Below are 61,685 nucleotides of genomic sequence, written 5' to 3'. Positions count from 1 at the left end.
TATATATAATTATAAGGGCTAAACTTTTTAATTATATCCAATCTGAATGCAATGTAGCGTTATGAATATGTGCCATCAATTTCTGTGTATAATTGAGATTAGTATGCAAAATAGACACCTGTCCAAGAGTCATTTCTGCCTTATTTAATATATAAATAGGATGAAAGACAAAAAAAAAAAAATACAAAACGAAGCATATTTTCCATTTCACTTAAGGCTATTAGCAAAAAAATCAACTACATCTCCATAATGAGTGACATTCCACTCATGAGAGATCATCTTTCTCATCTTGGTGAAAATCTCATTTGGAAAATTCTTGTGAAGGCAAACCCGAGGAGGTGCAGGAGTTTGAGCAAAGTTTGAAATTTCAGGTTATGTACTCCACTTTTTGTGAAGGAAAATGATCAACACAACAAACAACGGGACAGGAGTGTGATCATTGGGGTTGGTTAACCCCCCAGTGATCAGAACTTCATTTGGTTCATTAGAGTTTTTGTTGATTCAGGTCGTCAGGTGCCATTCAGCGTACCCATGGACATTAACCAATATGGATTTTATGCAATCATCGACTCCAACCATGGAAACATCTGCTTGAGGATTTCAATAGGTGGCTTAAATACAAGATTACTCATCTGGAATCCTCTCACCCATAAGAGGCGATATGCAACAGACGAACACTACAAGATTTTTGTTTATTTGTAGAGGTTTTTTCTCCTATTTGTGGAGGTTTATAACCCCACCAAATAGTTTGTGGAGGTTTCTAAAACTCCCAAAATTTGAAGTGCCACGAGGTCTTTTGTGGGGGGTTTTTAAAAACCTCCACAATCTATTCAGTGGGGGGTTTTGTGTGTGTTTAGTGGGGGGTTTTATATTAAACTTTTGTGACAATTTTAAATCACTTTTGTGACAGTTTAAAACCCCATAAATTGATTTTATAATTTAACAAAAATAAACTATTGTGTGAGTTTCAAACCTCCACAACCCTGTAATTATTTATTTATTTTTAATTTCAAATCATTCATTAATCTCATCTAATTTACATATTCTCAAATTAAAAATTTATTTTTTAATATTAAAATTTAAAAACTAAATCTTTTATAACATAATTTCTCAATATAAGAAATAACTTTATATATAAAAAAATTCGCAATATCAATCGTTTCAAACATAATTCCATATTATATTCTTCTACATAACTATTATTGTTTTTCTTTAAAAAGTAAAATAAAACAACTTCAATATTTCAATATCATCTAATTACATAAAAATCTCAAAATGAAAATATGAATGCAATCCTAGAAGACCTTTAGGGAGTATTTTTCAACCATACTAAAAATATCATATAATTGGTCAACAAGTTTAACAAAATTCATCCTGCATTAACCAAGTGCTCTAAGTAACAGGGAATCTAGGAGTTAACGGGAAGCCTCCAAGCAATCTCCTCACAGTCCCATTAATCTCTTTCTCCTTCCAGTGACTGACTTCAGTTGTCTTAGTTGCTCATCTTCTTCTATAGTCACATTGTGACTGCAGCCAATAAATACAAGCATGTCCTTCTCATACCTACAACAAAAACAACAAAGAGCAAAGGTTATTAGAAGCAATGATAAATGAAATTGAGCTCTTTCTTTTTCGGCTCTTAGGCTCAGACACATCCACAAATATGCAAAAGAACATGTAGAGAAAAAGAAAATATAGGCAGCAAGAAGAATATTCAGGTTAATATTTGCAATACTAGTGTTGTAAATTACCTCATATAAAGGGCCAGATAAGGATTTCCATTCTGCAATTTGGGATCAATTTAGAAAAATAAATGCATTTAGTGATATATGAAGGGTTCCCACATTTCAAACTCACTTAAGTCAATTGAATCACAGAATAAAGCAATGGAAAAATGTTTGAAAAAACAAAGTTGTTTCATCTTACTGATGAATAATGTATGTCATGCATCTATCTTATTCATCAACTAATCATTGATATCACAATCAACAAAATAATCTTTGCAATAGCCTGCCAAATGCAATGCCCTAAACTGAGCAAGTTGTGGAAAACACCTCGACTTAAAAGGATCAATCATCTTTACAAACCCAACTCAGAATAATATCTTCCTATAGAGAAAATGAAGAAAGAATTATAAAGAAATAACCAAACTGAAAGGGAGGGTTTAAGTTAATAACCAGCTAAAAGGAAACCACTTTCACACACAACAAATAAATAAATAAATAAATAAAATCAAGTGAAACAAACCATCTGCTGTATTTTTGTCTGAAGAGTCTTGAAATGCTTCTCTTTCTCAGAAGATCATAGAAACCTTAGGAATTGGAAGCAAGGCATCTTCTGCATTAGCACAGTCTTAAATTAGCCAAGAGCACTAAATCAAATAATCATTTTTTTTTTGCAAATTCAAGAGCTAAAACCATTAATCTACTTGAGATAAGTTATGGTAATTTGATTCTTGGATTCGTACAATATCAGAATTATCAAATCTCATAAAAAATGTGAATCTATGACAGTAACAACATACAAGCTAACCAAGTATTTCAATTTGGCAATTGAGGGAGAAAGTGTTCTAGAAAATCCTTTTGATGCCAAGTTCCTACAAGAAGCAACTAATGCATTGTCAAAACTCAAAACCAAATAAGAAAAAGAAAGGGAACAAAAAAAAAAAGAATATATATATATATATATATATATATATATATATATATATATATATATATATATGAACATCCAAACTTGATAAGTGTTAACATAAATATGGATGAATTAATCGTATCTTTATGGAAAATGAGTTGTTATTAGGTGTTCTAAGAGTAACATAACTCCAATCAATTTATGCCACATAGGTTAAAATAATTTTATTATAACTCGTTAATAATTTGTAATTCAATTAATACATCAGTGTAAGAGTTATAATATATACTGAGAACTCTAATAATTTTTCGTTTAGAATTTAACTTAGGTGGACAAATTTAATTAATTACCTTCCGCATCAAGATCTATGATTAGATAACTGTGCCTCAATACACTCAGAAATATCAACCAACTTGAAAATATTTTGAGTTGAAACATATTAGAAACTTCGCCTGAAAAAATTAGAAAAAATCAGCCTAGTTAAATTAGAGCTTCCAAGAGGATTAAATCAGATCATGCTAAGCTAAGGCAACAAGAATACAAGATAAAGCGACAAGAGGCAAGAAACAATCTTCAAGCCCAGAAAAATGATCATCACTTTATAATAATAATAATAATAATAATAATAATAATAATAATAATAATAATAATATCATATTTCAACATACTTGTTCACTATGACCTTGTTGAAAGTACACCACATGGCTCCCAACTACAGGTAAAGAAACAAGGGGACCAGCACATGCATGCCAAAGTTCTGAGTCCAGAACTGGCTTTTCCTCTACAAAAAAACCTCTAACTTCAGTTTTGATAAAAGCAATAGGAAGCTGATGAGTGTGGCAAAAATCATTGAACTCAATAGCTTTCTCAAGACTAATATCTGTGAAAACAACAACCTGCAAAATAAAATATATACAAATACTAATATATCAAAATAAACTAGATAGAGATGCATTGATGATGGGAAATTCAAACAACAAACTTCAAATTAAATAAGAAAGAAACCACAATCAGTATCTATGTTTACCTGGCAACCAAGATCTCCGAGTCCTAATATTTGCTCGTCATTAGTGACAACAACTTGAGTGTTTTTCTCTAGCCAGTTTTTCATTACTTCAAGGATCTAGCCTCTGTAGAGTCTCAAACACTTAGTATCTCTTCTTATCTTTCTTTCTTTCTTTCTTTTTTTCACCTCAAAGGCTAAATGATGAAAACAGAACAATAAATATAAATAAAAAACCATACTTCACTTTCAATCTAATGTATAGACCCTGCAGTCGACGAAAAATGCTTCCATATTTCTGGCAGGCTTCTCTAACAATTGGAGTGTAAACAACAAGAAGCAGTTCCTCCATGTTATCAATCAGAAGCTTATAAAATAGCCTCTCATTCCTCTCCTGAAAAATGACATCACATCAGTGCAATATCACATTTAAAATGGTGGAAAAGAATGATTGTTATAAATAAGAACCTTCTCATTAGTTCTTACAATATTATTACTGAATCTATTCATGAACACACTTTGAATTTGATTATTTCAAGCAATTTAGTATCATACTAGTTATAAAAAATCTGCAGATAATTCACAAGTTTTAGTTACCCGGTTGTACCTATTTTTCATGACACTTGGAGTGCTTGAGAATAAACAATTCATCGAACACTTGGAGTGCTTGAGAATTTGAAACAATGTTATCAACCAAGAGATAATAAAACTCATCAAATGTTATATCACATAACAAATCATTCAGAATCTGAGAATTAAAAACAAAGAAAATGAATAAACAGGAAAAAGAGAAGGAGAACTAGAAATTGAAAATGAGTGAAAAGAAGAGCGTACAGAAAGGATAGAATGTCGATGGAAAACACGAGCGTCATTGGCCAAGGAGAGTTAACCGAAGAAGCGATTTCTCTCGATCTCAGAGGCTTGGGCGTTGCAATTAGATCTGAAAATGCGTTGATGAAGGAAGCGCCTTGGCTCGATTTCAATAGCTTTATGGCAGAAGCAGAAAGGAGATTAACTTTAGCGGCGGCGATGGTGGCGATGGAGATGGCGATGGAGAGCTTTAGGGTTTTAGTGAGCTCTCACCCTTCTTTCTTTTCGAGTGTTTCTTGGATTTTGAAAGAAATTTTAATTATGTGATAATTGATAACAGTAGGATTTTATTGTTAGGTATTTGGTGGGAGTTTATCAAAATGCCACATATAAAATATATTGAAGAGGTTTTTAAAAACCCCCACTAAAAAATACTCACAAATATATATAAATCTTGTAGTGGAAGCCAGCAAGCACCTAGGATATGCTGTTTCGATATATGCTTTCGGATTTATGGAGGACACAGTTGAGTATCAGATTCTTCATATTTTCAAGAAGCATTATTCTCAACAAACACTATCCTGGTCTCTTTATATATCTTTCGAAAGAGATTGAACTCACGCAGGGACATATGATACAAAAGTAAACAAAATCGGTCCCAAGTATGTTGTGAACGACGACATTTTGTACTGGATAGGGTGGGGAGGTCCTAACTTCCTCCAGCCACAAACAGTAATGAAATTCAATCTTCGTCAGAGAATGTTTCACGAGGCCGAGATACCCGCGGAAGTGAAATCCAATTACAACTCATTTACTCATTTCAATGACGGCATTGGTTACGTTTCATATTTCAATGCTGGGTTTACAAGACAGATTCTGGTTTGGTAAATGAAAGGTGTTTCGGATAACGAAATAAAATGGGAGAAGATGATAAAAGTTTCAAGTTTTGGTATTCTTTACATGCCAATACTGTTTATTGGGAAGGATATCTTATCAGTCATGGAGGCTAGGAGTGGTGTTGGTTGTTCAAATGACACACAAGGTAATGATGTTGTGCTCTCAAGACTCAGGTACATGGAAGGAAGAAGAGAGAATTTGGCCCACCGCACATGGCAGGAGCATGTTAATGTGAAAACAATCACATTGCATGTCGAAAGGCTCTACATGGTTTAGTTTAATATCACGATGTTTTCCTAATCCTATCTTTTGATTTGCATGATGTTTTGTTTGTGTTGTATTTGTTTTTGGCAAAATTTATGTTACGCAGTGTCTCCCTAGGTATGTTAAGGCTTATGCTTTTTGGATATCATGAAGTTATGTAATAGGTTGGATATCAATTTTCTATTGATGTAGTCTAAGAAATCCATTAATTTGTATGGTAAATGGTTAACATATGGGATTTGAAGTGCAAAACTAATTGATTTAGGTTCTATGTACTATCTAATATAAATTAACTACTTATACGCTTCTAGGAGGATTTATTTTATCAGAAAATACTTTACAGAATCTAGAGATATATTGACACCAATTAAGTCCTACCTACCAGCTAAGCATATAAAAGTTATAGAGTGTTAGTATACTTACTGGAATGATATAAAGATATACATGCTTATGATATTGAGAATTTTATTTGTTAAATTTTTTGTATATTTTTTATTCTAAAACTATGATTTAGTAGTATATCAAAGCTAAAATAAAACTTGGCATTTTTTTAAAGAATTAAATGGGTAATTCAGATTAAGAACTCAAATGTAATTTCAATACAATACATATGAGAGGAACCTCACAAATGAGTTTGTTAAATGCAGTTGAAATGAAAAAAATGCTATATGGAGGATGCTATATCTCTTAAAAACTCAAATGCAGTTCTCCCTCAAACCTATTAACTGAAAGGACCACCTATTTTCATATAGATATATCAATTTTCCTTTTATATATAAGAATAATGTGTTACTAGCAAATATTAATGTTAGAATAAAGTATCGTTTTTGTCACTAATTGAATATTATGTACAGTAAAAAATTGATATTGTTGAAGGATAAAATTAAAATTTATTTCTATGTATCGTTTTTGTCCCCAAGGTTTTCGTCCTATTTAAGTCCCTAACGTTTCAAAATCGTCTCAATTTTGTCCCACCGTCAATTCTGTTAATGGATCCCTAACGGCAGGACAACATTGAGTCAATTTTAAAACGTTAGGGACTTAAATAGGACGATTGAAACGTTAGGGACAACTTTAGAATTTACCCCAAATGTTGGGGATAAAAACAATACTTTACTCTTAATGTTAAGCATATCAATAATTACCAAGTCAATGATAGGGTTTTACAAGTAATCAAGTCAATAAATTAACTATTAGTATTATTATTTAAACTAGAAATTAAAGACACAATTTGGCGTTTTAAGTAGCTGCTTCCAATTAAGGGGTGACCGCAACTTGATATAAACTAAATTTAGACTCGCGCAATGCGTGAAATTTTTAAACAATAAAATTTTTTGTACATAACTTTTTAGATAACTAAAATGATAATAAATAAGTTTCTAATTTCTGGTGGACGGACAGCACACTCACGATTTGTAATCCCACTCAATTTAAATGAATGCTCAACATGCAATATAAAATAGGACAGCGCATTAGCTGATTTGTTAATAAAAACTAAGCTAATCATTTAGGATGAGGCTCCTACGGTGAATAGATTTTATATTGAAGCACTTGACAGGACAATGCGTGACATATTAAGATTCAGCAATCCAAACAGGCTTGATCAGCCTTTTGGAGGAAAAACAGTGGTCTTCGGTGGTGACTTCGACAGATTCTCCCAGTAATTCCTAAAGGGACTAGACAGGAAATTGTTAACGCTACTATAAACTCATTGTACATATGGGATAGTTGCAAGCTGTTGTCATTGGCCAAAAACATGCGATTGAAAGCAGGTGACTCCCACACAAATTCATCCGAGTTAAAAGAGTTTGTTGACTGGATACTAGGTATTGGTGATGGTAGCCACGGAACACTAAGGAATTGTGGTGAGAGGATTGAAATCTCAGAAGACATCCAGGTTAAGGATTGGGCTGATCCAATAGAGACGATCTGTAAGGTAACATATCCAGAACTATTTTGCGGGAAAAATATTGATGAACATATTGAAGATAGAGCGATACTAGCGCCAACATTGCAAATAGTTTATGAGATAAACAACTACATGATGAGCTTAAACCCTATTGAATCACAAACATATTACAGCTCAGACAAGGCATACCCAACAGAATCCAACAATGACTTATTGGCATCCATACACACACCAAAATTCCTAAACACAATCAGATGTTCAGGGGTTCCAAATCATGAGTTGACATTAAAGGTTGGAACTCCTATAATATTACTGAGGAATATAGAACTATTCTGCAGGATTGTGCAATGGTACACGCTTGGTTATCACTAAGCTTGGGAAACACCTCTTCGAAGCATGTAGCAAGGTTAGGAAGAACAAAAGTCAGAAGGTGTTTATTCTTAGGATGACTCTAAGCCCGTCAGATCATCGAATACCATTCAAGTTCCAACGGAGACAGTTTCCCATAACGGTGTCATACGCAATGACTATAAATAAGAGCCAAGGGCAATCATTGTCAAAGGTTGGTTGATTAGTCAAAAAGCCTGTTTTTACTCACGGCCAACTTTATGTCGCAGTATCTAAAGTAACAAATAGGCAAGGACTGAAGATACTATTGTGCCATGATGCTGATAACCGAATAGAGACAGACAATGTCGTATTCAAAGAAGTTTTTAGGAATGTTTGTTGAAAAGGCATCTTACAACAAGAAAGTTGCTTAGCTCCGTGTTAATTTTGGATTAAACCGAGGCGAAAGCATCGCGTCAAATAGGTACTCTTTTTGCTCCAATGTAGACTATTTAATTATGCAACCTTTAGACACATTTATGATATTTAAGTAACTATTTTAGGCATGTATCATTTAAATCTTAATTTGATATGACAGAATTTACCTGGTAGAATGATTTTCCATAAAATTTGGAATCTCTTAACATCCTATCCCGAATGACCTGAAAAAACCAATAATCATTAGCCAAAAACTAGTCACGAAGTGTCTTAAAAAAATTTATTAGTTTACAACCATAGCCTTATTAATTAATAATCAATCTGAAGCAACATATCCTTTTATTAATCTTCTATCAGCAGGCGTGAAATTCAATAGTAGAAAAGCATCTAAATGTTTTGTAATTGACAACATAGTATAGAGTTTTGGTGCAACTCAATTTTAAATCCCACATTTAACCACAAACCATTGGAATCATATAATCCTTGTAGAAGTACTACTTAGAAATATTAAGATAAGGATTTAGATTACCCGGGAGATTTGGGTATCCAACTCCGTATTCTATCAATTACACAAATATCTTATGCTGGCGGGTTCATAAATATTATATAGAAGCCACACCTAAAAGTCAATTAATGTTCATTTGGGATTTTTGGCCTAGCAATTTCATTTATTCGGTAATTAGTTACGGTTTTAGATATTAGATTATTATATTGGTACAACTGCATAAGGTGAAACTGTTTAATACCTTTACTCACCAAGTAGTTTCGGAAAATAGCTCCTACTAGCGAAATCGTATCAATTTTAATTCTCTAGCAAAAAATAAATTGGGATTTATAAATATAGTGTCTACCTTCCACAGCTTCAGGTGGGCAAATAAGATAGAGACACTGCTTTTGTGTATATGATCTTTGTAAAAAAGGTTCCTTCCTGTTAAATACCAGACGCTCTCGAAATGCTATAGTGAGTTGCAAGATAAGTTTTGCTAGTATAGTACTTACAAGTTGCAATTATTTCATCCAACAGTCAGTTATATTAGTCTATTGACAAATTAAAAATAATTTATTTAAGCCATAAGATACACCTTTTGTATAGAACATATATCAAACCTATTCCAGGCCAATAAGGTTCGCATCTATATATCCGAGTTGCATATAGGAGCAAAATCAGGTACATCCACAAAGAACTTATAGCCGTTCATAGTATTACAAGCCAAATATGTAAAAAAGAAATTAGACACATTTTACCTTGCAGTCAATCTCAACTTAACTAACCCTCCTAACAAATTAGGAAATTTGGTAGATGAGTAGAAGCACTTACAGAGGTTATTTTAGAACTGTCTTTTTAACAGATATGCATCCATCATGTCCTCAACTAAAATCAAAGTATTTAACCATGACAACACATATTGTTGACGAGATGAAAGAGGATAAGCTGCAGCCAACATTGCACCCAAGAGAACAATAAGGATATTCATAGCATATCTAGAATCTACCTATTTGATAAGTTACCAAATTTAGTACTGTAACAGTCATTATGCAATGTTGTTTAATAAATAAATATCTTAGCTGGAGGGTTCACGCAAATTATATAAAAGTAACACATAAAAGTCATAAAATGATCCGCTGAAATTTTTGACATAGCAAATTCATTTATCCAGTTATTAGTTATGTTTTGAGATATTACATGATTATATTAACACAACTGCATAAGGTGAAACTGCTTAATAGCTTTACTTACCCAGTAGTTTCTAAAGAATAGTTCCTACTAGCAGAACCGTATCAACTTTAACCACAAAAGCTTTTGCCCGTAATGCCACACCAATTCCAAATTCCAAAACAGAATGAATACATATATTTGCTTTAAGAAGCCAAAACATGATACGAAATATTAACCGTTCAGAACATAAGCTAATTCATTGTCCAGCATATCTTTATATACTTGACTCCACCTTTGTCGATATATTATCTAAATCCATTGCTTTGACTAAAAGAGAAAATAAATTATACCAAATGCATAAAGGTCTTCACTATTTGATTCACATATTCTGGCTCATTTTTGTTGATATGATTCCAAAACTTATCTTACTTGACAGGTCGTTCTTCCAGCTACACATACAGCAACAATGTCCAAAGGATAAAACTTTTCAGCGCCAACACGGTGTTAATCAGTACTTCAATACTCACCTTATCACACAACAGATATATTATCAATTATAGAAGTGTTGGTTAAGAGAATAAAAAAGAGAGCACATTGCAAATTACAATTAAACTCAATCAAAATCTGAAATTTTTGATATGTAAAATACTCACTATGATAATTAATTAGTACTTTAGCCCCGTCTTTTTATTGTTGAACTGGATACCAAACACTAGCTACAGTACATCTGGTATTTCAATTGGGTTTAGCTCTTTTGGGAAAAAAATGATGGTTGGCGGTGATAATTTAAATTACTAATCCTCTTTTTTGGGAAAGAAACATAATGTTTTTTTTAATTGCACTTAAATGTCTTTTGATTGGTTGATATGCTTTAAATGACTCTCTTTCTCTCTCATTAGTTGGTGCATCTTAAATGTCTCTCTCTTAAATTTAATACTAATTACTAATGGAGAGGAAATTGATTTTATTAATTTAATTTTTCTCCAATTATATAATTTGTTATAATGTAATGTTTTAGTATATTTTCCTTTTTGTGCTTACGTAATCCAATCAATTTTATTTTGTAAGATTTAAAAATAAATAACAAAATGAAATATTAAAGTATTCCATGTTAATTAATTAATTGTTAAATATCACGTAACGGTCATATGACTTTTGGTTAACAAAACAATTAACTTGTGCATTTTGTGGATTTAAAATAAAAAGCACAAAAATTAAATAAAATAAATCTTAGAATTTAATTTATTGACTTTAATTGGTTTAAAATTAATTTAAAATTTTATAATGTAATCTTTACTTTATATTTTTTTCTTTTTGTGATGACTTAATCTAATAATTATATGTCTGCTGATAGAATGAAGAAATTTTTGGTATGTCGGTTGCTTACACTAAATTATTTTATCAGTTTAAAATAACAAAATGATTATGATGAGAAGAATAATTATCAGATTTTATGTTCGAATAAATTATTATTTATATCCATAAAAGATATAAATGTTGACAAATATACTCATATAAGAATAAAACGATAATTATAATTATGGAAAATGGCTTTCGTGTGCCAAGAGTATCCAAACGTTGGTTACACAATTGGTCTGTTAAGGTATTCTTGGCACACGGAAGCTATCTTCCGTGGTACAATTATCGTTCTATTCTTATATGGATATATTTGTCAGCGTTTGTATCTTTCATGGATACAAATGGTAATTTATTCTTAGTTTAATTACTTTGTTGGTCCCTATAGTTTCGTGAAAATTTCAATTAGGTCCCTATACTTTTTTCCTTTTTAATTGAGTCTTTGCACCAAATTTTTTTTTCAATTAAGTCCTTTTTAGTAGTAATTGGCTTAATTTTATAGGGACCCAACTAAAAAAAAAAGAATTGGTACAGGAACCTAAATAAAAGAAAAAAAAGTGTAGAGACTCAATTAAAAAAAAATTGGTGCAATGACTCAATTAAAAAAAAAAGTATAGAGACCTAATTAAAAATTTTTCGAAACTATAAGGACCAGTAGAATAATTAAATCTTTATTCTTTTGTTTGAATCATCAAATGGCCCGTAGCGCGAGTTATACATTAATTTCTCTAATATGTATACATATACAAACTAACTCATATCATCAACATAAACCAACTCTGACTAATACATATTATCTACACATAATATATTATAATAATATTATTTAATTAATATAAAGAAAATTAATGTATAACATTATCACTATTATTATTAAAAATTAAAATAAAATTAAAAAATAATTACTTACATCATTAGAACAACTAAGATATTTAGCAATATAAATTTTAGAATGATCGATATTTTTAATTCTGGGTCACCTAGACATTGCTCTATTGATGATAATGAGGGAGCCATATAAAAAGTGTTCTTTTCTTCTAGTTTTGTACAAGGTTCTGAGAACCGGATCGGTTATCGAACCGTTTTATTCACTGATTTATTAGTTTATTGGTCTAATCGGTCCAACTGTGCTCCAACTGAAAAAACTATTTTAAAATAAAATAATAAATAAATTATAAAACAACTCTCATCAACACAATAAAAAATAATCAATAAATCATTAACACAATAAAAATTATAAAACATATTTATTACTATAATATAAACTTTCAGAACATGTTTGTTTAATAGTTAATACATTGATAATATTAAATGTTTTCCAAGCTTCCAATCAAATGTGTTTTTAGATGATGGTGACAATTCATAAATTGAGTCTGTGTAAACCATCTTTAGAAAGATACCTAAAATAGGATCAATCATTTGGCTTCTAAAATATAAAATCCAGGATACTTAAGAAACTTCTGTTTTATCACCATACTTCCTGAAGCACTCAGTGTTGTTCATTGTGCTGATGGTTTTCAATGCTGCAAGCTACTCTACTCCCAACTTTGAGCTGCTCCCTAATAAAGTTTCAAGTAGATAATTCAAAACATATTAATATTATCGCTCAAAACATATTAAAGCTTGAAGTGTATGCAAGTATTCAGTGAAATCAAAGCAAAACTAACCGAGAGAAGAACAATTTATTATTTGAATTTAAAAGAGAGTCTCCACTGCAAACATAACATTTGTTTGTCTAGGATGTGAAGAAATGAAAAATCAATTTTGATTTGTCTACACATTGAAAAGATGACACTGCAAGTTGATAAATATAAACTAGAAGGTGTATTAGTTACAAACTTGATACAACATGGCATGTCTAGGCTAATAGGATACAAAATCAAGAGTCGGGGGTCAAGCATTCATTCCTCCTGCACATCAAGAATCTTCGGTCTCAAAAGATGAAACTTTCCTATGAGATGAGTATTTCTTAACTGCTCAATTATGTTTGGTTTGGTCATAACTACTCACAAAAACTCTAATTAGTAACACAAATCAAATAATTTCACATTTAGAAATCAAGAACAATTAGCAACAAAAAAAAATAGCAGCAACAGCATAACAACACAAAATCAATGGCTCAGTGCACACCAAGATTAGTTCTTAAACAAGCAATGAAGCACCACAAACTCCTCCTTCAGTCTAGCAAGATGGAAAGCACAACCTGATGAACTTAATGCTCTTATTAAAGTTCTTGAATGTGATAACAGTAAAACAAGTTAATGGTCTTATTAAAGTTTTTGACAAAAATTTCAAACTAAATCCAACAATTACAAAACAGGAAACACTAAATCAGACTAACAGAGCCAGCCACCTGTAATTTCAGAACGTCAAACGAAGAAGAAGACTGAACATTCAGAAATTAAAAGGAAGAAGCGGAGGCCACTAACCTTCGACAGACGGCAACCGGCGAGACGATGGAAACCGGCGACCCGACGGCAAGCTACTCCATGCCACGAACAACAACTGGTAAAACACTATCAGCAACTGCCATCAAAACCATACATACAGAACCATACATACAAATTTGTAAATTTGTAAAATTTCCACCATTAGCAACCAGCAAATACAAGACAGAACCAAAAGAATAATTGAAGAACCAACCTTCAAAACCAAACTTGAAATAGTTGAAACCAAGACCGAAGCAGACTAGGGTTCAGTGAAGAAGAAGAAGAACAACAAAAAAATTGAAGAAGATGACTAAACATTCAGTGAAGATGAAGGCGAGAAGCCACTAACCTGGGTCCGTGCCGAGAAGCCAACGAAGATGAAGAGCCGAAGAGGACCTGCCAAGTTACTGGGTTTCGGACACGGGGAAGAGGACGAAGTGGCGGTGCTGAGGACCTGGGATGGCGGCGGCGCTGATGACCTGGGTTAGGCAGCGACGATGGAGGGCTAGGCGGCTAGGGTTTCTTCGATTCATAGTTCTCTCATCTCTGTTTCTCTGAGGACCTGGGTTAGGAATGAATGAATGATTGGGGGAAGAGGGAGGTTGGGTCACGACTTACGAGTGGATCACTGGATCCGTTTCCCTTTAATTTTCAAATTAAAAAACGACGCCGTTTTATCCGAACCGGATGATTACCGGTCCATCCCAACCGACCGGTTCGACGATTTTCTGGCAATTTTACTGCGAGCGGTTATAGGGGAAGGACCGGACCGTTTGCATCGCCGGTTTCCGATTGAACCGGTTCGACCGGCCGGTCCGGTCCGGTTTTTAGAACCTTGGTTTTGCGAAAGAGTTGGGTTGGGAGCGTGAGTGATAAATTGTAAGTGACTAAGCATGAGAGGAGATATTTGCTACAAAGAGAAGCGGTGGTCCACCAGTCACATGCGCAATGCATGGCAAACAGTACGAAATTGGAGAGTCTTATTTCTTTTCTATATCATAAATGAACAATTCAATTTCTCTCTCCTTAAATTAGACGGCTTGATTTCTCTTTATCTGTACTTCAAAGCTTAATAAAACACCTCTCCCTCTAATAATGTTGTAAAACATCATGTAACCCAAATATCAAAATTAAAAGAGTATTTATTCGTTTTGGTCCCCAAAGAATTTTGGATCAGACACTTTAGTCCTCAACTAAAATTAATTTCTCGATTAGTCTCTAACAATTAACTCCGTCAGTTACTTAGGTCCTTTGCTCCGTCAACTCTAACAAAAGACAAAATGGTCTCTGGAAACTCTAACGGAGGACAAAATGGTCCCTGACCCCTCTGTTTGGAAATGACACTATTCTTCCCCAATTTCCATCATATCTCACATAACCCTCAGAGTCTAACACTGCAACTTCAATATTCACAAGAAGAAAAATCCTCAACTTGTTTTCAACCAATTCTTACTCAGAAAACTAATGATTATGTTTTTCAAGTACTTGTCGTCTTCGAAGGATACAATGAATCTAGACAGCAAGTTTGATTTGTTAAGACCCGTCATCATCGTCGCTATCTTCCTCCTCCTCTGCACTATCATCTCCATGGCCATATTGTCACTACTCCGATCACTTTCTTCAGCTTCTTCTCCAAACCAATGTTTAGTAATCACTTCAGTTTCCGTATGAGTGGCGACGGTGAGATTGGTTGCTGTACTGATAGCTTGGATGCGAAGTCAAAGCTGTCTTCCAGCATGGACTCTGAGGAGAAGGAATGAAACACTCGGGGTCCATTCCAAATGAGAATTGCATATGATGTCGAAGGAAAATCTTCTCATGATATCCTAATGTCCAACAATCTATATTGCTTGCCGGAAAGTGGAGAAAGGCGTGCCCTTGAGGTAGTTGTGGAACTTTGTCTTGAGTGTAACACTGTTACTATCAGAATGTCACGCTTCCGGTTGCGCCGCTCTGATAGCAAGGATATTATGACAACTCCCATACATATATAATGATAAAATAGGAGCCTTTAACACGTAAATGTATCGTTGCTTTCTTTGAAAAACCAAAAATACTTTTTCTTTTATAGGTATATATTACTACAAAAAAATGTATGAAATTTAAGCTCCCAATCGGAAGTGAAGAGTGTGGGCCTTAGCATTACGACGTATATATATTATATATACATACAAAATATATATACACAAATATATCTCATTACACTTTGCATTCACAAGAATAACTTCTACAAGCATATATGTATATAGAAAGCCATCAACTCAAACATTCCTATCCTTCTTGACAAAAGTGTAATAATAATAACGAGGAAAAATCGATAACTAAGATAATATATCAAAGAAAATCACAATCAAAAGTTTAGTAGAATCTTCATTGGCTTCTTCGTCTGTTTTCTGAAAAAGGATAAGGCTGTAAGGGGTGAGAACCTAACCACACGGTCTCACCAGAAAGTTTAGAATTGTCATAAGAGGATATGTGTAAGGAAAAGAATGGAGTTCAACCGCAGTGATCATCGCTCATCTTATGAAGCTTTTCAAAAACCAACAGTTACTTATTCAAATGCCAAATTCTTACTTTTATTATAAAGTCTTAAAAGTTACTTAAACTGTATGAAGACCATCATGTTTCAAGCATAGATTCATTAAGTTTATACTGAATCAGTTTGATTTTTCATACTTTACTAAACCTTAAACATAAATCATTCACGGTCTTTGGTCCATCACATAATCAATCACGGCCTCTGATCCAAGCAAAATCAATCAACATAAAAACCACCACAAGTCAATGCGCGTATCAACCTTTACCAACTTACCAAATTACGGCCTTCGGCCCAAAACAATATCAAGTCTTGGCCTCCAACCCAAAATAATATCAAGTCTCGGCATCCAGCCCAAAAAATATAAAATCTCGGCCTCTGCCCCCACATGTAATCACTTACACACCACCACACTCCAAACCAATAAGTCACCATCACAAGCAATCAAACAGAGAAACAAATAATCACACGTAGAGAACAAGTATGACAACTAGTATAATTAGCAATTAACAAAATGTCAATTAGGCAAGCCAAGTAATTATGCAGATCTAAGCAAATACAAACAAACGTATTATGATGCATGTCTGTTTTACTGACCCTGAGCTCACTTGCCAGTTATAGTGCCAGAACTCGACACATCCAGTAGCTAACCTGATCATTGTCTCTCTGTTGGGCATCCCCAAGAGGGAAAGTATCTCTGGGCTTATCACAAGCCAGTCTCACAGGAAGAGTGCCATGTACACCTCGCAGGGTGAATACCCTGTGCATATCTCTCAGGGAGAGTGCTCTGTCACACCTTGCAGGGTAAGTACCCTGTACACCTTGTAGGGTGAATACCGTATACATGTCTCGCAAGGAGAGTGCCATGTACACCTTGCAATAAGAGAGAGAGAGAGAGAGAGAGAGAGTGTGTGTGTGTGTGTATGTGTGTGTAGGCAGGATGAGACCACCGTCCCTATATCACATCAAATACGCAAGCGGGACGAACCCACGATCTTGCCTCGCAAGTGGAACGAACCTCCGACCTTGTCATTCAGACCATAATCAATCAACATTAATGTCTTTAATCAATTTCATAAGTTACCAAACTCGTTAACCCCCAAATCATTGTTAATTTATCAAGCTTATTGACGAGAGGACTTTTGCCAGTAAAGAATTTTATAAAAATAATCACGTTGTAAGTATAGTTTCTAAACCAACAAAGAATCCTTTCGTACAAAAACTTTGGTTGTCACAAGTAACAAAACCCAATAAAATTTATAACCGAAGTATTTAAACCTCGGGTCGTCTCTCAAGGAATTGCAGGGAAGTATGATTTATTATTGGTTATGGAAAAAGGTATATTTTTGGGTTTTTGAATTAAAGAACAAGTAAATTAAATGACAAGAAAAATAAATTAATAATTAAGAAAACTCTTGGCAAGGTATGAGAACTGGAAATCCCATCCTAGTTATCCTTATCAGGTGTGATGAGAATTGTTTATTGCTCCCACTTAGTTAACCCTTACTAAATAAAGGAAAGTCAAGTGGACTAATCAACTTGATTCCTCAAGTCCTAGTCAACTCCTATGGAAATACTAGCTTTAGAGGGATCCAAATCAATCAGCAAATTCCAATTTTCAATCAACTGTTGAGTTTGACAACTCAAGTATCACCAATTACTCAACCAAAGCCAAAAGGGGAAAAATCTACTCGAATAAAAATGCCTTTTTATCAATTAAATCTAAGAATATCATAAATCTGAAATACCTCGAATTATATTAAATAGAAAATAAAATTAAACATAGGAATCCATAAACCAAATTGACAACATCAAGTAATCAACTAAAATAATAGAATGAATAAAAGTAGAAGAGAAATTAAATTAAAGGAACATTGAACCTGGAATTGGAGAAGAAGTAAACCTAACCTTTAAGAGAAATCCTAATCCTAAATCCTAAAATTATGAATATGAAAGGTGTCCCCTATGAATGGATTGATTCCCCCACTTTATAGTCTCTAATCTGTGTTTTCTGGGCCGAAAACTGGGTCAAAAACAGCCCAAAAATCACCCTCAGTGATTTCTAATACGTACAGGTCGCGGCACTGTCATGCGTGAGCGTCGTCCCCGCGTGAGCGTGGATTGGATTTTTGCCAGGTCACGCGTGCGCGTGATCCACGCATGCGCGTCACCTATCTTCGGGGCAGCTATGACAAATTATATATCGTTATGAAGCCCCAGATGTTAGCTTTCCAACGTAACTAGAACCGCGTCATTTGGACCTCTGTAACTCAAGTTATGACTGTTTGAGTGCGAAGAGGTCAGGCTGGACAGCTTAGCAATTTCTTCAACTTCTTGTATTCCTTCCATTTTTGCATGCTTCCTTTCCATCCTCTAAGCCATTTCTGCCCTGTAATCCCTGAAATCACTTAACGCATATATCACGACATCGAATGGTAATAAGAGAGGATTAATATTAGCAAATATAAGGTCAAAGAAGCATGTTTTCAATCATAGCACAAGATCAGGAAGGAAAACGTAAAACATGTGAATTGTATGAATAAGTGTGAGAATAATGGATAAAATCCACTAGATTAAGCACAGGATAAACCCTAAAAAGGGGTTTATCACTTATGCTCATTAATTCCAATCTTTTATCAATTACCAACCCCATTAACTCGTGATCTGGATAATATCACTATTCTCACTGCGGGCTGAACGAACCATTATCTCCGCAACCATATCATCTGATTTCACCAAGTGTTTATCCAGGAATAATTCAATTTAATTGTTTGTACTTAGCCACACTCTATCCAGAGCTTAAAAACAAGTTATCAGACATAATATGAGATTTACCGGGGTTTACAAGCGTGCCAGAAAAGTCAAACAGTTAAAAACATAATTTTTAGAAAATCAGCATGCGTATGCACAATTTCAATCCAGGATACACATCGTGTGTATGCATTCATTATGCGTACGCGTGATTTCAATTCTGTTTCACATTTATGCGTACGTATGACCCATGCTTACGCGCAAAATTCAATTTTGCCAAAAATTGTACAACTCTGCATAGTTCGGTTTTTTACCCCATTTTCAAATGTCAATAACTTTTGCTACAAAATTTTATATTCCTTCGTTCTTAAACCATTTTAAAGATCTTTTTACTATCTTTAATTCAAGATAAATTTTATCAAATTTTGAACTTTGAACGCTAAGTTATGATCTGTCGAAGTTGGTCAAAAATCTTAGTTCTATCAATTCACTCAATTGCCAATTCTTACCACAACTCAATTCAAATCAGTTTCAAACTATTTCAAAACCATTTCTCTATATTCTCAATACTTATTTATCAATTTCTATCCATTCAATACCTAATCAAACAATTCCACTACAATTAATCTATTTTTCAAAGTTTTCCATCAACAATTCAATCATTCAATTAAACATCATCATTTCACAACCAATCACAACAATGACAATTATCCAACTTACCATAACTTACTAAATAGAGGTACCTCACCCTATCACAACTTTAGACCAAATTCTTATAACAATGCAAGCCTCAGTAGGCCATCAACTCAATATAATCAAGCTCAATCTTACTCATATTCAATTCATTCATATACACATTTATGTTACTCAATAACAATTCAACTCACATAACGCAATCACTCAATCACAACAATAACCATCATCAAACCCAACATTTATACCAATTCACTATTCAAGCACATCAACAATCATAATATCAATTCATGAGACTCACATAATCACCAAAAATATAATTTTCATATCAATATCGATTTATAACAATTCATGGTAATAAAATAGTTTTAAGAAAAACCTCTACTTCGTTGACAATGGTTTCCAACTTTTGAATCCTTTCTTTGGTCAATCCCAACCTCCACCAGTCCAAGCTCCACCAAGTTCCTCAACGAGACACCAACCCGCAACGATCAACTCAACAATTAAGCTATTCACAACAAGATTTACAATTTCCTCAACCTAGGTTTATAGAATTAGAAAATTCAAAGAAAAAAAGAAGTTTCCATGCTAGAGTACCCCTAAAAAACCAAATCACAAGATTTCAACGCCATGTACCCCAAAAATACAAAACAGAAAAGAATTCGAAAATAGAACAGGAATTTTGGATTTACTCACCATAATATTTACATAGAATTGAAGAGGATGAGGAAAGTGACGCGTAACCGCAAACGGCTTGTCAATCGGAGCTACAGTTTGAAAGTTATGTGGATTGAAAAATTGAAGTGAATAGTGACTTAGGTTTGCTCTCTTCCTCTCTTCTCTCTATGCCTTACTCTCTCAATAAAGGTGAATGGCTGAAATGTTTACTAAGTGTGGGGGTTTTATGCCTTGGGTTTGGGCTTTGTTGGACCCAGATTGTGATTTTTGATCTTTTGGCCCTATCTTGGTTCAAAATCTTTAAAATAAGTGTTTGAGTTTATATTTTAAATATTTTTCTTATCATTCATAAAATATTTTTCAAAATCTCAAATAACTTATTCAAATTTTCAAAAAGAAAAAATCCACGGTCTTACATTGAGGATGTGATAGACGTTGTCGGGATTGGAGGTGATGCTGTTATCAAAAACGTGGAAGTGGATGTTTTTGGTGGGTGAAGTGCGGAAGATGTAGGTGTACCAATCACAGAGATTTAGAAAATGTGTGATCCATGACATGTTGAGGTAGGTGCGACACGCGTGACAGTTACATCATGACTTGATCTGAGAGTTGTAGAGGAGGAAGGAGAAAATGGAGAAGAAGACTATGAAGGTAAAGAAGAAGAGTATGAATGTTAGGGTTATGAAAGATACGATGAAAATTAGGGAAGAACGACGTCTTTTCCAAACAGAAGAGGCAGGAACAATTTTGTCCCCCGTTAGAGTTGTCAAAGACTATTTTGTTTTTCGTAGAGTTGACGGAATAAAGAACCCATATAACTGACAGAATTAATTGTTAGAAATCAATCGAATAATTAATTTTAATTAAAAACTAAGGTGTTTAATCTAAAATTCTTTAGGACCAAAATGAATAAATACTCAAATTAAAAAGTGCCGGTGACTATCTCTTTTCTAAATTTTTGAGTTGGAAGTTCTGTTGTAAATTTGTAATAGAGTGCATATATTTTAGATCTATTTTATTGGTAAAAAATATTATAAGGTTGCTTTTTGAATGTGTTTGGATTGTTATAAATTTGTAAAAAATATATATCTTTTTATAAGCAAAAAATAAAAAAAATAAAAAGCATAAACTAATTATTTTTATATTAAGAAAAATGTCCTTTTTTACCTAAAAAATGTTTAAAATAATTGATAGGCACAAAAAGTAAATATTTTTCTATCCACACATTATTCTTTTTAAATAGATACTTTTAAATAAGTCATTCAAACAAAAAGTTATTTATTTTTTCAAAAACTCTTTAATATATACTTTTTTAAAGAAATTCTTCCAATCAAGTCATAGAAATAAAGACAAAAGAAATGAATATAGAACAAGAAAAGAAAAGAAAGAGAGATCGATGCCTTCTCTAGAAACAAAGTAAATTGTTACTCTCATAAATGAGCATATCCGCCTAACAAAAACTGTTAAGAAGATGGATCCTATTATTATATTCTGTTCATTTTTAATTTATCAACAATTGAATATTATGAAGACAATTGAGTCATTGAGTGTATGTTCTCCTATCCTAAGTCAAAGCTCTACGTCTTACATTTAAGTTATTGTAATTGCTCCAGACTAGATACGTATAATATCCGGTTGCTAATTAATGTTTGTCTCATTTGATTAAAAAAAATCCCATTTAAGCAAAGGGTAATGTTAGAGAGACAAAAAAAATAGTTAAAATTTGTCTTATTTAGTATTTATTAATTGTCGTAACAATTAATAAATAGTAAATAAAGAAAGTTATGACTGTTTTTGACTAATTTTCTTTGGTTACTAAACATTTCTGTAAGCAAAATACTTGATAAGAAAACTTGATCATGATAGCTATATCCATAAGTAGTTATAAGTAAGGTAATTACATGTTGGTAAAATGAAAAATTCAAATGACTAGACGGGAGAGTAGAGAGTAGATGAAAACATCAAATCATACATGCTATGTGCTAGGATTCTCTAGAAGATCAAATTGCCCATGATGGCTAAACATGGGTTCCTATAATGTTAAAGAGAAGACCCAAATATCATATCATGATGAGCCCTACCATGTTATTTGACCTACCAGAAACGAACACCTGTACCCTCGTTCTTATATATTGATGTGACCATTGTGCAACGTGTTCCGAAAATATTAGTTAAATTCTCTGCAGCTCAAGAACAACACTGAAAGTGGTTGGTGTGGTCCAACAATTCGTTGGACACAGGATAAGGATTTCAGTTCATATACTTCGTACCATTCACATATTTTTCTTTCTCTCTTATATAATTGCCCTTTAATTTATCTTTTTCCTCTCATTGGTTTATGGCAAAAAAGTGGCTTTTATTTATTAAATAGTATCAAACATAAAGAGTAATAAGCTTCATTTGCGGAGGATAAACTTTTGGAATTCATCCAACCAAATGCTCAGATTTTGAAAAATCGATCCTTTTGAAAATATCCCACACCTCTCACCAGGGACGACTTTGATGCTAATACATTATTAATCAGGAAAATGCTATTTTTCTTCTAAAATAAACATACTTATCCATATAGAGATTAGAGAGACATATTAATGACAAATTTTAACGCGTGCAACATCATGTGAAGATTGCAAGTGTTTAATCTAAGCTTTGGAGAGTGATTCATGAGCAAAATTGGCTTGTATTGCACGTGGTTTTGCATAGTGGCATAAAGGACGTTTTATGCAATTATTTTGTCGCAGACAAAGAGGCACCAATTGCCAATTGATTTGAAACAGATAAGGCACGCTACTTATAATGAAATTCACACATTACGCTTTTTATGCAGCGGGTTATATCGTGCCAGGTTCAACCGCTTCAAGTGATTAATTCATTGGACATGTAAACCAGTATATGGAGGGGTTGCAGTTAAAATGCAATTTTCCATGGAAATTTAGTAGCAATTTCGTTGACTTTTAGCCTTTGTATTATTATTGGGTGCATTCTCATCCAACGTCACATTTTTTTGATACACTTCAACACATTTCAAGTAAATTAGCCTAACTTTAAGTATTTAGTAAGAAAATTAAGAACAAACGAAAAATGAAATTTTGGTAAAAAAATATTTTATTATTTAAGTGTTTGTTACAAATGATTTATTTTCTCAAATTCTAACTTTTATTCTTATTTATGGACATCCACCTCTTCAATAGATGGTTAGTGATACGTAACCTTAACCTCGGCCACCCGGAAAGCTCGAAACAAATCAATAAATCCGGAGCCGAATATTTGAAACAAGAGAAGTAGTCAGCGAAATCTTATCCTCCGAAACAGAACACAGTAACTGACCGAGAATCATGGCACAATCTGCAACTAACGAGCAAAACACCATCTATAAAGCAGAGCACATAACCTCGGCTAAAATCAAGTTCGATTCTCAGTCTTCATATTTACTTGATACACTCACTAGAGATTATTATTGACTTGAGCGTCGGAGTATCTTTTGCAGGTATTCCCACCGCGGTGTTCGATCCTGGCCGACGTATAGCTCTTCCTCTCTGATAGCAGTCTACTCGGAATTGCTAAAACTCGGCCACCCTAGTACACGGACGAATCACTTGGCGCCCACCGTGGGGCCGAAGTTATCTAACCCCACTATTCTCTTTGCCTAGTTTCTTACTCTATTTCACAGGATTCCCAATCCTCGAGCATGGCTGACAACGAGAACCCTCAACCCACACAAGCAGAGCTCCTAGCTCAAATCGCTGAACTTCAAGCGGAGGTGCGGAGGATAGTCGAGTTGTCCGCACAGAACAATGAAAAACATGAAGGCGAAAGCTCCAAAAGCTCGGCCCAGGGCAACACAGATCCCCTGAACATCACTCCGGTAAAGGAAAAGCTCACCCTTGAAAATCCCTTTTCCAAGGAGATCACTAAGTTCTAGATGCCAAAAAATTTTGTATTACCCACAACATTGGAGCCATATAAGGGGTTCGGTGACCCCCGAGCTCATGTCAAGAAATTTCAATCCATGATGTTTTTTAACGGTGCTAACAATGAGCCTGTGCTCTGCCGAGCTTTTTCCACTTACCTTAATGGTGCTGCATTACTCTGGTTCTCTAAATTGTCTGCAGGTTCAATTTCCTCCTTTGAGGAGCTGGCGAGATCTTTTATCGACTATTTTGCTGCATCCAGGATATATGTACACGGATCAGACTACCTATGCACAATCAAACAAGGCCAACACGAGAGCCTAAAGGACTACATGACTCGGTTTGCTGAGGTAACCATGGAGATCCAAGACTTAGATCCGGCAGTCCATCTGCATGCCCTCAAAGCTGGCCTCAGACCTGGCAAGTTTCGGGAGACGATCACGATAACAAAACCAAAAACACTAGAAGATTTCCGAGAAAGGGCTGCATGTCAGATGGAGATTGAAGAACTTCGCGAGGCCCAAAAAACAGATAAACAACCACACCGAAGAGATGAGGAGAAAGCTTTCAGACCACCGAGCAACAAGGATCCAAAGAAGCCTTTCAAGCTCACACCGAAATACAATACGTACACTAGGTTCAACACCAAGAGGGAAAACATCATCAAATAATTTCTCAATGCCAAAATGGTAAAATCACCGGCCCGAGCAGGAAGCTACCAAGACCAAAGATTCGTGGATAGAAGCAAGCACTGTGCATTCCATAAAAAATTCGGACACACCACGGACGAGTGCATCGTCGCCAAAAACCTACTAGAAAGACTAGCACGCCAGGGACTCTTCGACAAGTATGTCGATGGACGAAAAAACAAGGAAATCGGCTCAGACAGAGACGAACACCAGAGAACATCAGCAGACAAAGACAAAAGCAAACAAACATCACCTAATCCACCAAGAGGTGTTATCAACCACATATCGGGAGGTTACGTAGGCGGAGGTCAAACGAGTTCGGCCAGGAAGCGAAGCTATAGAGCGATGATGGCAATTGAAGGAACAACCCGCCTCCAAAAGGAAAAAGACCCGGACGTCGCAATAACGTTCAACCAATCAGACTTCAAATCAACAAACCCTAACCTTGACGATCCGGTAGTCATCTCCATCCAAGCTGGAGAGCTGTTGGTAAGAAAAACACTACTAGACCCAGGTAGCAGTGCTGATGTTTTATTTTACTCTACTTTCAAAAAAATGAAATTATCAGAAAAAATAATACAACATTCCTCTGGAGAACTGGTTGGTTTCTCCAGAGAAAGAGTCCCATCATGGGACACATATGGCTGAGAACGACAATGGGGGAAGAACCCATGTCAAAGTCAATTGATATTCAATATCTAATAGTAGACTGTTATAGCCCTTATAATATAATCATTGGAAGACCAGCCCTAAATACATTCAGGGCAGTAGTATCTATTTTACATCTTTGTGTCAAGTTTCCTGTGCAGGAAAACAGGATAGCAACAGTATACGCGGATCACCAAGAAGCTCGGCAATGCTACAACGCCAGCCTAAAGCAAAACGCGACAAAACAAGCAGCTCGTCCACAGGTGCAAACAATCCACAACACGGCCGAGGTCTTAACACTAGCCGAGCTCGACCCAAGGGAGGATTTCAATGAAAGGCCTCAACCAATGGACAACCTTCAGCGAATAACATTAACAGACAACGAAAAGCAGTGCACACAAATCGGAGAAGCCCTACAGGGGGAGGAGCGAGCAAAACTAATCACAATACTTCGAAGCAACGCCGATTTATTTGCATGGATGCCTGATGATATGCCAGGAATAAACTCTAAGGTCATCTGCCATAAGTTAGCAATCGACAAAGCAATCTGACCTGTGGCGCAAAAGAAGAGAAACCTCGGAGAAGAGAAAAAGCAAGCAGCCTTAGAGAAAACCAAGAAACTCTTAAACTCTTAACCCACAAACCCCGCCCCACCCCCTTGGCTTGAAACAATGAGAAGAACAACCTAAGAGAAGGGGGATGCTCTAGCAACTCCATTAAAATCTCAAACGCCCGAACAAATCCCCAGGAATTCGGGTGAAGTTGGGTTGGGGCACAGTTTAACCAATATAAAACCCCACACTCAAATTCAGTGAAAGGAAGCTTGACGCCTAACTCGGTGAAAAGATAGCTATACATGTAAAAGAAGGACCAATCGCTCAATCGGTCACATACTCGATCATCTTTCCCACAAGGCAACAGTTCTATCCTAGCACCACTACCTTCCCTAACACACAAATCCGACCCCAGCAATCTCACCGACTCATCATCATCAAATTGAGATGCATATTCTTTCACCCTAGCATCAACCCACCCACTCAGATCACTCACATCACATTTCTCCATCAAAGACAAGAAAAGAAAAAGACAGAAAATGCAGAAGAAAAGCAACGAAGAGTCACCACTGACCTTTTTTACTCATTCTCAGACAGGAAGAGAAACAAAGTTTTTCTTATCCAATAACCAGTAATATGGAACAAAAACGAGTGCAGTAAAAAGTAACCCCTATAGACCAAACGGTTACTAAACTATTTGCATTTAATCCAGATCGTCAAAAAAGAGGAGCATTAAATTACTTGTGAAATCCAACGGACAGGGGTGCCAAGAAAAACGGGGCACGTTTCACATCAATCATGTCAAAATGGCGTGAAGAACAAAGCAACTATTAATTACGAAAACGTTTGGGATGCCGTACAGAACCAAGCCGAGCTTGGGGGCTATAAGGAATGGGCACGACAAACAACTTAGTGGCCGAGGTACACGACATCACCGATATAAAAGTTCGCCTTAGTCCTGTCCACACCAAGGCAAGCTTGGGGGCTATAATACGTAACCTTAACCTCGGCCACCCGGAAAGCTCAGAAAAAATCAATAAATCCAGAGCCGAATATTTGAAACAAGAGAAGTAGTCAGCGAAATCTTATCCTCCGAAACAGAACACAGTAACTGACCGAGAATCATGGCACAATATGCAACTAACGAGTATAACACCATCTATAAAGCAGAGCACATAACCTCGGCTAAAATCAGGTTCGATTCTCAGTCTTCATATTTACTTGATACACTCACTAGAGATTATTATTGACTTGAGCGTCAGAGTATCTTTTGCAGGTATTCCCGCCGCGGTGTTCGATCCTGGCCGACGTATAGCTCTTCTTCTCTGATAGCAGTCTACTCGGAATTGCTAAAGCTCGGCTACCCTAGTACACAGACGAATCAGTTAGTATTAAATCTAATCAATGATCTAAATTAATCATCTAGAACATTTATTACAAATATCTATCCTATCACATTTTTCTTAAAACTTCTAGATTATTTCATACTCTTATTCATATTTTTATATATATTTATATTATTCTACATTATTCCATGACTTTCCAAAATCTTCTAAAATCTTTTAGAATTTTTTAAATTTTTCTAAAACATTCTAAAATATTCTAAAATTATTTACAACATTTTTAAATATTTCAAAAAATTATACAAATACAATTAAATCTAACATTTTAAAATTTACCGTACTCTAAAGTTTCGATGACAATCACATTCGTAACTCAATGCAACTGAAGCTGGGAAAGTTGGGTTCTTATTTTATTTTATTATTATTATTTTTCTTTCTACTATCTCTAAGTGGACGGTATTTGATAATGCGCCATACACATATGTTTCCTATTGTTTGTCAAGTGGTGGCATCTATTCTAATCCAAGGATGCAAGTTGTAACATATAATAATATAATATAGCTATAAATCCACTTGCCCAACCTTTGTTCCTTTAGATATGAATCAAACAAAATGTCACTAATCACTTTTTGTTAGCTTTATTTGGTTTAGATTACATATTTAACTAATTTTCTTAACTAAAGAATGGAATTCAAATTCGTTTATTTAGTAAAAAGAATAATGCTTAAAAGTGTCCAAAAAATAAAAATTCTAACCAAACATGACTCTTTAAATAATAACAATAAAAAATTAGCACAACAATAATGAGCAAAAAAGAAAGTAGGATATGATCATCTTAAATTTTTAAAGATTACTATATAATAAGTTAAATAAACCAACATTTTTCAGATCTATTTGTATTATATCTAAACCAACGCTAACCAATTTTCTAGTCTTTTCACTAAAAGTATTGGCTTCTAACAATATATTTATATTTACGCATGACCAAATCATTTTAGCAAATTTAATTAAATTAGTTCAATAACTTAAGAATTGGTAATTTAGAATTTTAGTTGAAAAAAGAAGAAAAAAATATATAAAAAATTTAATTAAACTTAATTACAAAAATAGTTTATTTGTCTAACATTTTTCTTATATTTTTGTAGTACAAGAGTGAAGATATAAAAATAAAAGAGGAGAAGATATGATACTTTTTATTTTGATATTGGATTGACAATAATATTTTTTTGAATTATAGAAAATTAGGATGTTAATCTCAAATATAATAATTTAATTTGGAGTAAAGACATCAGACCTTCTAATTTCTAAAAGGAATAAAAATAATTGGATGATAAAATAAAAAAATTAGACATTTTAATTTTTAAATCAAACCGTTCAATTTCTATTTCAAAAAATTTAAAAATTTAAAAATACATCAGATTCTCTAATTTGTACTTTTTCACAAATTTAAAAAGGTTTAATTACTCTGTTAGTTTTTATAGTTTCGCGAAATTTTCAATTAGATTTCTATGTTTTTTTTCTTTTTAATTGAGTCCTTGCACCAAATTTTATTTTTAATTAAGTCTTTATATTTTTTTTTCTTTTTATTTGAGTCCCTGCACCAATTTTTTTTCTTAATTGGTTCCCTATATAATTAAACCAATTACTGTTAAGAGGAACCTAATTGAAAAAAAAATTGGTACAAAAACCTAATTAAAAAAAAATATAGAGATTTAATTAAAAATTTTGTAAAAAGATAGAGATCTATAGAATAATTAAACCATTTAAAAAAATAAAAAATTACCATGTTTGAGAATATTACTCGTCTCACTTCCATTAAAAAAAGAAAAAAAAAAGAAAAAAAAAAAGCAAATATAAGAAGAGGGGGGTTGAGTGTCGGTTGGTTGAGTGAGTGCAGATTAGTTTTTGTAAGGAATCTAATTTTGTGAGTAGCAGAGCTTCCTAAGCTTATCCCTTCTTTCCTTCTCTTCACTTCACTGTGCACCCTACAAACAACAACATCAAGACATGGAGAGTGAATATATTAGGATGCATCATAATAGGCATCAGCCTCAGCCTCAGCAGTGCAGTTCTGCTCTGGTGAAGCACATCAAGGCGCCTGCTCCTGTGGTGTGGTCGCTGGTTCGAAGATTCGACGAGCCGCAGAAGTATAAACCTTTTGTTAGCAGGTGTACCGTACACCCACAAGGTCAAGGGGACCTTGCTGTTGGTTCCCTCAGACAAGTCAACGTTAAATCCGGCCTCCCTGCCACCACCAGCACCGAGCGCTTGGAACAACTCGACGATCACCAACGTATTCTTGGTGTCACCATCGTTGGTGGTGACCATAGACTCAACGTATATTCACTATTCCTATTACTTACTTGTTCCATCATCATACCCTGAACCAATGCTAACCTCTTCATCTTTGTTTTCTGGAATTTGCAGAACTACTCCTCCCTGATTACTGTCCATCCGGAGGTCATCGAGGGAAGACCGGGAACAATGGTGATAGAATCCTTCGTCGTCGATGTGCCAGATGGGAACACCGTTGATGAGACTTGTTACTTTGTGGAGGCTCTCATCAGGTGCAACCTAAGCTCCTTAGCTACGGTTTCTGAGAGGATGGCTATGCAGGATTACGATCATCTCATCAACCAATGAGGCTATTTTGGTACCCGGCTTTGTACAGTTCATGATCATCCCAATTCATGAGTTGGACGAGATTTTCTAGTAGGCGTTGTGATCGGAGTAGCTACTAGCTAGTTGGTTTTCTCTGCTATGTTCTTGCTGCTTTTAGTGAATGGTGGTGTGGTGTGTGTTACTTTGTAAATATTTTTGTTGGGAGTGAAAAACACACTCTGCAGTCTTCAATGTTTCGTATCTGTGGCTAGAGGATAGCAGGAGATAGTGTATTGAACCTTGCTGGTTGCTGCTTTTGTATGAGTATTGTAGTTTATGTAAGATATCTGGTTATCTATTATACATTTTCCTTGCTTTGGATTTTATGTTTAGAACACCAAAGTTTGATTCTGCTCTTGTAGAATTTAGTTCTTCTCTTCATGGATTACACTTTTGCCTATTGAAGTATAGTATCATAATTCATAATCAATAGTCCTATGAGTTCTACCTAAGCAAAAGACAAAAAGAATTGATTCATAATACTAGGGTGGAAGGTGGATAACTGATGGGACTAAAGTAATTATCATATTTACCTTCAAAAAAGATCCCAAGGGAAATGTAAATAGGCAAATCTCATGAATCTACCTTTAAATCTTCATCCACACATTTGGATACATTAAGCTTACGCAGTTTGGAACCGGATACTCCACAATTCGTCAGCAGCTGCGACAGATCTCACCACCAAAATGCATTTTATTCCTCGGTTAAATATCACACATGGTCATTCTTGAAATTGCATCATAAAAAGAAAGAAAACACTAGTAAATCTTTTGCTTAATATGAATCAACCTTAAAAAAAATATAGTTGCCTTTTATCAAGGTTCGAGGGTCTTCATGTTGCATTAATCAGAAATGTGAACATGCACACAAGAGCAACAAAGGATTCTTAATCCGGAATTTGCCACCTGAAGACCAAGAACAACATATTGATTTGGAAAGACTCATGTTGAAATCCATTGAAAGTTCAACCTCCTCTTGGCGAGAAGAGTGCATGACAGTTACCAAAGTAAATCATATAAGCAACATGAAAGTTGTTCGTAGCCCCTTCAAAGACATCCAACTAAACCTGCCTTGCCATTTTACGGTGAAGACTACACTAGGCAGTGCAGGAACTTGGAAGCCTTTGAGGGAGAGCGAACAACCAATTTGCTCAAGATCATATCCTGAAACTTTTTTTTAACTCAGGCTACCTGCATGAAGTTGAGTACATCATCAATAGAGGCATGCCTCTATGCAAGGGTATATATGGTCACACACACACCACACGCACCCCTTCTTGTTTTGTGTGAATGTTTCAAGTGATTTGCGTGGGGGAAAAAGCAGTCATAGATGTCCAACACATAAATTTCAATGAAAGTCAACTCTATAAACTATCCATCAATTACAAAAAGATTGTAGAAAGTAGCATAAATTGAAGAGCACTCATAAAAGATTGTAAATAATACAACCTGCCGCATGGATCTTCAACCTAAAATGCTAGGTAAGTTTTAAGATTTTCATGTGGCAAGACCATTGCATTGTATATATAGATTTTGATATGGTGCTGGAAATTTTACACAAACGATTCCCTGCTATATATATAATTCTCTTCACGGCCTAAAACAACGAAACTCTAGGGCTGTGAAGGGATAGGAGATGTTGGAGGCTTGAAATCAGGATACTGCAATTCAAAAAGAGAAAGAAGGGAGGATAAGCATATATATAGAAAATTATATTAACAATCTCCTAATTCATTAATTATTTTAGGAACAAGGTAGTACAAAATTTCTCATCAAAACCATGGACACAAAAGCTAAAAGTTATACTATACAGGACTAAAACTTCCATGCTAAAAGCTTCAAACTTCGACAGAAATCATAGAAATAGGCAGAGATAAAAGAACTATGTATATTGGTAACAGTCAAAGGAAGTTAAAAGTTTATGAAGCATGGAAGTTGGGACATACACTTGGGTATGGTGAAAGGGGCCTTGGTGTTGCTGGAGGTACTTGTGCCTTAACTTTGGCCAAATTTATTTCAGGAGCAGGTGCTGCTACTGCCTCTACTTTGGACTCGGATATAGTGTCTGGAGGAGTAGCTTCTGCTGTCTGTAAATTGGGCTGTAAAGGGGTGGGAGATGTTGGAGGCTACAAATCAGGATACTGCAAAGCAGAGAAGGAAAAAAGGGCAACACTGATGAACATGAAGAACAACAAGCATATGTAAAGAAAATTGGCAATGGTTATGGTTAGTTACCAAACAAAATCATAAATGGAAGATCAGTTCCGAGAAAATTGGCTGCTATAAGTAAATCTAACCAATACAGAAGTGAAAATTTTATGAAGCAATGAAGTTGAGAGTTGAGACATACACTGGTGTATGGTGAAAGGGGTGTTGGAGACTTGGAGTCCCTGGAACCAATTGTGCCTTAACTTCAGCCAAATTTATTTCTGGAGCAAGGGTGCTACTGTGTATACTTTGGACTCATATAGTGTCAGGAGTAGCTTCTGCTTTCTGTACAGTCATATCTGCCATAGTAGGCTCTGGGGCTTGTTCTGATGGTGCAGGGAGAACCTTATTGTTGGTGCAAGTAGGTAGAAAAGCCTTTCCAATTTGCTAATGTTCACAACCATACAAGAACAACAGGATGTGAAGCGGGCAGAAATGAGATTTGCATTAAGCAGTGCTTTAGAAGTAGCTATACTATAGTGTTTTAGAAGTACCTTTATTTCATCACCAAGCTCCTCAGGGGAAATCTTGGTGTTCAAGAATTCATTGATCTGTTGTAGTGTTTGCTTTCGTTCCTGTCATATAAAATAAAATAACATATATGGTATGCCTCATGTACAAACATACATTGTATCCATAGACAATTTGATGACTCCACTGTACTTACCTCAGCATATAGAAGCTCCCTGCTAGCAAACTGAATAATTGCAGCTGATCCTAAAAGTTGGAGAAATGTTTCTATCTGAACAGTATAGATAGAATAACAGAATCAACAATAAGTTCTACATCGGTGTAGATATGTCGGAATATAATTTTTCTTGAGAAAAAGAGAGAGAAATAGCATGTAAAGTCAAGTCAACCTCAGTAAAAGCTAATGCACCGAGTCTGGTAGCTGCAGCAATCCCAAGAGTAACAGCCAAAATATGTTATGAACATCAAAATCTAGTATTTCCATATGATAATTTTGTCCTCAAATCCAATGAACCAAGTAATATTTTTAATGTAAATAAATTCAATTTCTCAGGCAGGATGGTACAAACATGTTCATAGTGATGAAACAAGTGCTTCTGATCCAGAATCTAGAACAACATTAATATAAACATCGGTACATTTATGAACATTATGCATAAGAATATAGATAAACTCTAATAATATAATGAAAAGTGTATCCATCTAAGACAGCAACATACATTGATAAGTTCCTTTTCTTGCCAGCTTAAATTCTCAATGGAACTAAGCTATCAATATTCATATTATGAGTGTGCATCTAAGTTGAAAATTGAAACTAATATTAGACAAAGAAGAGATACATACTCCAATAGCCTCTGCCAAATTGCCATAATATTCTAAGAATGAACATACTAATAAAAGTGATTATTCTGTTCAGGTCATTATGTCATAGCTTTGTAGCTACCTTCTAGATTCAGCAGCAGCTTGCTACATGACTACATGTAATGGAAAGGGGTTATGTGAAAGGCTGCATCTCATTCTTCCTCTTGGAACAACTGAAACTCAAACAGAGGAAGGGTTACTTAAGTTACATCCAAATAAAAATAAAAAAAAACTTGTCTCCAATTTTCAACATTTCTTGTCACCTTCTGTCAAAGACACTCAAAATTAGTTCATTTTTATTCTCTTTCTGAACTCTATAATTGAATTTACTTAGAGTAAATCAATTATAGGAGGCTTCACAAGCATGAACATCATAAATAGTAAGTGACCGCCACAATCCTGTCCTCAACGAAGCATGACACATTACTATAGTTAATCAATAACCAAGCCAAAATTTTCTGAGATTCTCTCCTCTTCAACATTGTATATTTATATGTATTAAAATAGAGCAAGGAGGGCGCAATGGTGGAAAGAGAAAACACCTCGATCATTGAGGGATTAAAAACGTCTTACATATATTAATTGTCATCACTACACGGGCAAAATCAAGAAAATGAAAACTTAGAATTGTGGAGTGGATTCAACACTCCAACAAAAACACCCTTTAAAGTTTAAACCCATACGACAAGATTTTGCCTTATAACACTTGTAATGCAATGAATTGTTAATCTGAATTCTGAAAAAAAAGCAGTCATAGATGTCCAACATGCAAATTTCAACGAGAAATCAATAGAAAGAATTCACGGAAAAGTGGATATCACCCTGTTGAACATATAACCATGTCTAAGAAGTATCAATCCATTATACAGTACAGCAGGTGGTAGGCTATACAAAAAATCTCTAGTATTGGTCTGGAGTCTGGACATAACATCAACTGCTATTATTGCTTACAGACAAGAACTGTAAATGGACAATGAAGAATACTCATTAGTAAGAGAAAGCATCATATGTGTCCAAGGTAGACAAGTCAAATTCTTGGCGTACAACATTGATCACAAAATCATCCAGCTAATCCAAAGTTAAAGCCAGATGCTGTCTTGCATAAAAGATTCCAGCTTGAAAGATCTAGAAAGACTACCACCGTTCTCTGGGACGACCGTCAGGGAACACAGGAGCAAGGACTTTTTTGTCATTTGCCGTTGAATCTTCAGCTTGTTTAATCGTCTTTCCTTGTGAAATCTCCAATATTCCATCATCCTCATCAAAATCAGGTGGTGTATCATCGTCGTCGTCATCGTCATCATTGCTCCAGTCATCGTCTTGGCCATCATTGTCTTCTTCAAATCCATCATCACTCATAAAACTATCAAGATCTGACCAGTGTTCTTCCTCTTCACCACTTTCATCTTCTCTGGTAGTGCCAGCTGTGTCTTCCATACCATCTCCAACCCTTCTGGAAGCACCTCGCTTGGGAAATCGTGGAACATTAACCAGAGAGCGAAGCTTTTCCTTTATTAGCAACAGACGATCCTTGTCTACCAACTGCGAATCACGATAACCTTCCCTCAGAAACACAGAATCCCTGTCTCCTTTCAAGGAGACATAAAACATATCAGGATGCCTTATCAACATCCCCCTCAGTTGCTGAGAGAATCTGAACTCCTCTCGAAAATGAGTAAGGTGATCAATGAGGGTTCGCTTCTCAAGAGTGAGGCTCAATATCTCATGTACAACACCACAAGCATGCTTCTCTTTCTCTGGTGTTCCTGGTTTAATCTCTGAGAAATCCGAGTATGGCGATATATAAGGTATATCTCTGAAACGCATGATCTTCCTCATCTCACCCTTAGAAAGATTAAGACCTTTAGGAAGCTTGACCCTGTTGAACTTGAGAGGTCTATCTATGATCAAATTCTGCTCTTCCAATTCCCGAATCCGATTTTCCTCTGCAGATAGCTCAGCTGCAGAAACTGCAAGCTCAGGATCCCAATGTGTCAACTCCAGAGCAGGGCCTCTCTCGGTTGCAACAACTTTGAAGTACTGCGGGTACCTGTGACAAACGGTGTCGCGGAATTCTTGTGGGAGACCCAAATCAGTCTTGAGATGAGCTATCTTCTCCAACAATATCCGCCTTTCGAGCGACATCATCAACAGTTTCCTCAGCTTTGTAATAACCAAATCCTCCATCTCATTCCTAACCTTCAACTCTTCAAAATAAAGCCTTTCAGCCTCTGGTGTCATCCTGAACTTGAGAGAGTAAACCCCTTCTTCCATAATCTCAAACACCGCAGGGAATTTCTTCAACAAAGCAATAAGCCGCCTCCTCTTATCCAGACCCAAATCCCTTCGGAACTTACCAAGCTGCTTAAGCGACATGATGCGGTTGGGTTGACTCACCAAAATCTTCCTTATCTTGAGAACAAACTTGAGCTTCTTGTCCCTCTGAATCACATTATCAAAGGGAAGCTCTTTCCTTCTCTTCACAGCTGCCCTTATTGGCCCAAAGGGCGAGGGGGCATGCACCTTTCTAATGCTATTAACATTTGCCGGTAACACAACCGAATTCAAATCCCTACCCCAAAATTGAGACTTTTGGAGGGAACAACACGGTTTGGCGGAAAGGTTTGAGTTTTGCCGGAAAGGAAGTTGATTTGAAATAAACAAGGGTAAAGAAGCGTGTGATGAAGAGAATTTGGATAACGGGAGCAAGAATTTAGGGTCCATCACCATGTGATGTAGCTGCTACCAACCTTACTCACTTCACATAACCCTAAACAAAGGAACAAAATCTGAGTACAGCAACAAAATCTCAGAAACAAAAATTCAATGAACAATAAGCAACGATTACAAAATCTCTCAATCACCTATTAGCAATCCCTCAATCACATAAACAACACTAAATACTACAACAGATTCACAGTAAAAAAAGAAATTTAACAGGTGTAAATGACAATCCATATGTTGATAATTTCATATATATATATAAGACAGTAAGAGAACAGGGAAGAGCTTCCGACAGGGACTTGAACCTGAAAGAAGTGTGTGGCATTGGACAGCTTCAGGCGGGGCTTGCTGCGAGCGACGGGAGGAGACAAAGGAGCGATCGCCGACGCGGGAGGAACGAGTTTCAGCCCCAGCGGAGAGCTTCAGAAGACGATTCTGCCTCTGACGAGCTTGCTGGACGGCGACGAAGACGATTCTCCTCTGACGCGACGAAGACGGCGACGATTCTGCGTCTGACGATTCTCCTCAGGCGCGCGACAACGACGTTCTCCTCGGCTGGGGGTCAGGAGCGCGATGACGACGTTCTGCTCGGGCTGGGTGTCAGGCGCGCGACGACGATTCTGCGGTGACCTGGAGAGTGGGAGGGGGTAGCGGATAGAGGGGAGGAGCGTGGCGGTGAGAGGGGAGGAGGGTGGCGGACGACGGTGAGAGGAGAGGTGGAGAAAATCTGAAATTTGGGTTTCAATTTTGAGAGGAGAGAATCTGAGATGAGAGGGAGGGACGGCAAAGAGAAGGGTTAGGGATTTAGGGTTTTTCAAAACTAGTATATATAATAGTGGTATTTTAGTCATTTCGTATATACGGGTACTGTATGGATGGATACACACGGGGCGGGGACCCGCCCATTTATTTCTCGCGTCCCCGTCTCCCGTTCCCGCGGTAGAAAATCCTCCCCATATCCGTCCGGGCGGGACGCGGGTACCCGGCCCGCCAGGGAAATTGCCAAGCCTAGACACAGAGGCCAGTATGTGTGGCCGTGTGGGTGTGGGTGGGTGTGGCTGAGCTTTGCAATCGACTGGAAGTTCAAAATGGCGAAGAAGCGAGATCAGCGATCCGGCCCGAGTTCGGGTCGCCGTGAAAACCGAATCCACTCATCTTCCAGGCAACTCGAGCGAGCTAATTCAGCTCCTGATGGCAGCAAACTAGTAATCTTGTTCTTGTTCTTCTTCTTCGTGTCCTCCGTCATTGCCGTGGTCGTTTACCGCTTGAGAGAATCTTCTTCTTCTTCTTCTTCTTCTTCTTCTTCTTCTTCTTCTTCGCATAAGGGATCATATGTTTATTCACGAGGCCTCGTCACAGCGGATGTCAACTACCGCGATGTTCTCTCTGTGAGTATCCTTTTCGCCCAAAACTACACTGTTTCTGTTTGGCTGCCGAGAAAGCATTCACATGTAATTGCGATTTGTGAATGAATCAGGAGAACTCCAGAGCGTCGCAAAATATTTCTCAGCGCCATTATACTTATCCCGTGCTTGCTTACATTACTCCCTGGTATTACCATTTTCTTTCACGAATCTGTCTGCTATATAGTGAGTTCTTTTCCATGTCATTCTGCATTCTGAATCTTAAATATCACAGGAATTCTCATGGTTATGAAATGGCCAAAAGGTTCAACTCTAAGTTTACGCATTTATCGCCTGTCTGGTATGAATTAAAGAGGTATGCACCTCTGTCCTAAATAACTTTACTCAAGAAATGTAATTTTGCAACTTCCACTAAATTTCTATCAGCTTTAGAGTGTGGCCTCTGTTATTCAAATCGCACGCTGATCTGGCACGCCTTCCTTCCTTTGAGGAATAGCATAACCAGGGTCGATTTGAACTGACATTAACCTGAAGTATCATGAAAATGTTTTCCATCTGAAAAGATATTTTTTATTGATGATTGAATCAGTGAGTTATTGCTCTGGCTTGAACAATAAGTTTCTCCTTCTAACTAACAACTGACTAACTAACTATCACATACACTGCCTGCCTGGCATAACTAACAGTAACTGATTCTAAACCAATTCTAACTAACTATCATCCAGCTCATCAACTTTCTTACTCAATCTTTCACCATCCTTGTTAATATATTTATTTTCTGCGCGACATCGAAATTTTAGTGGATAATACCTGATGGTAAATCCTGGGATTCCTAGTGAGATTTTTCTTTTTGGATATTGTTTTATGATTTTGCTTCATCAGTTGTTATTGCCAGCGAACAGACTAATTTGATTCTGGAGGGGAGACATAATGTTGACAGAGGATGGATCTCAGATCTTAAAAAGGCGGGAGAAGCTTTGGTACAGTTAACTATTTCTCTACACTTTGAATCTTATACTTTTTTAGCTGCTCTAAACTATTCTTGTGCCCTTATTTGTAGTGGGCTTCACTTATCCTTCCTTTATTTTCTGTTTTGTGTAGATCTTGCCAAGAGTTGTTCTGGAAGCATCTCCAGCAGAATTGCTGAAGAAGAAACAAAGGAACAAAGCTATTAATATCATAGTAACAGAGTGCAAGTAAGCTTTGATTGATTCTATAGAGTATAGATATATATCTTGAGCAAGGTTCTGATTGTTCCCAGACAAAATATATCTTTACTAATAATTTCTCATTTGTAATTCTATTATTCATTTTTACCTAAACGTTGTTTATCAGAAGTTGCCAATGGCAGCAAATATTCTGCATTCCAGATCTATGTATAAAACACTTCCTTCCATGATACATTTTCTCATTTCTGTATTTTTTCATGTGAATGATGTGCTTATGTAGAGAAATGGGATATGATGGTATTGTCTTGGAATCATGGTCAAGGTGGGCAGCCTATGGTATCTTGCATGATCCAAGCATACGGAATTTGGTGAGAATTTGCTGCTTGTCTTTTTTTTTTTTTTTCTTTTTTAGATACTTTTGATACAGCTAAGCTGTGATTTGGAACTTGCCCATAATTCAGCTTATTCTTGCTCAATGCTCATTGTATGATTGTCAATATGGCACTTCTTCTTTTGCAAGCACAGGCACTGCAGTTTGTAAAACAGCTTGGAGAGACACTGCATTCTACAAGCTCGCACAGAAATAATGAGCAGCGGCTGCAGTTGATATATGTTATAGGTCCACCATCTTCTGAGAGGCTGCAAGAGCATGACTTTGGTCCAAAAGATCTTGAGACTCTAAGTGAAGCTGTAGATGGATTCTCGTTAATGACATATGACTTCTCGAATCCTCATAACCCAGGACCTAATGCACCATTGAAGTGGATTCAATTTGTTCTACGGCTGCTGCTTGGCAACTCCGGCAGTAGATCAAATAGCCTTGCCTCCAAGATACTTCTAGGCATCAACTTCTATGGAAATGATTTCTCCCTTTCAAGGGGTAAATTCCTCTCTCTTTTCTCTGTTTAGTTTCGTTATGTCACCATTTTGATTGTTCCATACATCATTGCATGAGTGGCATTGATTCTATTTGATAGTTTAAGACAATCTATATAAGGATTCTCTTTTCCTTTTTTACTTTATGTGAGAACTTTTTGTTAAAATGTGAAATTACAGATTCAGGTGGGGGTGGCGGAGCAATTATTGGAAGGGATTACCTCGCGCTGTTGGAAAAGCACAGGCCTGATTTACAGTGGGATAAGAACAGTGGGGAACATTTTTTCTTTTACGCTGATGACAGAGATATCAGGCATGCCGTATTTTACCCATCTTTGAAGTCAATTTCTTTGCGGTTAGAGGAAGCACGTTCATGGGGTTGTGGTATCTCCATCTGGGAAATTGGTCAAGGTTTGGATTATTTTTTTGACCTTCTGTAAGAGTCCATGTATGCCTAATACTTGTGTTCAGGTTTAATCGTTTATTCAGAGTTAATAGGTAGCTGTTACTGTTAGTTCTGTAGATTAGAACCTACTTCAATGCATGTTCTAGTATTCAAAATTACAAGACTATCCTTTTTAAATTGTACTTAAATTGGCCAAATATCTTTTTTCAATTATTACATTTATTGAAACTCTACGGGCGAAATATGCGATACCCTAAATTCGTAAAACTGATATGGCCGTGTGGGAACTGGGAACATGCCCCAAAGTCCAAACTTAAAGTGTAAATCGATTTATATAACACCTTTCAAGGTCAAGCAAATTGAAAAACATAAAAAAGAAGATAACTCGATATGAAATTAAGTTGTAGGAAGTCCTGAAAAATTATTTGATCCTGGAACAAAAGTTTTACTTAAACCTACTTTATGCCAGGTAGTATTAATCTTAATATTCTCCAGCACTAATGTTAGACTATTAATTAGCAACAGAATCACAGATGCAAAAAAAGAAAAACTTATTGGGTCTTGGGGTTACTTTTGGTGGCTTTTTTTCCCAATATGCTACCGTAATGTTATTTAAGGTACAACAGCACTGAGTCTCTTGATTTTACCAGTGCCGTACGCTAAAAGATTCACACTGCTTTCCCGTTCTGTTATAGAGCTTTCTTGCTGTTCTTCAGACCACAAAAATTCACTTCACAAAGTGATGAACATCACATGAAATATAGATATAAAACGGCTGCAAGTGTAGATCTGACAAGTATTTAACGCTTATCAGTGGTCACTGCTGAAATACAGAATAAGGTGAATCCAATATAGAACTTAACTCTGATGCACGTTCTTGCAAGTCAGCCTTCTTGGCCTGAAGAATGGCTAGCTGTTGGTCAATGATCTCTATCTCCTTGACGGCCTTTTCTAAGGCTCGAGAAGGAGCATCCGCTGGAGGAGAAACAATCTGCATCTTGTACTTGTTGAGCCATGTTATGTCAAAAGGAAACATGGAGAGAGCGTCAAAGAAACCCAAGAAACGAGCACAGCCATCCTCCAAAAGAACTCTCAAAGGTGTAGACTCAATATAGTGCAAGAATTCCCATAAGACATAGTAGCCGAAGCTACAGCGCACTGAGGGAAGATCTGTTAAGCGCATGGAGGGCTGAGCGGTCAAGAAGGATGCAAGAAGAGGAACATGCTCAACTTTAAGAATACCTTGCTGTGTCAAGGCAATAAGCTCAGCCTCAAAATTTATCTCACAGCTTTTCCTAACACCTATATTAAAAATAAATGGAAAAGAAGCACATGAGAGGATGTGTGTGTTTATATAACTTGTTATAAGAAGATAACAGAAAGGGAGCAATGAAGAAGGTAGAGACAATAGGGAGGAACCATTACCATTGGAAGCCGACTCAAGCTGTTGGGAGTGCATCTCATTGATAAGAGGGCCCTCTTCTTCAAAATGTGTCTCACAAATCACAGCACTTTCTCCCTCAACTTGGTCCTTGTCAATGCAAGGTTGCTCCTCCTCAGCATGGCATTCTTCATGACCGGAGGCATCCTCTCCAATATTCTTGTCCTATTGCCCTCATCAAGAAGAAAATCGTAATTAACCTAATTGATCCATCTATTTGGGCTTGGACATCAGATATTAATAAACACTTTTATTATTTGCACTTGGTCAACAATTTTTTTTTATCATTGTGGCTAAAAAATAGTGTAAGCCCTGGTTACATCCCTTCTGTTTTTTACAAACCAAAACAACAGAAAGAATGCAAAATAGTGAACCGAAGAGTAAAAATTGCATGCTGTCAAAATTGGTTACCTTCAAGAGTTTTATGACTTCCTTGGAAGCTACCTTTTCAGCTGTCTTCTCATTGTTGGCTTTAGCAGTGTGCTTGCAGGTGATCTCCTTAGCTTTCACTTCTATTGAAACTGTTACGCCATTGCCACATGCCACCCGGGACTTTTTCCTTTGATAGGTTCCTCTTTGGCATAGTTCATGCAACTCCCCAAGTGGTTGAAGCTGTGCCGTTTCAGGTGTAACTAGGGGTTCCAAAAGAGGCCTTATACTTTGGAACACAGCCTCCTTATTGTAGCCTGAATCAACATAAATGGCTCCAGCTAGTGATTCTATAATATCTGCAAGCACCTGTCCAAAATAGAAATATTATTTCATGGAGTTGTATTACAAACAAACAAACAAAATGCCAATTCAGTTCTTTCCATCCACCAAATGCTTCTTTTTGCATATTGGAAAGTTTAGTGATGAAGAGATTTACAAATTTGACAGTAATGTGAATAAGAAGTGTTTGAAATTGTTATGATAGCCCAAAGAGTTAGTGCACTGAATGACAAAAAGCTCACATTAGGGAAACATATGTCCAATTCCCATCCAAAAGTCGATTTTACAGACAACTTCTCAACTTCATTCACGGTTGCTGCAATTCGCTTGTCTAGTTCTTTTGAGTCACGGATTATGTGTTCATGCAGCTTAGCTCTAATGGCTGAAAGTGCAAAGCATTCATTAGTCACAGATATGGTCCTCATGATAGTCAGAAGTTCAGACGACTCGTTGTGATATTCCTTGTAGAAATACTGCGTGATGAGATAGTCCAGCACTGCATCACCAAGAAATTCTAGTCGCTGCAGTGCAAGTTGAGACTTAAAATATTCAGTTACACCAAATGAAAATGAGCAGTGCTGATTCGATAAGAAAAATCATACAATGTTCTTACTTCTTACTAGTACATATAGAAACTTGAAACTTGAAAGTACCTGATAATTTTCTGTGCAGTTGTAAGAACCATCAGTCAGAGCTTCTACTAAAAGGGAAGGTTCTCGGAATATGTAGTTTAATAGGGATTCTAAAAGGGTGACATTTACAAGCTTCTCCGGAGAAACGTTAAGGTGGATCTCATATGGTATAACGTTGGTATCAACCTTAATGCCAATCCAATTCATAAATGATAAAGCTGCTTCTTCACCTCCCAGTCCTGTGCTAACGAAGGTACCAATTAGTGCCGCAACAACATCTGCAACAACCTTGTGCTTCATTTTTCTTTTCATTCCACAAACATATACTCTTGTTCTGCTGGAAATAACCTCTTCTGTCAATGAGAGAAATTTGGAATTATCTCCTGGTATAATCCACTGTTTTGGATTAAAATGTCCTTTTCGAATAAAACCCTGCAACATAAATATAGCCATTGGGATAAAGTTCTAGACCATCTGTGTTACAAACTATTACTATACTCGGAATGCTGATAAAATAAAAGTATTGTCCAAGTTTTATAAAGTAGAGAGTATAGATAACAAACTAGTAAAATGATAACAAAAAGACATTAAGGACAAAACAATACCGGAAGCCTTTGGCTAGAACCAAAGGTAAATAAAGCAGCATTGCAAATGATCTTGTCCCTCATTTGAGTAAGAGAGCCCTCTCGAAGGTTTTGATTGGTCTTAAAAAGCTGTTGAGTAGCTGCATACCTTAAAAAAGAATTACCAAGTGTCCCCAATGACTCGCAATCATAGTCTTCTTGACATTCCTTTGTAGTGATTGCTTTCAATAGCTACAGGGAATAATTCAGATAGTTGAAACAGAAATAATAATAATAATAATAATAATAAAATAAATAAATTATGTAATGGTAATCACCTTGAAGACTGGGATATCCTTTTGCATGCAATTATCCAAAAGCATCTTCTTCAATCCGAAAGCCATGAGCAAGGACTCAAGCCGATGCATGATTGATGGAATAAATGTAAACGAATATATGGTACTAATTGATATTGGTGACATGATTACGGAGCAAACTTCTGGAGGCAGTTCGGCAGGCATCATGCTCGTCGACCCTAAAAATGAACATGCAGGCATGAACATAAGTTGATTTGTTTTCAATCCTAATCTGATAAAGCATGAAAGGGCCAAAGATAGAATTCTAGATATAGAAGATATGAGCAAACTATATGCTAACTATTAAGGGTTAAAGCTAACCTTTCTGCTTCATTTGTCTGCCCTTGTGCAGGTAATTTTTCACCTTAAAAAGACTCCTTGCATCAAGTAGGGTTTGATTTTCAAACTGCAATTGAATACCATAGCTGAAAATATGAAACAAGAATCAAGTTATCTATAGCCCTGAATGGGAAACAAAATAAGCAGATGACTAAGCTATAAAACATACTTACTTGTTTTTGAAGTGTTCCTTGTAAGTAGGAGCTCTCTTACCTCCGTTCCGCAGACGCGAGTTTCCATTCAAGTCCATTATGCCATCAATGATATAAATAGAACCATTGTGGAAAGCTTTGACCACACAATTTTGAAGTTTGCAAGAGCAAACCAATCCGGTTTTGGTCATCACAGGATGAGGATAATACCAGCAGTTACATTGATCTTCAGATAAAAAAGGAACAGAAGAGACAGTCTTCCAATCAATACTTGAATTCGAAAGCCTCTGGTTCAGTGTGGTAGCTGGCAGCAGAAGATAATCAATCTGGGGTTCATCTCCCAAACAGAACTCATCTGAGACATCATCGTTATGCAGAAGGATCCTAAAGAGGGTGGTCTGAAATCTTCTACATCTTTGAACCTGCAGAATCAAAACATTCAAATTCAAATTCAAATCTTCTACAACACAGCTACAAGGAAATGAGAACAAGTAATCCTACCAAATGTGGGCTAAGATGAATGGTTTCTACTTGTCTGAGGCTTAATAACAAGTTTCCCCTTTCAACGCGCATTTCGAATTTTGTGCTTGCAATTTCAGGGTCAAGTTCAGTCCTCAATGCAAGCACAATGTCATGAACCCCTATGGGATCGTCATAATCCTGCTTCAGCTCTATCAAGTAGCAATAGTATGTTACAGTGCAAGCATCTGATGAACAATTCACCAGTTCGGAAGGGATATATGCATCGTTAACTGCAAAATCCAATTAAATATCAATTCTGAACCATAACCAAAATTAATTGCCAAAGTATCAATTTCAAAATAATCAGAGTTACCGAATTCTTCCATGAGAAGTTGTAGTGCAGGATTACAGTTCGAGTAACCTTGTTAAGAGTTGACCAAAGTTTTGACTTTTGAGTCAATGAGAGAAGGTGATCGGAGCCTTAACGAAGAAGCTGTTTGGTGCGTGCTTAGTTGAGTGTGTGTCCGAAGATGGAAAGACAACCGACGATGACTATGACTATGAGGGAGATTTTCTTGTGTTTTGTTTTCTTGGCAACTCCTATTGTGCTCCACACTTGTTGAGAGTTGAGATACACCAAACACACACAATATTGTGATCTCATCTTCACTTTTTATAAGTGTATTAGCTTATTATTTTACTTGACTAATCCTCTAATATGTGAATTATAGTTTTGAATATTGAAAAAAAAAAAAAAACTTGATTTCTTATTTACTAAATACTGGATTTGTTTGGTAAATTCTAAAAAAAATAGAAGATATTTTAGATTCATGTAAAAATATATGTTAAAATATTAATTATATCGATTTCGTTACACATTTAAGTATTTTTGTCAACTAAATTCAATCAAATTGATCAAAACTCAATAAAATATCCTCACATAACGTGTCCTAAAATTACACACTTTTCTTTTTTCACATATTTTTTTTTTCATCGTCGTTTTTTTATTACTGTTGTTGTTGCTGTATTTTTTTATTATTATTATTTCTTTCTTTTCTTCTGTCTCTGAATGTTTATTGCAGTTTTTTTTATATTATTGTTAAAAAAATTCTTTTCTTTTTCTCTCTTTCTAAATAATTATTGCAGTAATTTTTTTGTTTTTATTTTTCTTAAAAAGAAGAAGATGATAATGATAAAGAAATGGAGGAAAAAAAATTTTTAATTGTGTAGAATTTATCAAAAAATAACACTAAAATATTATAATCACGATACAAGAAGTTTCTTAATTTTGAATAGAAATTTTTTAATCGTAACAGATTTTTATTAAAAGGGTGAAACAAGAATAATTATAAGTAATGACCGAACCATAAATTTTATAAAAGGGGACAAATTAAATACAAAATAAATTAAAATATAACAAAACAAAAAATTAATAAAATATAGTTTATAACATATATGTCAAAGAAATAATTATATTATACAAATTCAATATTTAACTACATATTTTAAGTCAATATATTATATTGCATACATGTGTTTTTTTTTTAAATCGAACCTATTGAGCAATAACAAATAATTTTAAAACGCTAATAAATAATAACCAAGAGTAATAAGGTTAAAATTAAATAAAAAATATTGATTTATCTTGCTATTTTGTATTCCAAATCTCAACTAAAACTAACTATTGAGTTTTGCTTTTAGTTCAATTTTTAAATTTCATTGTCCATTATAAAATAAATTAAATTAAACTAATTTAAATAAATAATATAAATAATACTTGATATAGTTACTCATAGAGAATTGAAATGTATTTTTTTGTTGTGTATCCAATAGTCAATACACTTATAGTCTTATTATTTTTTTCAATGATTTTTTTCCACTGTATGGGTATAGAGAGAATTGCAATGAGATTTTAAAAACTCTATACTAATTTTCAGTAGAAAAAAAAAGTGTACATTGTATTTTTATAGAGAATTAGAAAAATAATTAAAATTTTAGTTGGAAGATGGGTCATGTTAATAGCATTACTTTAATTATAATGAGATACTTGTTAGTTATTATTATTATTAACATATTATAATTGCCAATAGTCCAATATAAATTATACTTTTTTTGGTAACTCAATATAAATTATACTTAATGAGCTTCTATAGTATACTTTATTTTAAAATCTAATATACATATACTAGATGCATATAACATTACTATTTTAATTTTTTAAAAACAAACGGCGATAACCATCTTAGGCCCCGTAAATCTGCCAATGATTATGAGAATGTAAAATAAAAAATAAATAAATAAATAAAATAATAATAAAAAAAAAGAAAATAAAATTTTAAATTATGTATAACGAAGGATTACCATGTGTTCATAATACGCAGCGGAAGAAAAGAAAGTAATCCTTAAAAATTTATTTTGTGTTTAAACTTTATTCCAATAATAAACAATATATAGATCAAATCTAAATACATGTGTGTACGTTAGTAAAAATCACTTTCTCCATCGATGGTACGAAGGTGCTATGCGTATCCACACCGAGACTAATCTTTGCTGTCAACCCATTGACCAATGGACATCTGATCTAAATTGAGAAACCTCTTGCAACTCTTTGCACGCCATAAAATTCTTCTCCAAGAATCAGGCTCACATACGTTTTTGTGTGTAGAGGTAAGAGAATAAAACATTATTCTCATCTGTATTACATTCTTCTACTCTTAGCATACATATATATAGAATGAGATTTGTTACTGATTTTAAATTTGATTCTCAATTCAAATTTAAATCATATCTTAAATTCCAAATCTGAATCTTTCAAATTTTATAAATCATATCATAACTCAATTTGAAACAGAATCAGTTAGGATCTCATCCAAATTTAAAATTCAAATTCAGAAATAAAATAACTAATTATTCTCAAATCTCATTTAATATTCTCAATTATCATACTATTATTATATTCTTGGTGCTAGCAAAAAATATAATAATATTCCATCTGAATTAATATAATTATTTATTTGATCAAATCAAAATAATAATTAAATAATTCTACAGTAAAGATTAGAACACTCGTTAGTGTGTAACCCCATAGATTCAATACTAAGCGGGTAGTAAATTAGTCATACTAAATTTACTAATCAAGGTTGGCGTCTAACAACACTCCTTAACGACCCGATAGTATGAAGTAATATAATTTTTACTAAGAACCTTAGAAGAACAAAGTAATTCCTTCCATCTTTCCAGCTCTTGGTTAACCCTTAGAGTATGGTTTAATTGTCAAACTCTAACTTGTTACCATTATTATAATGAACTGTGAATGACCTAAGAAACTTATTTCTTCATTCATTCAATCCCCTTGGCCAAGGTTTTATTCATCTCAATCATTATAATCATAGAGCTCAAACTCTTTACCGAGAGTTGACGGATTCCTTATTGACTAATCATTAATTCTACAAATATTTAAATCATACCCAATATCCATTCAACTAGCACCCTAGGGTATTAGGTGTCCGGAATCAAAGTATAATAAATACATTGTTAATTACTATGACAATCACAGGTCAAAGGAGACTCTATTACTATGTTCATCTTGGGAATATCCTATTGACAAATATACGGTAATTATAACCATTAGGAATTCTCAAAATGAGTCAGTTCAATGGTCATATTTCTATATGCACCATCTATATATATAATTTAAGAGGAGTGCTACACATACAAGTCTTTTTGACTTACAAGTCTTACAAGTTACTAGGCCTTTTAATGTGTTATTCAACATTTCCTATTTTCAAAGCGCTGCACTCAGAACGGTTCTTCTTCTTCTTCCTCCTCTTCTTCTTCTTCTTCTTCCTCTTCCTCTTCCTCTTCCTCTTCCTCTTCCTCTTCATCTTCCTCTTCCTCTTCCTCTTCCTCTTCGTTTTTTTTTTTTCGATTTTCATAGTTTCTGAAATCAAGCTTTGAAATCGTTTTGAAGAAGAAGAAGCAGCAGAAGATGAGGAGAAGGAGAAAGAGTTCTGAATTATGCAACGAATTTTGGGTGTATTTCTTAAATACTTTGGGTGTATTTTTCGTAATCCTTTGGGTGTATTTCTGTAATCCTTTTGAAGATAATGGAACTTCAGAAATACACCCAAACGATTACAGAAGTACTCCCAAAATGATTAGAGAAATACACCCAAACGGTTACAGGAATTTACCCAAACGATTATAGAAATACACCCAAAGGATTACAGAAAATACACCCAAAGGATTTAAAGAAATACACCCAAAATTTGTTAAAATACATCTTATGCATAATTCAGAACTCTTTCTCTTTCTCCTCCTCATCTTCTAATGCTTCTTCTTCTTCAAAAACGATTTCACCATGAAAAATCGAAAAAAAAAAGATAAAACAGAGAGAAAGAATGTAAATGAAGAAGAAGAGGAAGACGATGAAGAAGAACATGCAGAAACGAAAGAAAAGGAGAAGAAGAAGAGTAAGAGGAAGAAGAACGTGCAGCAAGAAGAAGAAGAAGAAGGAGAAAGAGAAGGCAAGAAACGAAAGAAAAGAAGAAGGAGAAGACGAAGAGGAAGAAGAATGGTTCGAAGCGTGTTTTGAGCGTTAGTTTTAATTGAACTTGTAAGGTTTACAAGCCTTAATCGCTTGTATGCCAAGAATTACTCATAATTTAATAAATGAGATCTATTAATTTTCATCCAATGAAGACCATTATATATATATATATATATATTGATCTTTTCGGATTATTAATGTCCTTTTTAATAATCTTATGACCAAGAACAATTTAGATTAAATTATAAAAGATTTATCTCTCAATATTATGATCACTATCACAATGATAAATCTATAAATTTAATCAAGACCTTATTATATTAACATTTTAATATAATAACAATAACAAATTATTTGACATGTGATTGATTGAATTGTAGTCATACTACTTATTCCCAACATATAATTTATCAAAAAAATAACACCAAAATATATTATGTTACAATTTTTTTTTTAATTTTGACATAAAAAAATTTTAAACATGATAAAAAAATTTTAACTATATCATTTTTATCTAAATAAAGTATTTTTTTATTATTAAACTAGTTGAGTGGTATTGAATTCATATATAAGAGGTTTAACTATTTTTGTGTTATTTACATCAAATCAAATTAATGTAATTTTTGGGTTCCTAAATATATTTTGCTAGTTTAGCGAGTTAAGGTTTGGATTAGTGTTTTTTTTAAAGATTTATTTTATCATTCACTAAAAATTCCTATGTCAGATCAACTAAATAATGGGATTTTGTTACCACTGAATTGATTGTATTGTATTGAACTAATATAAGAGATTTAGTCATTTATGTGTTATTTGTAATAATTTAATGTGTGAATCTGAAATACATTTAAACGTATTTTGTTAGTTGAATGAGTTAAAATTTTAGACTTATGATCTTTTAAAGATTTCTTGTATCACTCACTAAAAAATTATATGTCAATCACCCAAAATTCATGTGTCATTCACAAAAAATTCATGTGTTATTTTACAATTAAATTATATGTTTTTATTATCGTTGAACTAATTATGATATTTAGCTATGATGACGATGATAATGAATGAGGAGAAAAAAGAAGAATAAATCAAACGAAAAAAGAAAAAAAAAAGGAGGTGGCGACGACGACGATAACAGAATAGGAAGAGGATGAAAAAAAAGAAGCACGCGTAAAGTGACTTAATTGAACTTGTTTAAAAAATTACTCAGTTGTGTAGTTTTTTTATAAATTATATTTAGGCACACTAATTTAAAAATGTTTTTATGTTTATTTATTTTGATAAAAGACTTTTTTTTTAAGTAACAATATCTTTCTTAAAAAGTTGAAAATTGTGGTCTTCAGAAAATATGTTTTTTATTTTCATGGTATTTTTACTTAAAAAAAAAATTGTGAAACACGCTAAAATTTTAAAAAATATCTTTTGTATTAAAAATATTTTTTTTTTAATATTATTTTGAGTAGAGTATCGTTTTTATCTCCAACGTTTGAGGTAAGTCCTAAAGTTGTTTCTAACGTTTTAATCGTCTTATTTAAGTCCCTAACGTTTTAAAATTGACTCAATGTTGTCCTGACGTTAGGGATCCGTTAACAGAATTGACGGCGGGACAAAATTGAAACGATTTTGAAACGTTAGGGACTTAAATAGGACGAAAACTTTGAGGACAAAAATGATACATAGAAATAAATTTTAGTTTTATCCTTTAATAATATCAATTTTTTACTGTACATAGTATTCAATTATTTTTAATCACATCTAAGTAAATTACACTTAATCACATTACTTTCATTTTAAATAAATTTATCTTTTTATAATTTTACACTTAAAGTTAAAAGTTAATATAAAAATATAAAAAAATTATTTATAATAAAAGTAATGTGATTAAGTGTAATTTACTTAGATGTAATTAAAAATAATTGTATATTATGTACAGAAAAATTGATATTATCGAAGGATAAAATTAAAATTTATTTCTATGTATCATTATGTCCCCAACGTTTTCGTTCTATTTAAATCCCTAACATTTCAAAATCGTCTCAATTTTGTCCCAGCGGCAATTCTGTTAACGGATCCCTAACGGCAGGATAACATTGAGCCAATTTTAAAACGTTAAGGACAACTTTAGAACTTACCCCAAACGTTGAGGATAAAAACGATATTTTACTCTATTATTTTTGTTTTCCATAATATTTACTAGTCCAACAAATTAAGGAATAATTCGTCGTAAATCGAAACTCAATTTAAAGGTTTGTAGCTAATAGGGTGGCAGGTTGCTACATGCAACAAACGAAATTCAAACCCCAAAACTTATTTAAACAAATAAGTGAACTAACTACTCGATTAACTCAAACATTTTTTTTTCCTAATCATTTAAAGACATCTAAACAGTAAACACATATGAAGAAAACAAATCATGTAACGAAAAATTTCAATAAATTTTTTCAAGGATAATTGTTCTATCATAATTTTCCATTATTTAGTTTAATATTTATTATAATTTAATTTTGATGGATTGATAATTTTTTATAATCTTTGAATTAAATTTATACATTCAAATAATTTTTTTTGAGTGAGGATTGAAAGTTCTAATTATTCTCTTAATATTTAAATAGATAAAAATTTAAATATATATTATTTTTTAAAAATATAAAAAAATTTAAAATTTTCTTTATTTAAAATTAGAAATATAATTAAAAAATAAATTTAAAACTTTTAATTATTTTTAAATTTTTAGAATAATAAATTTAAAAATTAATTATGTTTATTAATACCATAATATTTTTGCTTCCTTCATCCTGCCATAAAAAAGGTAAAAGATATTTTTATATTTTAGTAATATTTTTATTTTTGTTCAAACTAAAAAATATTATTTTAATTTTCTTTCTCATAAATATTACTAAAATTATATAGTGTAACAATAGTCCAAAAATTATTTATTATATTAGTTTATTATTGGTGATATGTATATGAGTAACACAATAAAGAGTTAAATGTAGGGTGGCTGAGCTTTTCGCAGTCCACGAGTTGTTGATACTATCTTCTCACCTAGGGGTGTACGCAGATCGGGTCGGATCGGATATGGTCGGAAATTCGATCCGATCTACATAATTTCTATCAGATGGGATCAGATATGATATTTGCATTTTTTAGTGTCAGATCCGATCTGATCCGCATATTTGCGGAACAGATCGGGTCAAATATCAGGTATATCTGCATAATTAAGCATTCTCTTTTTAATCATATTTCTACGTAAAAAAAATTCAATAAAAATATTTCCTTCACACTTTTAAACCTATTTATTCCTAAAATATTTTTAATCAATTTTTTTAATAACAAAAATAAAATAAAATAATATATGAATAATAACTACTAACTAAAACATACAAACAAGTAAATATAATACCATATATATATTTACTTTTTTTAATTATTATTGTGTGGATCTAAGGATCTGCGGATCGAATACGCGGATGTAGAGCTGATATCCGCGATCCGATCAGACTGCGGATTGGATCGTATCCACAATTTTCGGATTGGATGCGGATATTTACCGCGAATATACGGATATGATCCGATCCATGAACACCCCTATTCTCACCTATAGTAAGATGTTGGTGAGTTGTCCCGCATCCATGACCTACCCGCGAGTGATAAGGTACGATGCGATATATATTGAAACAAAAATATTATTCGTACACCAAAATTATCCACTAAAACCAATTATCAATATATTTGTGTATAAATACATGTGTTGTTTAATTTATTTTTAATATATATTTTATATTCTAACATGTATTTTATACTAATGACTGATTTTAATATATACGTAGCGTAGTCGACACTGATAATAAAAAGATTGGTCTCATTCTTTTTAAGATGTATATTGATACGTATATTTTAATTTTGTCATTCTATTTTGTATCTCTATTTTTATTTTTATTTCTATCTAACTATCTCATTGTTAAAAAAAACTATATATTTTAGTGTCTATATATTTAATTAAATTTTAATTTTGAGATATTAAAAAATTAAATAATTTAGTAAATGCCTTTTGACAATAATTATATGTGTATGTTAGAGATCATTTATTTGTTTATTATTCAAATTATAATAATAATAATAATAATAATAATATAAAATTATGTATTTTATTAATTTAGTAAACGTATTTAAGTATTTGCATTGTTTTAATATTTTACAACATGAAATAAATATTTTAACTTCTAAAAAAATATTATATATATATATATATATATATATATATATGAGTAAACTACCATTTATACCCACAAAAGTTGAAAATGCTGACATATCTACCCATAAAAAAAGAAAATTACCATTTGTACCCATAAAAAATGATTTTTACAAGCAAAATTATTCAAACCCTAAAAAATTACCTAAAATCTCTAAATTACCCTTATCTTCACCACCACACCACCTCTTTCACCCAATCACCTTTCTAACCCTAACCCTAACCCTCTTCACCCAGCCATCACCCCCCTTTTCCTTTCTAATCTCAAATTCCACCACCATCACCACCACTACTATACATCCATCATCATCTTCTTCACATGCAGCAGCAGCAGCAACAACAACAATAGAAAAAGCAGAGAAAAAACGGTTCTTCCTCATTGAACAGCGTCGACGACGATGGTGGCAGTGACACCCACCGACGCTGTCGCGTCGCCCTCTCCTCCTTCTCCGATCTCTTGCGCGCTCTCTTTCTTCCAAACCAGCGACAACGACAGCGACAAACTTAATCAATGGCGGCAACAGATGTGACGGAGCCGGCAGCAGCAGGGTGCGATGGCGGCGACAGCTCCCCCTTCCTTGGTTCTGGCTCGCATCTCCTCTTTGGGCTCCCTCAACAATGGCGACAATGATGCGATAGCAACAGCGAGTCCCACGTTGCCAGTGCGGTCTCGCTCCCCCTCCTCTTCTCTTCTTCTTCCTCGGGTGGGGGTGTGTAAGGAATTTTGCAGGTAAGAGAGAGTGTGGGGGCAAAGAATCTGAAGATGGTTCTGTTGTTGTTGATGATGGTGAAGTCCTTTTTCTGGGTTGAGAATTCGAAGAAGCAGAAGAGAAAGAGAAAAGCAAAACACAGAAAGAAAGCGAGAGAAAGAGAAAGAGGAAGGAGTTGGCAGAGTTGACGAATTATGGTGGCGACGACGAGCTCAGAAAATGAAGGAGAGAGAGGGGATGGGTTAGTGGTGGTGGTGGCAGTGGTGGGGAAAAGATGAGAACATTGAGAGAGAGAGAGGAGAGGGGGGAGGGGAGGAGATGATAATGGTAGTGGTGGAGAGAAGGATAATTTAGGAATTTTATTTAATTTTTTAGGATTTGGATAATTTTGCTTGTAAAAACCATTTTTTATGGGTACAAATGGTAATTTTCTTTTTTTATGAGTAGATATGTCAGCGTTTTGAACTTTTGTGGGTACAAATAGTAGTTTACTATATATATATATATATATATATATATATATATATATATATATATAATGATTAAAAATGAAACATTAAAAATAAATATAATTATTTATTGCATTAATATGGTTATTACTAATTGATTTGCATATATATAATTGTTATTAAAAGATAGTTATATAATTTATTTTAATATTGTGAGAGGGAAAATAATCAAAATATCATGTAAATATTTTTTAAAAGGAAAAAAATAACTTCCTCTAAATTTTTTTTGGATGACATTATTTTGTAGGATTGAAATTCAAATCCTTATCATGGACGTCCGGTTTAAGAATTTGAAGGTGGAAGCATAGCTTCAGACTAAATCTCTAAAGTAGTCTCTTAAATTCATAATTTTTATAATTTTAATTTTTCAAATTCAAAATTATTTATACTAATTTTTGAGATTTAGTTTTAGATATTATTTTGGTCCATGAACTTTTTTTTAGTATTAAATCAACGAACGAAGTATTGAATTGGTTCTTACTTGCCATGTTAGACACATGACTAAATATTATCGTTTTATTTTGACATTTAAATAAGGCAAAAACAAAAAGAGAAAGAAAAATTTATATGATGTACAAATTATTATATCTTCCTTCATTCTCTAAAACGACCTCGTTTTTACCTTATTTAAAAGCAAAAATAAAAAGATATTATTTAGTCATGTGTCTAGCATAACAAATCATAACTAGCTCAATATTTTATATGTTAACTCAATATTAAAAAGAATATAAAAATCAATATAATATCTAGACTTAGATTTCGAAAATCAGTACAATAAATTTTAAATCTAAAGAATTAAAATGATAAAAATCATGAATTTCAGAAATTAATTAAAAAATTTAGTCCAAAAGTTCAAGTAGCAATCAGAGCTTTACCCACCTTCATTGACTTCATTTTAAATATAGTGGAGGTATTTATAAATAATATAAAATTATTGTCAATAAATTATAGCTCAAATGGTATAGTTTTCTCATACTCACCTAAGAGGTTGCATGTTCGAGTCTTCCTATTTTTCGTAAAAAAAAAATAATATAATTTTTTTTTTATTTTGACATTGACTACTGTTCATACTGTTGGGGCCACCGTGGGGAGCTCTCGACAACCGGGGAGAATTCGGGGAGGAATCAAGTGAGAGAACATAAAATGAGAAGACACCACATCCAACTCAAAACCTTAAGGTGTCAAGTTAATGGGTCTCTCATCTTATAAACTCCTCACTCTTCCATGCTTTCTTTGATGTGGGACTAACTTCAACACTCCTCACACTTGCAACACTAACAATCTCCCCCTCAAGTGTGAGCCTCCACATCAAGTACCAACTCCCCCTCTTTCTAGCTCCTCCACCACCACGAGTATTCGTCCATCACACCGCCGCAAAACACCGCGGGACACGCCGCCCGGATCACCTTTGCCGGGAAGACTTTCGATGCTTCACCTTGAATACTCCTTAAACCAGACCGATTAAACCATCGGCTCTGATACCACTTTGTTGGGGCCACCGTGGGGAGCTCTCGACAACCGGGGAGAATTCGGGGAGGAATCAAGTGAGAGAACATAAAATGAGAAGACACCACATCCAACTCAAAACCTTAAGGTGTCAAGTTAATGGGTCTCTCATCTTATAAACTCCTCACTCTTCCATGCTTTCTTTGATGTGGGACTAACTTCAACACTCCTCACACTTGCAACACTAACACATACCATGACCCAACACTAAGACCCAGGTCCAAATAAACCAAAAAGGTCCAATCTAAAGATTGGCTTTCGCTATCCACCGACCTCCTTATAAGGAGGTCGGATCAAATATAGACTCCACTCCAAAGAAGTCGGGATCAAAGGATAGTTGGCAAATAACACTTATTCAAATAAGTAACTGCTCATAAAATCTCTCAACCCACTTCCAAGAGCCATATCTCAACAACCCTAAGATAAAGGGACGGTTATCCACCTTAAAAAGTGGAATTACTCCAACGGTGGTTATTGGTTCACTACTATAAATACACTGACACCCCTCAGGTATCTCTAAGTTCTAATACTCTCCAAACCTGCCAAACCCTTTGGTGACTTAGATATCAGAGTGTTTTTGCAGGTACCACCCCCCATTCCATTATACATACAAGTCGGACGGCAGCTCCAGACGCAAGCCAAGTTGGAGATCACCTCTTTCTGACGTTTGGGCCAACCTCACAAGTCTAGCCCATTAATCTCCGGTTACCCAACGTAATATTGGCGCCGTTGCCAGGGACCCGAGAGATCAACCAGTAATGGCGGACAATTTTAACGAGGATGGAAACACAGCGTCTGATTCTGAGCAAGAGAATCAAGATGCTGGTAACGATGACAGAGCTATAGTCACTCACCAAGGAGTGACTAATCAGCACTGAGAAGGTACCTCAGGGGTGAAAGACCCAAAGAAAAACTCCTTTGAGGGACACGAATCCGGCAAAGGAGGACAACCCTATGCAACTGATTTCATGGGATTGTTCATGGCCACCAGGGACGGTTGGAACAGCTGGAGCAAGAGCTGGAACCGCAACGAGAGGCAGAGAGGAATTTGAAAAGTGAGATCGAGCGATGAAAGGAGCTTGAAGAAAAGCTCCTAAGATTAGAGTCCTCTCTCCGAGGTTGAAACTCTTGCAGTGACCGAGAAGATTCTCTCTTAGGAAGGGAAGACCCGTTCAGCGAGGGTATAATGAGGGCAAAAGTTCCAAAGAACTTTAAAAGCCCTGATATGGACCTCTACGATGGAACTACTAACCCAAAGCATCACTTAAGCAATTTTAAAAGTCGGATGTATCTAGCCGACGCTTCTGATGCCACTCGCTGCAAGGCTTTCTCGACAACCCTGACGAAAGCAGCAATGAAATGGTTCGATGGCCTCCCACCAAGGTCAGTCACTAGCTTCGACGACCTCTCTCGGAAGTTCCTGATGCGATTCTCCATCCAAAAGGACAAAGTAAAGCACGCATCGAACCTCCTGAGAGTAAAACAGGAGGTCGGAGAATCTCTAAAGGACTACATAGAGAGGTTCAACAAGGCGTGTTTAAAAATCCAAGACCTACCCACAGAGGCAGTGATTATGGGCCTAGTAAATGGACTCCGAGAAGGTCTCTTCTCTCAGTCCATCTCGAAAAGGCACCCGACCTCTCTGAGCGATGTACAGGAGAGAGCTGAAAAGTACATCAACATAGAGAAAAATGCCAGACTGCGAGAGCTGAACTAGCGACCTGAGCACTCTCACTCATCAAATGAGAAAGAGAGAGAGCCCAAGAAAAAAGAGGAAGTCGGCCCTGAAAGGCCTAGGAGATATCACTCCTATACTCCTCTACAAGTTTCCTTACTTGATGTCTACAGGGAAAATTGTCATATTGAAAGACTACCTCCCCCTAGGCTCATTAAAAACAAAATGGGGGGAAATCATAGTGACTACTGTGAGTACCATAAACTATATGGTCACTCAACAAATGATTGTTACGACCTAAAAAATGTGATAGAAAAGCTGGCTAGAGAAGGTCGGCTTGACAGGTATCTCATGGAAAGGTCGGACCATCATGGCAAGAGAAAGCGAGACGACGAGGACTGAAGAGACCCGCCACCACAGACCCCGGAACATATACATATGATCTCGGGAGGGTTTGCTGGAGGTGGTCTGACAAAGTCGTCTCGCAAAAGGCACCTGAAGGAAGTCTACCACGTCGGGGGCAAAATTCCCGACCTCCCAACCATCTCTTTTACTAAAGAAGATGGGCAAGGTATCATTCCTGGACATGACGATCCAGTTGTGATAACCATGATCCTTGCCAATGCCCATCTACATAGAACCCTGGTGGATCAGGGGAGTTCGACCGATATCCTATTCAAACCAGCATTTAATAATCTGGGATTGGATGAAACGGAGTTAAGAGCTTACCCCGATACTCTATATGGGCTGGGGGATACACTAATAAAGCCACTAGGATACATACCCCTACACACAACTTTTGGAAAAGGGGCAAAATCAAAAACTCTGAGCATCGACTTCCTAGTCGTTGATGTGGGTTCCGCCTACAATGCTCTAATAGGCAGAACAACCCTAAATCGGCTTAGAGCAGTGGTGTCCACCCCCCCCCTTTGCATGAAATTTCCAACAACAGAGAGAATTACAACCATTAGGGGAGACCAAAAATTGGCAAGAAAATGTTATAATGAAAGCCTGAACCTGAGAGGAAAGGGCAAGGAGGTGCACAGAATTGAGCTCGAAGGAATCAGAGCTAAAGAAGAGTTGCGACCACAACTCGGGGGAAAAACTGAAGAGGTACAGGTCGAAAAAGAGGAAGAAAAAAATACCAACATAGGAGCCAGCCTGCAAGAAAATATGAACCAGAAGCTTATAAGGCTCCTACAAGAGAATTCCGACCTCTTTGCCTGGAAAGCGTCCGACATGCCAGGGATAGATCCCAAACTCATGTCGCATAGACTATCAGTGTACCCCGGATCGCGACCTGTTCAGCAAAGAAGACGGAAGCTTGGACCTGAACGGGCCCAAGTGGTGGAAGAGCAAATACAAGCCCTCCTAGAAGCCAACTTCATCAAAGAGGTTAAATATCTGGCGTGGCTGGCAAATGTGGTGCTGGTCAAAAAGCAAAACGACAAGTGGAGGATGTGCTTCGATTACACCGACCTGAACAAGGCGTGTCCTAAAGACCCATATCCACTCCCAAACATTGATACCTTGGTAGACTCCAGCTCAGGGTATCAATACTTGTCGTTCATGGATGCGTACTCGGGATATAACCAAATTCCGATGTATAAGCCGGATTAAGAAAAAACATCTTTCATCACGTCAAGAGCAAACTATTGCTATGTGGTCATGCCTTTTGGGTTAAAAATGCAGGAGCCACATATCAAAGGCTGATGAACAAGGTGTTTGCACCTCACCTTGGGAATCTAATGGAAGTCTATGTAGACAACATGCTAGTAAAAACCAAGGATGAGGCCGACCTCTTGACTGACCTCTCGCAAGTCTTCAACACCATTAGGATGCATGGGATGAGGTTGAATCCCGCAAAGTGCACCTTTACTGTGGAGGCAGGAAAATTTTTGGGATTTATGCTTACACAAAGGGGGGTTGAAGCCAACCCCGACAAGTGCAAAACAGTCCTAGAAATGAAAAACCTGACTTGCTTAAGAGAGGTCCAGTAGTTGAATGGTCGACTTGCAGCTCTCTCCAGGTTCTTGGCAGGATCAGCGCTAAGATCCCTACCTCTCTTCTCTCTACTAAGAAAAGGATGCCAGTTCGAACGGACTTTTGAGTGCGAAGAAGCATTCCAGGAGTTCAAAAGGTTTTTAAGCCAACCTCCCATTCTGACCCGACCTAAAGTTGGGGAGAAACTCGTCCTGTATTTGTCCGTAGCCGACAAAGCTGTAGCATCATCCCTAATATGGAAAGACGAGGACGGGCAGCATCCTGTATACTTTACCAGCAAAGTCCTACAAGGCCCTGAATTAAGGTATCAAAAACTTGAAAAGTTTGCGTATGCCTTAATCGTAGCCTCTCGAAGATTACCACCTTATTTTCAAGCACACACAATTAAAGTTCGAACGAACCAGCCCATGAAGCAAATCCTTCAGAAAACAAATATTGCGGGTAGAATGACTCAATGGGCCATAGAACTATCCGAGTTTGACCTTAAGTACGAAACTCGGATGGCCATTAAAGCCCAATGCCTCACCGACTTCATGGCAGAATATGCAGGGGATCAAGAGGAAGCCTCCACTACATGGGAGCTATACGTGGATGGATCCTCCAACAAAGTCGGAAGCGGTGCAAGCATAATATTAGTCAACCAGGAGGGAACCCAAGTAGAAGTCTCCCTCAAATTTAAATTTCCGGCTTCTAACAATCAAGTAGAGTATGAAGCATTGATTGCAGGGTTAAATCTGGCCGAAGAAGTCGGTGCGACCAAAGTAGTCGTATTCAGCGACTCCCAGGTGGTGACCTCCCAAATAAATGGAGAGTATCAGGCTAAAGACCCCAACATGAATAGGTACTTAGACAAAACCTTGGAGCATCTTAGGCATTTTTCAGAGACCGATGTCAAACACATAACTTGGGATCTCAACAGCAGAGCAAATGCACTCTCCAAACTAGCAAGTACCAAGCCAGGAGGGAATAATAGAAGCCTGATTCAAGAAACTCTCCAAGAACCCTCAGTTACAAAAACAGAGGGCAGACAAGACGTCCTTGAAGTATCCGGATTGGACCTCGGATGGATGAACCCACTAATCGAATACATCAAATTCGACATCCTACCCAAAGAGGAAAAAGAGGCAAAGAAAATCCAGAGGAAAGCACAAAACTACACTTTGGTAAAAAAATATCCTCTATAAAAGAAGAGTAGCTACACCATTGTTGAAGTGTGTCCCGACCTCAAGGACAATAGAAGTCTTAGAAGAGGTCCATACTGGTATCTGTGGGAACCATCTCGGAGCAAGGTCGTTGGCTAGAAAAGTCATACGCGCCGGGTTCTACTGGCCGACCTTGCAGAAAGATGCCACCAACTTCGTGAAAAAATGTCAGCCATGCCAAATGCATGCAAACTTCCATGTCGCTCCCCCCCCGAGGAGCTCATTAGTATAACTTCTCCATGGCTTTTTGCAAAATAGGGATTGGACCTATTGGGACCCTTTCCCCAAGCGCCTGGACAAGTAAAGTATCTAATAGTGGGAGTAGATTACTTCACGAAGTGGATCGAAGCAGAACCATTAGCCACCAT

The 61,685-nt window shown here is 35.3% G+C and overlaps 8 protein-coding genes and 1 long non-coding RNA gene across 9 annotated transcripts; 4 read left to right on the top strand and 5 right to left on the bottom strand.

The window, feature by feature from the left end:
- Positions 1-1,303: 1,303 nt before the first annotated feature.
- Positions 1,304-10,657, bottom strand: LOC112758343 (uncharacterized). Its single transcript, XM_072219317.1, has 8 exons — positions 8,450-10,657; positions 3,662-4,031; positions 3,303-3,530; positions 2,985-3,086; positions 2,525-2,596; positions 2,248-2,337; positions 1,752-1,783; positions 1,304-1,563 (listed from the first exon to the last, which is right to left on the bottom strand). Exons 2-4 carry the CDS (start codon positions 3,743-3,745, stop codon positions 3,039-3,041), a joined length of 360 nt encoding a protein of 119 aa, XP_072075418.1. The 5' UTR covers positions 3,746-4,031; positions 8,450-10,657; the 3' UTR covers positions 1,304-1,563; positions 1,752-1,783; positions 2,248-2,337; positions 2,525-2,596; positions 2,985-3,038.
- On the top strand, positions 7,365-7,889 carry LOC140180049 (uncharacterized). Its single transcript, XM_072220434.1, has one exon. It carries the CDS (start codon positions 7,365-7,367, stop codon positions 7,887-7,889), a length of 525 nt encoding a protein of 174 aa, XP_072076535.1.
- Positions 10,658-12,529: 1,872 nt separating the features above from the next.
- On the bottom strand, positions 12,530-14,370 carry LOC112756453 (uncharacterized). The gene is made up of 3 exons (XR_003179348.2): positions 14,074-14,370; positions 13,725-13,800; positions 12,530-12,854 (listed from the first exon to the last, which is right to left on the bottom strand). It is a non-coding gene; the product is annotated as an uncharacterized lncRNA (long non-coding RNA).
- A 14,999-nt stretch (positions 14,371-29,369) lies between these two features.
- On the top strand, positions 29,370-30,511 carry LOC112758435 (abscisic acid receptor PYL9). Its single transcript, XM_025807109.2, has 2 exons — positions 29,370-29,861; positions 29,952-30,511. The coding sequence occupies exons 1-2, from the start codon at positions 29,532-29,534 to the stop codon at positions 30,165-30,167; spliced, it is 546 nt and encodes a 181-aa protein (XP_025662894.1). The 5' UTR covers positions 29,370-29,531; the 3' UTR covers positions 30,168-30,511.
- A 1,019-nt stretch (positions 30,512-31,530) lies between these two features.
- LOC114925468 (rhodanese-like domain-containing protein 4, chloroplastic) lies at positions 31,531-33,732 on the bottom strand. Its single transcript, XM_072220433.1, has 8 exons — positions 33,703-33,732; positions 33,429-33,471; positions 33,253-33,284; positions 33,060-33,134; positions 32,887-32,967; positions 32,535-32,779; positions 32,131-32,325; positions 31,531-31,845 (listed from the first exon to the last, which is right to left on the bottom strand). Exons 1-6 carry the CDS (start codon positions 33,730-33,732, stop codon positions 32,648-32,650), a joined length of 393 nt encoding a protein of 130 aa, XP_072076534.1. The 3' UTR covers positions 31,531-31,845; positions 32,131-32,325; positions 32,535-32,647.
- A 791-nt stretch (positions 33,733-34,523) lies between these two features.
- Positions 34,524-37,328, bottom strand: LOC112758431 (protein WHAT'S THIS FACTOR 1 homolog, chloroplastic). Its single transcript, XM_025807106.3, has 2 exons — positions 36,754-37,328; positions 34,524-36,494 (listed from the first exon to the last, which is right to left on the bottom strand). Exon 2 carries the CDS (start codon positions 36,452-36,454, stop codon positions 34,859-34,861), a length of 1,596 nt encoding a protein of 531 aa, XP_025662891.1. The 5' UTR covers positions 36,455-36,494; positions 36,754-37,328; the 3' UTR covers positions 34,524-34,858.
- Positions 37,323-40,460, top strand: LOC112758432 (uncharacterized). The gene is made up of 8 exons (XM_025807107.3): positions 37,323-37,836; positions 37,926-37,999; positions 38,087-38,167; positions 38,708-38,792; positions 38,914-39,008; positions 39,262-39,349; positions 39,507-39,861; positions 40,038-40,460. The coding sequence occupies exons 1-8, from the start codon at positions 37,324-37,326 to the stop codon at positions 40,295-40,297; spliced, it is 1,551 nt and encodes a 516-aa protein (XP_025662892.1). The 5' UTR covers position 37,323; the 3' UTR covers positions 40,298-40,460.
- A 194-nt stretch (positions 40,461-40,654) lies between these two features.
- Positions 40,655-45,587, bottom strand: LOC112758429 (endoribonuclease Dicer homolog 2). The gene is made up of 11 exons (XM_025807103.3): positions 45,293-45,587; positions 44,959-45,209; positions 44,479-44,879; positions 44,288-44,391; positions 43,949-44,145; positions 43,653-43,862; positions 43,069-43,479; positions 42,658-42,936; positions 42,116-42,442; positions 41,689-41,869; positions 40,655-41,565 (listed from the first exon to the last, which is right to left on the bottom strand). Exons 1-11 carry the CDS (start codon positions 45,303-45,305, stop codon positions 41,081-41,083), a joined length of 2,859 nt encoding a protein of 952 aa, XP_025662888.1. The 5' UTR covers positions 45,306-45,587; the 3' UTR covers positions 40,655-41,080.
- A 12,074-nt stretch (positions 45,588-57,661) lies between these two features.
- On the top strand, positions 57,662-58,153 carry LOC140180048 (uncharacterized). The gene has a single exon (XM_072220432.1). It carries the CDS (start codon positions 57,662-57,664, stop codon positions 58,151-58,153), a length of 492 nt encoding a protein of 163 aa, XP_072076533.1.
- The last annotated feature ends 3,532 nt before the right edge of the window (positions 58,154-61,685 follow it).

Source organism: Arachis hypogaea, chromosome 16 (assembly GCF_003086295.3).
Source record: "Arachis hypogaea cultivar Tifrunner chromosome 16, arahy.Tifrunner.gnm2.J5K5, whole genome shotgun sequence".
NCBI lineage: Eukaryota > Viridiplantae > Streptophyta > Magnoliopsida > Fabales > Fabaceae > Arachis > Arachis hypogaea.
This window is presented reverse-complemented; position numbering and strand designations above follow the sequence as displayed.

What these genes read in the sequence shown, in the direction of transcription:
- LOC112758343 (XM_072219317.1), bottom strand. Translation starts at nt 3,745, where the DNA reads ATGAAAAACTGGCTAGAGAAAAACACTCAAGTTGTTGTCACTAATGAC. An exon ending in TCGGAGATCTTGGTTGCCAG is followed by an intron (nt 3,531 to 3,661) that starts GTAAACATAGAT and finishes TTTATTTTGCAG; the next exon opens with GTTGTTGTTTTCACAGATAT. An exon ending in AACAAGGTCATAGTGAACAA is followed by an intron (nt 3,087 to 3,302) that starts GTATGTTGAAAT and finishes TAATTTTTTCAG; the next exon opens with GCGAAGTTTCTAATATGTTT.
- LOC112758435 (XM_025807109.2), top strand. Translation starts at nt 29,532, where the DNA reads ATGGAGAGTGAATATATTAGGATGCATCATAATAGGCATCAGCCTCAG. An exon ending in GTGGTGACCATAGACTCAAC is followed by an intron (nt 29,862 to 29,951) that starts GTATATTCACTA and finishes TGGAATTTGCAG; the next exon opens with AACTACTCCTCCCTGATTAC.
- LOC112758431 (XM_025807106.3), bottom strand. Translation starts at nt 36,454, where the DNA reads ATGGTGATGGACCCTAAATTCTTGCTCCCGTTATCCAAATTCTCTTCA.
- LOC140180048 (XM_072220432.1), top strand. Translation starts at nt 57,662, where the DNA reads ATGGACCTCTACGATGGAACTACTAACCCAAAGCATCACTTAAGCAAT.
- LOC112758432 (XM_025807107.3), top strand. Translation starts at nt 37,324, where the DNA reads ATGGATACACACGGGGCGGGGACCCGCCCATTTATTTCTCGCGTCCCC. An exon ending in AAAAGGCGGGAGAAGCTTTG is followed by an intron (nt 38,793 to 38,913) that starts GTACAGTTAACT and finishes TGTTTTGTGTAG; the next exon opens with ATCTTGCCAAGAGTTGTTCT. An exon ending in ATCATAGTAACAGAGTGCAA is followed by an intron (nt 39,009 to 39,261) that starts GTAAGCTTTGAT and finishes GTGCTTATGTAG; the next exon opens with AGAAATGGGATATGATGGTA.
- LOC112758429 (XM_025807103.3), bottom strand. An exon ending in TTCATCTTAGCCCACATTTG is followed by an intron (nt 44,880 to 44,958) that starts GTAGGATTACTT and finishes TTGATTCTGCAG; the next exon opens with GTTCAAAGATGTAGAAGATT. An exon ending in CAGACAAATGAAGCAGAAAG is followed by an intron (nt 44,146 to 44,287) that starts GTTAGCTTTAAC and finishes GTTCATTTTTAG; the next exon opens with GGTCGACGAGCATGATGCCT.
- LOC140180049 (XM_072220434.1), top strand. Translation starts at nt 7,365, where the DNA reads ATGCGATTGAAAGCAGGTGACTCCCACACAAATTCATCCGAGTTAAAA.
- LOC114925468 (XM_072220433.1), bottom strand. Translation starts at nt 33,732, where the DNA reads ATGGCAATTTGGCAGAGGCTATTGGAGTAT. An exon ending in GTGCATTAGCTTTTACTGAG is followed by an intron (nt 33,135 to 33,252) that starts GTTGACTTGACT and finishes TATACTGTTCAG; the next exon opens with ATAGAAACATTTCTCCAACT. An exon ending in GGGAGCTTCTATATGCTGAG is followed by an intron (nt 32,968 to 33,059) that starts GTAAGTACAGTG and finishes TTTATATGACAG; the next exon opens with GAACGAAAGCAAACACTACA.